This window comes from Salvelinus sp. IW2-2015, linkage group LG23 (assembly GCF_002910315.2).
Source record: "Salvelinus sp. IW2-2015 linkage group LG23, ASM291031v2, whole genome shotgun sequence".
NCBI classification, from domain to species: Eukaryota; Metazoa; Chordata; class Actinopteri; order Salmoniformes; family Salmonidae; genus Salvelinus; species Salvelinus sp. IW2-2015.
In genome coordinates, this window is record NC_036863.1 from 35,444,117 (window position 1) to 35,507,717 (window position 63,601).

The 63,601-nt window shown below is 43.3% G+C and overlaps 3 protein-coding genes across 5 annotated transcripts; all 3 read left to right on the top strand.

Annotated features, from left to right (window-relative positions):
• The first annotated feature begins 5,538 nt into the window (after window positions 1-5,538).
• LOC111950946 (protocadherin alpha-2-like) lies at window positions 5,539-9,682 on the top strand. The gene is made up of 2 exons (XM_023968902.1): window positions 5,539-8,000; window positions 9,617-9,682. Exons 1-2 carry the CDS (start codon window positions 5,649-5,651, stop codon window positions 9,680-9,682), a joined length of 2,418 nt encoding a protein of 805 aa, XP_023824670.1. The 5' UTR covers window positions 5,539-5,648.
• Window positions 9,683-10,731: 1,049 nt separating this feature from the next.
• Window positions 10,732-44,120, top strand: LOC111950711 (protocadherin alpha-C2-like). Of its 3 annotated transcripts, XM_023968526.2 has the most exon segments (5): window positions 25,363-28,209; window positions 32,937-32,995; window positions 39,083-39,168; window positions 41,963-42,024; window positions 43,102-43,186. In XM_023968526.2, coding segments are annotated over 4 exon segments (2,730 nt in total). In that variant the 5' UTR covers window positions 25,363-25,683; the 3' UTR covers window positions 42,022-42,024; window positions 43,102-43,186.
• Window positions 44,121-59,383: 15,263 nt separating this feature from the next.
• Window positions 59,384-60,898, top strand: LOC111950152 (protocadherin beta-15-like). The gene has a single exon (XM_023967553.2). It carries the CDS (start codon window positions 59,507-59,509, stop codon window positions 60,896-60,898), a length of 1,392 nt encoding a protein of 463 aa, XP_023823321.1. The 5' UTR covers window positions 59,384-59,506.
• The last annotated feature ends 2,703 nt before the right edge of the window (window positions 60,899-63,601 follow it).

Consider the following 63,601-nt stretch of genomic DNA (forward strand, 5'->3'; position numbering starts at 1 on the left):
TGTCTGTTTATTATGACTACAGATTACTGTTTAATAAATGACTACAGATGTAATGTTAATTATGACTACACGATGACTGTTAATTATGACTACAGATGACTGTTCATTATGACTACAGATGATTGTTTAATATATGACCACTGAGCAGTTTATAGATATGAACAAAGATGACTGTTCATTTTGACTACAGATGCTGTTAATTATGACTACAGATGATTGTTCATTATGACTACAGATGACTGTTTAATATATGACTACAGATGACTGTTCATTATGACTACAGATGACTGTTCATTATGACTACAGATGACGTTAATTATGACTACAGATGATGTTAAATAAATACTACAAATACTGTTATATGATAAGATGACTGTTTAATATGACTACAGATGAAGTTAATATATGACTACAGATGACGTTCATTTTCTACAGATGATGTTCTTTGACTACAGATGACTGTTCATTATGACTACAGATGACTGTTTCATTATGACTACAGATGACTGTTTAATAAATGACTACAGATGACTGTTTCATTATGATTTACAGATGACTGTTTAATTATGACTACAGATGACTGTTCTTATTGACTACAGATGCTGTTAATTATGACTACAGATGATTGTTCATTATGACTACAGATGACATGTTTAATATATGACTACAGATGACTGTTCATTATGACTACAGATGACTGTTTATTATGACTACAGATGACTGTTTATTATGACTACAGATGATTGTTCATTATGACTACAGATGACTGTTTAATTATAGACTACAGATGACGTTATAATATGACTACAGATGACTGTTCATTATGACTACAGATGACTGTTCATTTTGACTACAGATGTGTTAATTATGATACAGATGATTGTTCATTATGACTACAGATGACTGTTTAATATATGACTACAGATGACTGTTCATTATGACTACAGATGACTGTTCATTAGACTACAGATGACTGTTCATTATGACTACAGATGACTGTTAATAAATGATCAGATGACTGTTTTATGACTACAGATGACTGTTCATTATGACTACAGATATGTCATTTTACTACAGATACTATTCTTTTGACTAGATGACTGTTCATTTGAACTACAGATGACTGTTCTTATGACTACAGATGACTGTTATTATGACTACAGATGACTGATTTAATATTGACTACAGATGACTGTTCTTATGACTACAGATGACTGTTCATTTTGACTACAGATGACTGTTAATTATCACTACAGATGATTGTTCATTATGACTACAGATAACTGTTTATATAATGACTACAGATTACTTGTTAATTATGACTACAGATGACTGTTAAATAAATGACTACAGATTAGCTGTTAATTATGATACAGATGACTGTTAATTATGACTAAAGAATGAACTGTTCATTATGACTACAGATGACTGTTTAATATATGACTACAGATGACTGTTCATTATGACCACAGATGACTGTTTAATATGACTACAGATGACTGTTCATTATGACTACAGATGACTGTTCATTATGACTACAGATGACTGTTTAATATGACTACAGATGACTGTTTAATAAATGCTGTACATCAAACACTACATTGGTTTGCCCAGCACTTACTGCTTATACTTCCTCTTTGTGGTGTTAAGGTTCCAAATGTGTAAAGCTATTTTGTCATATCTTAAAAATCTAAATTGAAGCCTACCAGTAATATTTAATGAACCATTTAATCAGATTCATTACAGGTTGCAGCTAGTCGTGCATTGATATAGCCATATGCGTAATTAAATTACAAAAGTTGCATATGACATSCCGACTTATGTAGTTTACAAGTTGTTTAAATGTTTGATTCTCCCATGTTGACATGCAGTCAGAATCGTAGGAGTTGAAGCAAGAAAGTAGACAGCGATCGTGGTAAAGTAAGTGGACTTCTGAGAGTCAGCACATATCTGATAGGGTAGCAGATAGCCTAGTGGTTAGAGCTTTGGGCCGATAACAGAAKGCTTGCTAGTTCGTATTCCTGAGCTGATGAGGTGAAAACTCTGTAGATGTTCACTGAAACCTAATTGGTCCAGGGTTGCTGTTAACAATGGCTGACTGTGACCGCACTCTCTGAGGGTGTTGCAGGGGGAGTTGGGGTATGCAATAAACACATGTGTATAATACATGCTTGTACATGTGTGAAATAGTACAGGTGCAAGCATCCACTATCTACAGTTTCTCCACCTCTATTCCTTTCTCTTGCTYCAGGTAGTTGACTGTGTCCGGCTGATTCTGACCCAGATTTATGCTCCTCATCACCTGGACGCTTACTCATTAAACTGTCCATCAAGCTAACCATGTATATATAACGTGCAGGCGTTCATCATGTACCGTTTGGATCTATGCAAACAATGAGCCACTGGGTGGCACTCTAGAACCATCATCTGCCTCACCATATGTGTGAGGATGGAGAATTAATTCAGTGATGTACATGCTGCACTAAGTGTAAATATACCCCAAGCTCTTCTAGTGCACCATTGATTATTGAGTCCGTTGTACAGCTGATAGGCTTACTGTTACTGGATCTGTGGGTCGTGCCAATCATTGTCATAAGGAACACACAGCAGACTATCACATACGTTGACATTGCTATATGTGACTGTTCATGTAGTTCTATTAATCGGTGCCTCTTCCCTCTCTATATGTTTGTGTATCTCAGCTCAGTTGCTCATTAGTGCTCTGATGTAGTTTTGTGAGTCTCTAGTGTCATTCTTCAATAGTTCAGCATTCTTTTTCAGTTCAGAGTTATCTGCATTGAATCTTTTTATCTATTCTGTATTTATGTGGCCTCTCTCTTGGGTCTATAGCTAAGCCCTGTCTCTCTATCCCTCCCTCGTTCTCTCTCTCTTGGGTCTATGGCTAAGCTCTCTCTCCTCTCTTCTCTCTCTCCCTCCCTTTCTCTCTCTCTCTCTCTGGGTCTGTGGCTAGCTCTCTCTCTCTCTCCCCCTCTCTCGTTCTCTCACTCTCCCTCCCTTTCTCTCTCTCTCTCTTGGTCTGTGGCTAACTCTCTCTCCCTCTCTCGCTCTCTCTCTCTCTCTCCTCCCTTTCTCTCCTCTCTTGGTCTTGTGGCTAAGCTCTCTCTCTCTTTCTGCTCACTCTCTCTCTCATTCTCTCTCCTTCTCTCTCTCTCTTGGCTTTGGCAATCTCTCTCCCTTTCTCCTCTCTCTGTCTGTGGCTAATTCTCTGTCTCTGGCTCTCTTCTCTCTCTCTCTCTCTCTCTCTCTCTCTCTCTCTCTCGTCTCTCTTCTCGTCTCTCTCTCTCTCTCTCTCTCTCCTCTCTCTCTCTCTCTTCTCTCTCTGGCTGATGCCTGGCCTACAAAGAGGGAGCAAGAATTCAGCAAGAAACACTACCCACCAATGCAATGTCTATTCCACGTTGTTTCAACCTGATTTCATTGAAATGACGTGGAAACAACATTGATTCAACCGGCATGTGCACAGTGGGTCATAGTGCAGGTATGCTCCTCAGACTGGAGAGGGGCCCCATTCTCCTCAAACTAGCCTGGTAGATATTCTAATTAGCAAAATGAAGGAGTTAAGTGAAAACACACAATAGTTAGGAGTAGGCTATCTTGCTTATACTTCGACAGTGATCGTGTTCCATATGTTCGTTCCTATGTGAGAGTTCTAGATTTGATAGAGATATCTATCCTATGATTGATGAATGATTATAATGAGTAATTGAATGAAGGTCAGTACGAGTAAAAGGGAAGAAACATGCTTGTGTGTGTGTGCGTACGCTCTTGACTGTGTCTGCATGTGTGTGTGACTACAGCATTAACATTGTACGTGTAAGCTATTACACAACACGGGATGAATGATGGCCATGGATGACTGATGGCTATCAATGCCTGATTTTCTATTTACGATGTTGTTTCTATTTAGTCGGGAATTATTCTCAGTATAAAACTGTGTTCTTGTTCTATGGCAGGATGAGTTTCTTGTCTGACTTCTGAGTGCCGCTCCTGTGTTCTGGCTTAACAACCACCCTGACTGTGTATCAGGCGAACTGTGGGAACTGAACGGGAGTAGATGTCCGCTAAAAAGAGTGGCGGTTGGACGGGAGCTCTCCATGGTGCTGAAATCAGACTCCACGTGGTTTCTTTATTTTAAAACGTTTTTGGGCGAGCGTTCTTCATTTGTATTAGTCATATATTGTTTCCCCTTTCTCTTCGACTGACTTTTTACTGATAAAACCGCCAGACATTTGTCTAGTTGGACATCAGAATCTAACACCACTGCACGAAACGTTTCACCGCTTTTCATTCCGCCCTCCTGCAGCCTATGCCAGCTCTTTTCTCTGGAGTCAGTTTACGGGTCTCTTGTGGTCTTTTTTATCATTCAAGTTATTCTCCACACCGTGTCAGTGTCTACCAGCAAAACGKTAATTTACTCAACTCCACCTAGGGACTAGCAAAAAGCCTATTATACACCGACTGTCAGTGAAATTGTAATGAGGTGGCAGACGGTGAGGTTAATGTTTCTCGTTAGGATAGCAACATCATCCAATGTTTTCATTTGGTTCTCTTTCTTTCCGTCACACTGTTCGGATTACCTTTCTGAAAGGATTACTTAACAGTGACTGCATTCGAGAACCGTGAATGGGTTTGGATTGGGAATCTATTTTGGCTGTTGCTTTGTATTCGGGGTGCTGAGTCTGAACAAATTACTTATTCCGTTTCCGATGAGTTAAAACCGGGGACATTTGTTGGGAATTTGGCTAAGGGTGTAAATCTGAAAGTGACTGAACTGGAGGCACGCAGGATCCAGATAGAAACGGGAACATTTAAGAAACATTTTGAAGTACATTTAAACACTGGGGGTTTCTTCAAGCGTTGTCTTTAACAACCTTGTTTGCACTGAAAGCTTGGAGGTTATTGTTATTAATTCTTTACGAATGTACAATGTTGAAGTAATTATACTGGACATGAACGACAACGCACCACATTTTCATGTGAAATCGCAGACTTTTCGGATTGCTGGGCTAACTGCACCAGAAGTTAAATGTCCTCTGCCTGCAGGAGTAAGGGAGCAAATCTACCGAGTCATATAAACTCTCCCCAAATGCCCTTTTCACACTAGACGTGCGTACTGAGGCGGATCGTGGTCCATCAGTAGAGTTAGTGTTACAGAAAACGTTAGACTGAGAGAAACATGCTGCGATCAAGCGCGTACTGACTGCTATTGATGGAGGAAAGCCTCCGAGATCAGGGACCACATAAACAATTGTCAACGTACTAGATGAAAACGATTATATATTATTTCAAAACATATGGTTTACTTATTTGCTATTAAACTGTTTTATTTCGGGCTAACATATGACGCATAGGTAATACGTTTTTTTTCCTCATTGAGCAGTGTCATGGCCGTTTAGTAAGCAAAACGCAGGGTGTCGCTGTAGACCGTGGATATGAAACCTTGATTTCGTTCTAGGGKCCCTCCTTCTGTGGCTATCAGTGTTGTGTAGGCTTTTGTCAGAATAACACACAGTCAGATTCCATTTGAAACGACAGCCCTTCCGCGACGGCATAAGATGTGGTTGTTTTCTGAAATATATGTCTGCTCTTAGAACAGTAGAAGCGTCGGGTGAACAGTGGATTTAACGATGGGCCATTCCGTGCATTGTGGATATCGCTGGATTCCGGTTGTACTGCTTCTTTGCGTATGGGATTTTTCTTCTGGACAGATGATCTACTCTGTCTCAGAGGAGGTGAACAAGGGAACCGTTGTTGGGAATATATCCAAGGATCTCAATCTCAATGTTCAGGAACTGGAGTCTCATATGTTTCAGATTGTTTCCGGCTCTAACAAGAAGTATTTTGATATGAATTTAAAGACCGGGGCTCTGTTTGTGAAGGAAAAAATCGACCGAGAGGAACTCTGTATGACCAGTGAGAAATGTTCTCTAAACCTGGAGATCATTGCACAGAACCCCCTCAACATGTATCGTTTAGAGATCAATGTGTTAGATATAAATGATAACGGACCTTCATTCCCAATAAATGTTCATACTTTGAATATAACCGAATCCACATTTCAAGGCGAAAGATATCCCCTGCCTAGCGCTGACGATGCTGATATAGGGAGTAATACAGTGAAAACATACAAGTTGAGCCCGAATGAACATTTCTCTTTGGATGTACAGAGCGGTGGCGAGCAGAGCGTGTCTGCTGAGTTAGTGTTACAGAAAGCTTTAGACCGAGAGAAACAGGCTGTGATCCAGTTGTTACTGACTGCTGTTGATGGAGGAACACCTGCCAGATCCGGGACATTACAGATAATAGTGAATGTGATAGATGTGAACGATAATAGTCCAGTCTTCAGCAAACAATTGTACAAAGTACGTATAGCAGAGAACATACCAATTGGCACACATTTAATAAAACTGAACGCAACCGATGTGGACTCAGGTGTAAATGGGGAAATCGTTTATTCTTTGATAAGCCACGGAAAGGAAAAAACATTGGACGCATTTCAAATGAACAAAGTGACTGGTGAAATCACAGTTAAAGGAACCATTGATCGCGAGGAGAATGCTGCGTTTGAGCTGCATGTACAGGCCAAAGACAGGAGTGCTAGTCCTCGCACAACGCATTGTAAAGTCTTGGTAGAAGTGATTGATGTCAATGACAATGCTCCAGAAATCTCAGTAACTTCAATGATGAATGCAGTCAGAGAGGATGCAAAATCAGGTACAGCAGTTGGTCTAATAACAGTATCTGATAAAGACGGGGGTGTAAATGGAAAAGTACACTGTAAAATAGTAGACTCTGTTCCATTCAAATTGCTGTCCTCGTATAAGAACTATTATTCGTTAGTGGTAGATGGATCTCTAGATAGAGAGACTACTTCCCAGTACAATGTGACCGTTATAGCTACAGATGAAGGCATCCCACCTCTCTCCAGTAACAGTGTCATTTCTGTTTACGTCGCTGATGTGAATGACAACGCGCCTCGCTTTTCAGAACCTATATTTAATGTTTATCTAAAGGAAAATAGTCCCGTTGGAGGGCTTATTGCCAGCTTGACTGCCCATGATCCAGACATGAATGAAAACACTCAGATGTCTTATTCGTTTTTAGAAGGCAATAATGGCAAACCCTTGTCTACAATGATAAACATAAACTCATTAACTGGTGAGATTTATAGCATACAGTCATTTAATTTCGAAGAAGTGAAAACATTTCAGTTCCACGTTCAGGCCACAGACTCTGGTGTTCCTCCACTAAGCAGCAACGTCACTGTCAACCTTTTTATCCTGGATGAGAATGACAACAGTCCTGTGATTCTCCCGCCATATTCTGACCACGGCGCCGTTAATTCTGAGAACATTCCCTATTCTGCTGAAGCAGGATACTTTGTGGCCAAGATCAGGGCTGTAGACGCCGACTCTGGATATCATGCGCTGCTTTCTTATCACATKTCTGAACCAAAGGGGACCAATCTCTTCAGAATAGGAACCAGCAATGGAGAAATACGGACTAAGAGACGAATGAGTGACAATGACTTAAAAACTCACCTGTTGGTCATTCTGGTGTCTGATAATGGAGAACCTTCCCTGTCTGCCACTGTGTCTATTGATGTTGTGGTCGTTGAAAGTACAGGTGACACGCAAACAACTTTCAGACAGCTGCCTGTGAAGYAGAAGAGTTTCTCAGATTTAAATCTGTATCTGCTCATCGCCATTGTGTCAGTATCAGTGATATTTATACTGATCCTCATCAGTTTAATAGCTGTAAAATGCCACAGGTCAGACGGCAGTTTCAGCAGGTACAGCGTCCCAATGATCACCACGCACCCTGACGGGAGCTGGTCTTACTCCAAATCTACCCAGCAGTATGACGTGTGTTTTAGCRCCGACACACCAGCGCCGTTTCCACCTGCTGATGGTGAGCTGGTCAGTATTAATGGAGGGGACACTTGTCAGAGGACGCGAACTCTCCCTAACACAGAGAAGGTAAGGGCAACTATTCATTTGGCTTTTTTTCCATTGCGTTGTCGTTTATTTCCCACTGAAATATTACTATTATGTTGCTTGCACTTTGTAAATATTTTCTTAAATATGTTAAAAAAAATCTATCGCACGAATTTAAATCCATTTTTACTACTAAGACAGTTCAAATGGTATTGGTGCGGTTTTGGTTAGCTAAAAAGAAGCTCAAAATCAATACGGTACGCTGTTAGGCGTCTCTGTTCAGCACAATGGACAGCGACATACGGCTGCTTTGGTTAGTGTCAGTCTCATTCCTGCTTACATGTTTTCTCGATTAAATTGATGCATTGTTATTAATAGTCTCCTCTATTATATACATATACCAACCTGTCGAAATATAGTAGTTCAGTTGTTTATTGTAGAAGCAACAATGGAGCATTCAGATTTATTTTAAACTGCAAAAGCAACTATTTATATAGCAGGGTTGGCTGGCCTTCTCTAGTCACTCGTAGGCTCAGTCACCAGTATACTTATATTTACAAAGCCATTTTGGGTTACCACCATTTTATTTGGCCATTTTTATTCTTCATAAATGTGGTGGGTACTCTCTTCGTTCGCAGGACTTGATCCTCCTAACGGTTCCAAATGTCCGAACTGAATTTGGTAAAATAAAAAAAAGGCTTTCATGTACTCTGCGCCATCGGCTTGGAAGGCCTTACAAAATACTTTTAAACTGGAAGAACTTGTCCCGATTGGGTTTTTTAAATTATTGATGAAGGATTTTGATGCTGATTCCTTAAGCTGTCAATGTTTTTAATTGACTGTTTTATGATTGTCTTATACTCCTGTGAATTCTATGTTTTTTTTTACTAGATTACCTGTAGTTTTTCATGTTGTCTGTCTATAATTGTTTGATGACTTGGCGCTGCCTATCTTGGCCAGGACGCTCTTGAAAAAGAGATTTCAAATCTCAATGAGCCCTTCCTGGTTAAATAAATAAAAAACCAGTCTGTGTACACCATAGCATGTCTAGCCATGCTGGTCATCTGCTGTTTGGCACGTTGGGCTAAGCGAGAAGATACATTTTGGAAGAAAGTGTTGTTCATTGGATCAATTTGCTTATTWGTTTATTTGTTTGTTGTGTAGACACCCCTCATGTTAGATTCTAACATCGTGAATAACTCAGATACGGCTGTGTTATTTTCTAAGAGCGCAGTAAGAGCACTTGGTGTCGCTGTAGACCGTATATTCAGCTGACAACTATGTGGGGCTCAATTCCTCCCCTAACTCCCACTGCTGAAGGTAGAGTCAGGGGATCCACTTTAGATAGGCATGTGTGTAGAAACAACCGTGGTACACTAGAGATTTGTCTTATACAACGCGATGTTAGCAATATTATGAATCTACTGTAATCAACTCACAGAAGGCCTATGCATGGGCCTTTCCGTGCATCGTGGATATTGTTGGATTCGGATTCTGCTGCTTCTTTGTCTATTCTGTCTCKGATGAGGTGAACAAGAGAKCCGTTGTTGGGAATATAGCCAYGGACCTCAACCTCAATTTTCAGGAACTTGAGTCCCATATGTTTCAGATTGTATTATGTTGTGAACCTAAACACTGGCGTCCTATTTGTGAATGAGAGAATCGACCGCGAGGAGCTGTGTGAGAACAATCTGAAGTGCAGGCCATTACGCACAATCATCTGAACATTTTTCACGTTGAAATACTGGATATAAATGATAATGAACCTTCTTTCTTGGTAAATTCACTGGCATTAAATGTTTACGAAAACGCTGCTGCGGGAGAGCGATTTTTCTCCCAGTGACTGAGGATGCGGATGTGGGCAGATGTGGCCAGTATTAATGGAAGAGATACTTTTCAAAGGACAAACTATGCCAAACAGTGAGAAGGTAAGGACAACTTTTCATAAGATTTTTCTTTTGTCATTGAGTTTAGATGTATTTTTTTTTACTGACAAATTGTTATCATTTTGCATGTATATTCTACACATTCTTCTTAATTTGAATCCCTTCTAACTTGACGAGAGAGTACAACTTGGGTATGTTTAGGTTAGGTCAAATCCAGCTTTAAATGCTGAGGTGTTTAGCGTTTCAATTCTGCTCTATGAACTGCGACATACGATTAATTGCTTTGGTTTTTGTCAGACTCATTCATACTAACATGTTTACTAAATTACGGTTGTTCCGTGTTCTTTTTTAACCTGTCAAAATAGTATAGTTGTTGGTGTTGTTTATTGTAGAAGTAACAACCAGTATAMACATGCAAATGCAGTTGCATCATTTATGTAAATTATTATCAGCAGTCTCATTACTGACAGGGGTAGTTTCGTAAGCCATTCGTCCAATAATGTCATGTGCTAGCAAGTCTCTCACTCTACATTATGTACTTGGTCATGTTTGCAATGTCGCAGAACTCTTAATCGTTTTGGATACTCATGCGTAATTACGCATGACCATCCCAGCTTTTTTATAGTTCGAAGATGCGTTCTTGTTATGGTTTTATCCTTTTACTTGAAATAGTACTCTTTAAAAGGTAGATTTGGCCGAATTGGTTTGTTAAGAGTCACGGTGGTGTAATTGACACATAGCAGACTCGTTTTGTCAATAGTATTTATGCTGTATCCTATACATACAGAAAACACAGGATGTCGCTGTTGACCATGACAATTATTAATAGGAGGAATAATGCTGGACTCCTCCTCTAGTGAATACTAAAAAAGGAATCGAGTTGAAACCAGTGGTTTGTTTTGACAGGAGAGGGAAAATATAGTTTGTCCGAATCACTTTGGTTGTACTAGCACGGACTAGCAGAGCCAGCATTAGGCTATGTTCATTTTTTCCCTTTGAGTATTGTTGCAATAAGCATTACTTGTACAACGATGGGCCTGTGTGACCACAGAAGACGTGTTTGGATAGAATATCTTCTGCTGCTTTGTTCATGGGGATTGTGTTCTGGACAGTTCGTGTATTCCGTCTCAGAGGAAGCAGGTAAAGGCACATTTGTTGGAAATATCGCTAAAGACCTAAATCTAAATTTGAGAGAACTGGTTTCGAGAAAGATTCACATTGTAACGGGATCCGAAAGGAGGTATTTTGATGTCGACGTGAAGACAGGTAATCTTTTTGTCTATGAGAGAATTGACCGGGAAGCCGTCTGCTCAAASTCAGTTAAATGCTCCATTGATGTTGAGGCGATATTGAATAATCCTATGCATATCCATCGTATTGAAGTAAACYTTGTGGACATAAATGACAACCCGCCATCGTTTGCGGAGCGCATTCATGTTGTCAATATGACTGAATCCGCCTTTCCAGGGGACAGATTTCCTTTACCGTTRGCCAGTGATTCGGATGTTGGAAGTAACTCTGTGAAAACCTACAAACTGAGTCTAAACGAACACTTCTCTCTAGATGTACAAAGCGGCAGCGAGCAGAGTGTGTCTTCTGAGTTAATACTACAGAAAGCTTTAGACCGAGAGAAACAGGATGTGATAAAGCTTGTACTGACTGCTGTTGATGGAGGAAAACCTCCACGATCCGGAACTCAACAGATAGTAATTCACGTAATAGATGCCAACGATAATACTCCGATTTTCTCCAAACCTCTCTATAAAGTGCAGGTGTCAGAAAATGCTGCATTTGGAACTTTAATTCTAACTTTAAACGCAACAGACTTAGACGAGGGGGTGAACGGTGAAATCGAATACTCATTCACTGGGAAAGGAGAAATGGGCCCACAACATGTCTTTCAACTCAACCAGCATACTGGTGAATTAACAGTTAAAGGGCGTTTGGATCACGAGGAAAACCCCGCGTTTGAAATCCGTGTACAAGCAAAAGACAAAGGTAATCCACGAAGGAGTGCCTATTGCAAAGTCATAATTGAAATACTTGATGTGAATGACAATTCCCCAGAGATAATAGTGACGTCACCCCCTGTCGCATTGAAGGAGAATGCTAAGAAAGGAACAGTTGTTGCGTCAATAAATGTCCGTGACAAAGACGGTGGGAAAAATGGACTCATCAAGTCCGAAGTAATCGGAGATGTTCCTTTTAAATTACAGTCGTCTTATAAAAACTATTACTCTTTAGTTGTAGACGGGCCTCTGGACAGAGAGAGTGCATCTCTTTATAATGTAACTATTAAAGCCACAGATGAGGGGACCTCACCTCTCTCCAGCACTAGTGTTATTACTGTACACATTTCTGATGTGAATGACAACGCGCCAAGCTTTCCAGAGCCCATWATGAACGTGTATATCAAGGAGAACAGTCCAGTGGGGGTTCGTGTTGGCAGCGTGACAGCGAATGACCCTGACATCGATGAAAACTCTAAACTTACTTACGCACTATCGGGACGCAATGACGCACATTTATTTTCGTTTGTAAACTTAAATTCTCTAACTGGTGAACTATACAGCTTGCAGTCATTTAACTACGAGGAGTTTAAAACGTTTGAGTTCCACGTTCAGGCCACAGACTCTGGTGTTCCTCCACTAAGCAGCAACGTCACTGTCAACGTTTTTATCCTGGATGAGAATGACAACAGTCCTGTGATTCTCCCGCCKTATTCTGACCACGGCMCCGTTAATTCTGAGAACATTCCRTATTCTGCTGAAGCYGGATACTTTGTGGCCAAGATCAGGGCTGTAGACGCCGACTCTGGATATKATGCGCTGCTTTCTTATRACATATCTGAACCAAAGGGGACCAATCTCTTCAGAATAGGAACCAGCAATGGAGAAATACGGACTAAGAGACGAATGAGTGACAATGACTTAAAAACTCACCTGTTGATCATTCTGGTGTCTGATTGTGGAGAACCTTCCCTGTCTGCCACTGTGTCTATTGATGTTGTGGTCGTTGAAAGTACAGGTGACACGCAAACAACTTTCAGACAGCTGTCTGTGAAGGAGGAGAGTTTCTCAGATTTAAATCTGTATCTGCTCATCGCCATTGTGTCAGTATCAGTGATATTTATACTGATCCTCATCAGTTTAATAGCTGTAAAATGCCACAGGTCAGACGGCAGTTTCAGCAGGTACAGCGTCCCAATGATCACCACGCACCCTGACGGGAGCTGGTCTTACTCCAAATCTACCCAGCAGTATGACGTGTGTTTTAGCTCCGACACACCAGCGCCGTTTCCACCTGCTGATGGTGAGCTGGTCAGTATTAATGGAGGGGACACTTGTCAGAGGACGCGAACTCTCCCTAACACAGAGAAGGTAAGGATAACTTTGAATAAAGCTTTTTTTTGTCATTGAGTTTAGATAAACGTGAGCCTTTTTWACTATTCACAAGTTGTACTGGGTCTGTTACTCTGTTTTATTAATTCACTGTTCATGGCTTTGGGTTTTATCAAAATGTTATTGTTGGATGATCAATTGACATTGACATTTTCTTCAATTGTGAATTGAAGTCAAATTTCACAACAGCGAATGCTGCTTCCTCAAACGTAGCGTCTGTAGCCTACGGAAGTCGAGTATAGGCCTATCCCAGAGCCACCGAGCTGGACAGCAGAATCCGTGCTTCAGCACCACGACAGTGGAAAACAGCATCAGTACTGCATGCCTATTTCAGCACCACATGTGTGGAAAGCAGCATCTGTACTGTGGTAAAATATAGGCCTATTTCAGCACCACTGGTGTGGAAAGCAGCATCAGTACTGCRTTGCGTTCAGTATGACCCAACATTTTGCAACATTCAAATGGAAATATGTAATGTACAACAAAGATGCCTCTCCGATGTAAAGAACAAGGAATCATGTTGGCTCTATTCATGGGATTTCTATCTACAACATTCAACAACGTTTGGATACTGAACGTGGCCCTGAGGTACAGTACAGGTCGAAACGTCAGTCATCTTTRCGTGTCCTGTACAATTGATTAAAATGAACAAAAATCAATTAATCTCTGCCTTTTTTTGTCGAGTGCTCCAACTCTTTTTTTAACCTCAAATTAGACTTTTTGGAACTTTTTCTTGATAAGCCATTCTCATAATTTTTTCCCGTTGATGTTGCTGCGGACCCTTCCTTTCCTTTGTTTTCTGAAGCACGAAGGCACACTTTCAACTCTATAGCATAGGCCTATTTCAGCACCACCGGAGTGGACAGCGACATACAGTATACACTGAAGTCGTGTATTGTCCTATTTCAACACCACCGAGCCACACATCRGCGTTCCTCGCCCTTCTGGTTTACTGATGTTCCTCAAACACAGATCATCAAAAGCTCAGCCTTTCCATACTTGCAACATTTATATAGGCTTTAAGATGATATTGGAGATTATATGTTACACAACTTCACTGAAATGAACTTTAATCAGTTCAGTTCCAGATAAATGGGAAAAACATCATAACCTCACACTCCCATTGATCTCCAATGAGCTCTGATGTGTGTCATTTCTTTAGCTGGGGTATTATGAACTAGGGTGGTGAAAGACTGTGGTTCGCTGAGGCTCATTATGCTAGTGATACTCTTTACACATATCTGTCGAACAGCTTCAATTGGAATCTCACATTTAACTAGTGTAATTAGGATTAATATGAATGTAGGGTTTTTATTGTTATTAACCTGTTCATCTAAAGTATAGTATAATCTCAATGTCAGTGGGTCAGTTAATCATGTAGGTTAATCATCATAGAATCATTGCTATGCTCTCACGTGCCCATTATCTGTCTCTGTGCATGGCCCCTGTGGATGGGCCTGTGCGTAGAGACGGTCACAGACGGTCCTGCCTGCCTGTTTAACTCACAAGTTAACCTCCATGCTATCATGTTAACCTTTCTTTGCACTCTCTGTGTTTGGTCTGTGTCCGTCACAGCTTGTGTAGCCATTTCTCCACAGTCTCTCTGGGCAGAGATCATTTTGGCTCTCATTGCATAACATCTGATGCTTGTGTATCTCAAACGTACATGTACACCTCCCATTGACATCAATGCATCACTTCAGCATATCTCACGCATTCGGCCCGTACATCCTGCAGTGTTTGTCCAGCGACTGCATTGCGTATATTTTATGCCACTGTGCCTCGGAGCTCAACTCTGACTGTGTGTTGTGGTTCTCACTGAGGATAGGAAATGATAGCATGTTTCTGTAATGCCGTCCCACGGGTCAGTTGTGCATGAGTCCTTGACAGAGGACATGGATGAGTCCAGCTGTAAATGGGTCAAGCCTGTGGTTCCGCCTGGCCCATCTGGCAGAGYCAGATACATGGATTAGAGGCTCCTGGGTCCTCCGGCCGGAGCCCTGGAGCAATCCCACCTGCATTATGTGTGGAAGGCAGGAGGATTCACGCTCACTGCTGCACTGAGAGCGATACCACAACTTCAGGGAGACACGTTCTGGCTAGAGCCCTGCTCCCCTCTCTCTGTCTCTCTCTCTCTGTTCTCTCTCTGTCTCTCTCTCTCTGTCTCTCTCCTCTCTCTGTTCTCTCTCTCTCTCTCTCCTCTCTCTCTCTCTCTCTTCTCTCTCTTCTCTCTCTCTCTCTCTCTCTCTCTTCTCTCTCTCTCTCCTCTCTCTCTCTCTCTTCTCTCTCTCTCTCTCTCTCTCTTCTCTCTACTTTTCTCTCTCTCTTTCACATGCTCTCTCACTCTCTCACATTTGCTTTCTTTCTTTTCTCTCTGCCATTTTCACAGATGGCAGAGTGTCTTGTATCACCATATTACAGCAGGCTCTCATGAAAAGTGTGGTATACTAATCCTTAATAATATTTTCTCAAACTCTTTGTAAGTGCTTTTAGAGGCAGACTGAACCAGTTGAGGGGATTGATTCTCGTTATGCTCCTGTTTAATCACCTACTCCCTGAGAGCAGGAGATTACATAGAGCCCACCTCTATGTTGGGTGGCTGGGATAAGGATTCTGATTAAGGACTGTTTTTCACTTGTTTGTTTTACAGATTACGTGTGTGTCACACTGAGATGACATATCTCATAAAGGGGCTGTGTATGTAGTTTAATTTTTAATGTTGTACCTTTTATCCTGTCTTAGCTGAAAGTGTATGGTACAGCATTATCGTGTGATTCCATTTCCCCAGTCCACTCTCTGAGCTGTTGATAGATAACACTACTCTGGGAGTCAGAATACTGGTTCTCTGGGACTCCACAGGGCCAATTACTAATACTGCGTTATAAGCCATATTCAAACACTGTTGTTCCGATAGCGTCCCAGTAATACTGAGTTTCTTAACTTTGCCTGCCTATAGTTAGTAGTGCTGTAGGGATGTCTCAGGAAGAGAGATGAACAATTCCCTGCAGTGCAGCAAAGACAGAGGAGAGGGGACGGAAAAGAGAATAGGAGCGACAGGATGTCCTTTCATATKTTTTTCTTTTGTTTGTACCTTAAGCAAGCCTGCTCCAAACGCCTAATGGAATTCAGGAAGAATTGTACATTCATATTAATAGACTCATATATTTGGGAACATCTGCGTTTAATTTATGCTGAGAACGGCAATAACGAGGGTGTGTGATGTAATATGCAGAGTCACACACACACATTTGCTTGCAGGCTGTGCAGGATGCCTGCCAGTAATATTCTGCTCCATGTTTCTCCACTGCACCACTGAAGCCAGAGCTAGGGCTAATCCTGGGGAAAAGGTGTGGCCTCGGCTCACACACACCGTCACATGCAGGTCTCCCTCTCTCTTTTCTCATCCCACACCCTGTTGTATTGTGTCTTTCCCTACTTCATTTTCTTCCTTTTTCCCTATCTTCTCTCTCTCTTTTTGTCTTCTCTCCCCTCTGCGTGCTACATTCCCTGTGTATTGTTTGGACAGATGATTCACAAATGTCACCTCTTCTATCATTCCTTCGTCTCTTCATTGTTCAGCAGGGCCAGTTTGGAGGCAGCGGCATGCCTCTTACCTGGCCTCAGCAGTGTAACACACTACTCTGGCTTTAAATAACTGCACAGTCATGAACAGTGAAGCTCTCAAATTCACAATCACAGTCTACTTCATTATAACAAATATAATCCACCCAATCTCATACTGTGCGGTAGGAGAACATGCTGTTTGGCCAATCTAAATGTTCATTTTAAGGTACATCTAAAATGYTAATCCGTAGCCYTCTATCTGTCACTATACAACCATCATTAGTCAACCCACATCTATTACTRGTATCACATCCAAAGGTCAAAGGTCACGGACCAAAACCAAGAGCATAACATCACTACAGATCAGATCAGACAACCTGCACACCAGTGGAGGCTGCTGAGMGGAGGACAGCTCATAATAATGGGTGGAACAGAGCAAATGGAGTAGCATCAAACGCATGGGTTTGATGTATTTACTACCATTCCACRTATTCCGCTCCAGCCATTACCTCCAGCCGACATATATATTTATTGTTTTCAATKCCAGACCCCCGTCCCCGCAGGAGGCCTTATGCCTTCTGGTAGGCCGTCATTGTAAGTAAGAATTTGTTCTTAACTGACTTGCCTTGTTAAATAAAGGTGAAATAAAATAAAATAAATGTGATGTGTTTCTAATCATGTCCTTGTCTTCTCTAAGATGTACAGTATGTTATTTCTTATGCATGGCTATAGCTGCCCAGGCTATAATAATCTAGTCTTTCTATCAGTCCGTCTCTGAATGGCTTGGTTGGTATGTTTCTGCTGAGGGCTGCAGGTGGCAGACCAAGCCAAGCTGAGATTTGTGTGAGCCTGCTAGCACAAGCTGTTCACTGGCGCCCTCTGTTTGTGTACTGGTGGTAGTGGAAGGTGGGATGATGGGAGTTTTCTCTGGCAGAGTCTGTAGGAGGCTCCTATTTGACCTGTCTTACTCAGCCAAGAGATGTATCCATTAGAAACCATCAGTGCTTGACATGATTTGTAGAGGTAATTGTTTTGTATGTGATGTGATGTTCTCTTTACCTTAAAGATAACATCACAAAGGGAAATCAGTCAGTGTGTCAAGGACCTCACAGAGGAACATTTATTTTGTTCTTTGTATTGTTGACTCACAATATTGAGGGTACAGTGCACACTCACTGTCTCTCAATCACGATATAACAGTAACTGTTGACAAAATAACATGACAGAGGATTCTCACCCACAGACATACACTACCGTTCAAAAGTTTGGGGTCACATAGAAATGTCCTTMTTTTTGAAAGGAAAGCACATTTTGTACTTGTCCTCTTGCTCAGTTGTGCACCGGGGCCTCCCACTCCTCTTTCTATTCTGTTTAGAGCCAGTTTGRGCTGTWCTGTGAAGGGAGTAGTACACAGCGTTGTACGAGATCTTCAGTTTCTTGGCAATTTCTTACATGGAATAGCCTTCATTTCTCAGAACAAGAATAGACTGATGKGTTTCAGAAGAAAGTTCTTTGTTTCTGGCCATTTTGAGTCTGTAATCGAACCCACAAATGCTGATGCTCCAGATACTCAGCTAGTCTAAAGAAGGCCAGTTTTGTTGCTTCTTCAATCAGAACAACCGTTTTCAGCTGTGCTAACATAATTGCAAAAGGGTTTTCTAATGATCAATTAGCCTTTTAAAATGATCACTTGGATTAGCTAACACAACGTGCCATTGGAACACAGGAGTGATCGTTGCTGATAATGGGCCTCTGTACGCCTATGTAGATATTCCATAAAAAATCAGCCGTTTGCAACTACAATAGTGATTTACAACATTAATAACAATGTCTACAATGTATTGCTGATGAATTTGATGTTATTTTAAATGGACAAGAAAAAAGCTTTTCTTTCAAAAACAAGGAAAGTTCTAAGTGACCCCAAACTTTGAACGGTAGTGTATAAGTCAGGAATTTCTCACTCATTCACATTATAAGGGCTCCCGGGTGGTGCAGCGGTCTAAGGCACTGCATCTTAGTGCTTGAGGCGTCACTACAGACACCCTGGTTCGATTCCAGGCTGTATCACAACCAGACATGATTGGGAGTCCCGTAGGGCGGCGCACAATTGGCCCAGCGTCGTCCAGGTTTGGCCGGTGTAGGTCGTCARTGTAAATAAGAATTTGTTCTTAACTGACTTGCCTAGTAAAATAAAGGTAAAATGAAGAAAAGGAAAACATTAAAATGATAGGCTAAGGCGACTCGTCTTGTGTGGAAAAATAGTGTTTCTCTAGGAATTGTTATGGCTTCCCATGCTCAGTGTGATATGATTAGTCACAGTTTCAGTGTGAGCGTTTGAGAGAGATGCTTGACCCATTTGGATCAGTGAGTCAGAGCAGAGAGAGGATACTCTGGCTGCAGCTGATGAGGAGGAGCTGTGAGGTCATCAGTCATCACCCAGAGCCGTCTGATTACACCAGAATGCACAGAGGAGGGCAGTGAGGTCATCAGCCATCGCCCAGAGCCTTCTGATTACACCAGAATGCACAAAGGAGGGCAGTGAGGTCATCAGCCCGCTCCAACAGCTCTGGTACTGGATCAGAGTTCAATGGGAGGAGAGTTGGGGTTATCATTCATAGCTCAGGGCTCCAGGACTGAAACAGGGTGTGGTAGGATGTACAGTAGAAATGTTTGTGCATTGGCACAGAGACACAGACACAAATTAGCAGTCATTCTCTGACTCAAGCCTTCCTGGTTTCCATTACTATGTCATACACATCTAATTGACCTTGGAGATGACATGATGCAAGTTTCTGAAATTCAACAGTTACATTCACCTGCTGCCTCATATTRTGTGAATGCCAGGATTGATCTCCTTGTATAAAGTCCACCACCAGCTAGTTTTGTACTGTTCAGGTTATTGTACTTAGACAAACCAATCTCTCAAGCCATTGGAGCCTGGGTTAGGGTGTAGTTGATGGCTAAGCTTCATGTCAATTGTCACCTGCTTAATGTAGATACAGTATATCATGACACAGACTTAGAAATGAATAGACCTGACTTGCTCCTCTAACATATTTAGGTTTTGGGATGGACAAGGCAGACATCAGCAGGCACTATGAAATGTGCACAATGTTGGGAACTCATACAATACTGCAGTGAGTCATGGACACTAGAGGGCACCCACTGTCACATCTAGTCATGCTGTTTCTGTGCTCAAAAGCTTCAGCTGGAGGCAACAGCAGTCTCCGGTCGCAGCTTGAGAACAAGAGAGGAGGGAAAGAGAGATAGATGGATAAATAATTGGAACGAGTGAGGGGATGGTGTCTGATAAAGGGAGGAGTAGAGAGAGGGAGATGCCGTTTTGAGTGCAGTTAGAAAGAGAGGGTTTGTCTTGAGTGTCCCTGTTGCAGTGGAGCCTGCGGCTGGCTGTGTGTCCGCAGTTGCCCTTGCCGAGGGCGCTGTTCTGCTGTGCTGTGGTGGGGGCTGTCTGTCTGCTCTCTCAATTGAGTGCACCTCAGCTGAAATCCAGCACACTTACATAAGCGAGGAGGTCAGGAGAGGAGCTCAAACAAGGATCCTCAGAGAAAGATGGAGGACATGTCTGAACAACGGTGTCCCGTCTGCGTTGGGTGTGAGGTCAGATGCCAAAGAGAKTGCACCACTGTCTAGGGTTCAGAGGTCATCATTATGTTGTGTCAACATGAAGGGGAGTGGAGTGGTGCCATCAGCCTTTTTTCCACTTAGACAGACCCCTCTCCTCCTGCTTACTGTTCTGTGTCCTCCCCTGTACTAATCTTTATGTCGCTCTCTTGTCCAAATTGAAATAAGCTTTATTGACAAGAGAGGAACCATCTAATGGTGTAAAGCAATTGATAGTAAACAGAAATAACACATTAACCCTAAAACATTGCACAAGTTATCAAAATAAAACACATGATAAAGATAAGGACTGGAACTGGGTCTCCCATACTAGCCCAACTCCCTCCCTCCCTCCCTCCCTCCCTCCCTCCCTCCCTTCATTGGTTTGTCAGACACTGTCCCTCAATTTATGGCAGGCAGCAATGTAGTGCGCTCCCAACCCACAGCTCTCTGCGTCCTCCCCCAACAGGACTGGTAGCCTACTCTCATCAGAGAGGTCTTTACCTTGAATAAGGGTTTCAAATTTGGGGAAATAACACTCTCTAATTGTTTTATATTTTTTACATTTTGTCAGGAAATGCAGCTCCGTCTCAGGTTCTGCTGTTGTGCAGTGGTTGCACAGCCTTTCCTCTACAGGGAGCCAGMTTTTCCTGTGTCTACCCTTCTCAATGGCAAGGCTGTGCTCACTGAGCCTGTACTTTGTCAAGGTTTTTCTAAGGTTTTGATCAGTAACCATGGTCAAATATTTAGCCACAGTGTACTGTCTATTTAGGGCCAGATAGCACTGCATTTTACTTTGTGTTTGTGCTTGTGTTTCCCAATAAGCAATGTCGTTTTGTTTTTGACTGTGTTGTAATTTAGTTTATCCCGATTGATTGGATGTTCTGGCCCTGAGGCTTCAGTGTGTTAGTAGAACAGGTTTGTGAACTCAGCCCCAGGACCAGCTGGATGAGGGGACTCTTTTCTTTGCTCAGCTCTTGGCATTGCAGGGCTTGGTAGTGATATGAGAGGGGGTCACTGTATTTTAGATGTTTCCAAAACTTAATTGCTCTTTTTTGAGTTTTTATTATTAGTGGATATTGGCCTAATTCTGCCCTGCATGCATTGCATCGCTCTCTCTCCCCCTCTCTTTCTCTCCCTCCCTCTCCCTCTCTCTCTCTCTCTCTTTCTCTCCCTCCCTCTCTCTCTCTCTCTCTCTCCCTATCTTTCTCTTTCTCACTTTCTTTCGCTCTCTAATACTGGCTCATAGAAAGAAGTCTTTTATTTTAAACTTGTCTTTGCACAGAATCATTTTGAACTATTCAAGAGGCATAGTTCTGGGATGCAAAGACAACCCCTTGCTAGGTTTGTATCAACTTTTTGTATGTTGATTTTTGGAAGTTGCTGAAGGCAAGATGCATGTTTATAGCAGTACCTACAGCATCTCTTTTACTCACAATTTCCATATCTCTCTCACACACTGTCTATCTGTGTACAATTGTTTTCTGTTTTTCTACCCATCTGTCCATGTCACTCTCTTTGCCTCTCACCTTATCGCTCTGTCTGCGTCAGATAGCTTCCTGCTCCTGTTGATGAGAAGCAGGACCCGGGTCTCATTTATAAACGTTGTGTATACACAAAATATGCCCCAAAACATGCGTGTGCCAGTTTCCAGCAAATATAAGCATTTATAAAGACTGAACTTGACGTGAGAATGTGCTTATCCTCCCGCAAACGTTGAAAACATATGGTAGATGGAAATCATACGAGGGTGGTCTATGGAAATAGGTTGATGGACTGAGAGTAGCTGAGGGGTGGTTTTAAAAGCTCATGTTCCGTAATATTTTTTTTATTGAAAACACGATGTATAATGTTTAAAGTACTATCTATCCAGATGTAGTGAATATCAACATATCAAATGACTTTATTCTTGCCATGTAGCTACTGCATGGGGGGGGGGGGGTGGCATAATAATAATAATACAAATAAAATACACAAAAATAAAATCAATAAAAAGTGAGGATAGGCTACCATTTGTCCCATCTCTCATTTAATTGGACCCACTTCACAGACTGCAGTAAATATCTACGCTATTTAAAGTATGTTGCTCTATGCGATCTGATCCGAAGCTTATAGTTTAWTGATAGGCACCACAGCATATTCAGGTTCGGGAAAAAGTAAATGCAAAACGTTTGAATTCAACGACCTATTTCCAGGTCCACAACAATTTGCAATTGTTTTTGTCTTTCAGAAAAGGTCAGATACAGCAAGTCACAAGAAAACATTCGGCCAACACCTCCAACGACATTTGATCAAGTTCACGATTGCAATTTCCTTTAGATACTGTCTTGGCCTAATTTCAATACTTCCAAACTATACAGCAAATCAGGACGTTATTGTCACCATAATGGGCGTTATTCAGCCGAAGTTATCATGTTCGTTCACACGTTCACAATTTTACAAAAGGTCTGATTTATAACGGTTAATGTGCGTATGTACGAAGTGCGCCAAGTTTATAKATATTTTTGTGCGTGCACGGTCTTTTCAGAAATGTTGTTTAAAATGGCAACGTTTATAAATGAGGSCCCAGGATATTAGAACAAAGATGTGTTCAGGACCTGAGTCACTAGGAAGGGTTTATTGTATATTTACAGAGTGAGGCTGAGKTATTTCAATCAGAGTCCGCAGCAGGAAAACCCTTCTTTGTGAGTGTAAGGCTGGGAAACTATGCACATTTTCTRAGTGGAGCCATTCCAGATGTTATTTTCCCATTTTCAGTATCCAACAAGGTAACATGGCATGATTTGTAAGGGTACATAGCTGGTGTYCAGCAACAGCATCTCTAGAATTGATTGGCTATGTTAGATTTGTCTATGTAACCTTTCCASCCAGTATTCCTTTGCGAGTTCAGCTCAGATGTCTCGTTTCCTCTTCTTGTGATGAGGGCAGGGTGTCTTGGTCAGACAGAGTCATTAGGATGTGGGGTTTCCCTGGCATGTGGAGAGAGGACTACGGATATGGCTGCACAGTGAATCAGTGGTCTGCAATCCCCTGCCTGCTGCCGGAATAACTCACCCATGTCGCAAGATCCTCTGATTCTCTGCGAATGATCTGTTTTTGCTAATGCATAGACCCACCTAGGTTTAGATTGACAGGTCCGTGTTGTAGATAATGGGCTTTCAAACCTGTCTCTCTCTTTCTCTCGAGCACGCATGCACACACACATTGCATCATCAAAAGTCAGGTAAACAGTGCCTTTCAAACYGTGCCTTTTGTTGACCTTATAAGCTCACAAAGTGGGAAACACAAGCAAGCCGTTCAACGGCCTGTTAGATACAGCGAAGCTATTGATACAAATTGACTTCACCGCTCACCGCTCAGAGTCATTAACYGAAGCACTAAGTTGTGATGTATTGCGTCACCTGAATTTATTTAGCTGATGTCAGCGCCCAAAGTGTCTCTCAGCAAATACATGACCTTTACGACACCATCCCTCTTGAAGTCTGGTCATCTCCTGATTTTAACCACAGAGAGAAGCTTCTTACTTCTCTGTAGAAAAATAATATCTGTATTGTGTAAGTTGTTGATAAGGTCTATGTATTCTGTTTGTCCTTAAGGASCAGGTTTGTGTTTGGCCATTTACCAACCGTAAAAATATTTACTGAGAAGTCCCAAAATTACAGTATATTTACTTMATGTTAGTTTGCCCAATGAGAAAGGAAGATATTGCATTTAACGCCATATCATTACAGTGAATTCGGCCAGTATTATAACATGTAGAGATGTTTTAAAGACAAGACGTTTTAAAGTGTCCGTTAAAAGGCATAGGTCTACCACAAGTTCCCCCTTCGCCAACTCATGTGTGCAGGACTCAATCATCACTCTGAATAGACTGTAGTTTATGTCATCAGTTTCAGAGTGTCAGATGAATTTGCTCCAGTTTTGTTGATGGATGCACAGAGKGCGTGCCTCGGGCGTGCTCGCCAGAATTACACGAACTGTCTCTTGTCAAAGCTGTTACATGTTGACAATGATGAGGATGATGACAATCATGCTGATGAAGACCATGATAATGTGGGTGCGCATCATGAAGATGATGATGTGCATGATGAAGATGGTTATGGTGATGGTAAAAGTGATGGTGCTGGTAATTAGGATGATGATGAAGAAAAGTAGGGGTTGCATAGTACTGCGTGCACAGTGGTGAAACAGAGGGGAAGAAGTCGGGCTTATTGGAGACACCTCGGGCATTTTAGATGGGATTATTTGAGCTGACACTCTGGGGTCGAGCACTGACAGCAGCGATCCTTGTGTTAGAGAAGGTTGTGGATGTCAGGGCGATGCGCGTAATCTGCTTCGGTTGCGTTCCCTGCCAAAATGTGGAGGTGTAGGGTGCGCGATAGCAGAGTCGAGAGCTAATATGAGAGCCGCTTTAGMGGAAGCCGCCATGCAGCTGTTTCAATTCAAACAAAGGAGGTCAGGCAATTACAGTCCCCAGAACGTGCCTCGTTTGAGATACCTGTTGTAAAATTTGACTGCGGGGTTTTGCTTCGCAGCATGGGGTAATTGCACATTTGGTATAATGATAAAAAGGGTCTCGGGAYTAATTGGTGGGGTAAGCCTGTATTATGAGCAACCACATGAATCATTTCATTTTCAACCATACAGCTGTGTAGGTTTTCCATCTCCATTTAAACGAGTGATGTATTGCAGTAGTTACACAATACAATGGCACAAACACACGGTAAATGGCTGTAAATAAAACCAATCTAAGGCGACGGATTTGGTGGGGTTGTATCCAGTCGCTGTTCCTTTTCTTAAGGTGCTGAAATCCATCCAGCCAGCGGTCTTTAAGCACACGGCCCCTCCCCCCGACGCTCTGTCCCGACACCATCACATTAAGCAGTGGATTGAGAGAGAGACGGGGATAAATGGATGGGGAGGGGGCGGTTGCACCATTGGGGAAGAGGAGAGAGAGAGAGAGAGAGAGAGAGAGAGAGAGAGAGAGAGAGGGCGATACCGAGCACCAGTGGCATGGAAATACACCCGTCAGCCGCGTGCAGAGGAGAGAGAAAAAGGCAGCACGGACAAGAGAAACATGGATGCATTAGAGAAGTATTCACTCAAACAGATGACGGAATGGATGTGCCGTTCCTCCTGCACCTAACGGGGAACGAATTAGCCCATTTTAATGCGGTGGTGCGAGGCGAGGTATTGCAAGCTAAAAAGGCGGAAAGCAGTATTTAATCCGTCTGCGGATCCCATGAGCTTGCAATGGCTGTTATGGGGATATGTAGCTGTATAGGAAACAATGTGGCTCTTTCGTTTGTTGTATTTTTCTTATTGTGTGGCCTTTCACTTGGACAACTACTGTACTCTATTCAGGAGGAATTAGAAAATGGAGCGGAGGTGGGGGATCTTGTGCAGGACTTGGGGTTGGATATCCGAAAGCTCTCCAATCGAAAGATAAAGGTAACCAGCAGTGGAAAACGGTATGTGGATGTCAATCCCCAAAATGGGAAATTACTAGTCAATGAACGAATCGACAGAGAGACGCTGTGTGATTTGAGCAGCACCTGTCTTATACATTTAGAGGTGCTTGTTGAAAACCCATCCGAGGTGCACAATGTCGAGGTGGAGATTGTGGATGCGAATGACAATGCGCCGCAGTTCCCTAGTGACGAGTATCAATTGGAAATTGCAGAATCGGCTTTACCAGGGTCTCGTTTCCCCATTGAGAACGCCGTGGATCCGGATGTGGGATCCAATTCCGTTCGTCTGTATCGACTCAGCCCAAACGAACACTTCGCACTTGATTCCAACAAGCCCTCTCTCAACAGCAAGAGCATTGAGCTCGTGCTCAAAAAGRCCCTTGACCGTGAGCTGGCGCCTTACCACCAATTCATTCTGACTGCTGCAGATGGCGGAACACCAGCAAAAACCGGTTCAGCTCTAATTAATGTGCGAGTCCTGGACACCAATGACAACGTTCCTGTATTTGACAGCTCAGTGTACAAAGTCAAATTGTTAGAAAACTCACCAAAAGACACACTGGTCATCAAATTGAATGCCACAGACCATGACGAGGGTACCAATGGGGAGGTGTATTACTCTTTCAGCAGCTACACTCCTGAGAGAGTCAGACAGATGTTCAGCATGGACAGCAACACGGGAGAGATCAGAGTGAGGAGCATTGTGGACTACGAAGAAACCAACTCTTATGAGATGTACATCCAGGCCATGGATAAAGGCCCTGGTGCTGTGGCAGCTCACTGTAAGGTGGTGGTGGAGGTGGTGGATGTGAATGACAACGTCCCAGAGATAGTCCTGTCCTCTCTCTCCAGCCCAGTGAGGGAGGATGCCCGGGCTGACACCGTGGTGGCCCTGATCAGTGTCACAGACCGGGACTCTGGTGCCAACAAACAGGTGAACCTGGAGATACCGCTGGGSCTGCCCTTCAAGATCAAGTCCTTCAGAAACTACTACACCCTGGTCACCTCCGCCTTCCTGGATCGTGAGACCACCGCTGCGTACAATGTCACCCTTAGCGCCACTGACGGCGGCACCCCACCCCTCTCCTCCCAGAAGACAATACAGGTGGATGTGGCTGATGTGAATGACAACCCGCCGCGCTTCGAGCAGACCTCTTACACAGTCTATGTGACTGAGAACAATGCCCCCGGGGCCTCGCTGTGCACCGTGAAGGCCCAGGACTCCGATGTCAACGAGAACGCACGCATCACCTACACCGTCCTCAATGACAACAACCACGGTATCCCCGTCACCTCCTATGTCTCTGTGAAGGCCGACACGGGAGAGGCATACGCCCTGCGCGCCTTTGACTARGAGTCACTCAGGGAATTCCACTTCCAGGTCAAAGCTCAGGACGGGGGCATCCCACCCCTCAGCCGGGTGGCCACTGTCTACATCTACATCATGGACCAGAACGACCACATTCCTGAGATCGTCAAACCCCCAGGCAACGGCACACGCTCTATAGAGACAGTGCTGAAGAACGCTGAGGCTGGCGTCCTGGTGACCAAGGTGGTGGCGTACGACGCAGACGCGGGTCCCAACGCCTGGCTGATCTATGTGTTGGATCAGTCCACAGACTTGGACCTGTTCAAGGTGCATGAACACACAGGGGAGATCCGCACCACGCGCAGGGTCCTGGAGGACAACTCCACCTCCTTCAGCCTGACTGTACTGGTGAGAGACCACGGCCAGCCGCCTCTCTCCTCCACCGCCACTGTCAARGTGGCCGTCATGGAGGTGCCACCCAAGGTGACCCCTGACCCCAAGAGGGTCATCCGGCCCCACAGCACCCTGCTCTTCTCCAACGTGACCCTCTACCTGATCGTGGCCCTGAGCGCCACCACCTTTGTGTTCCTGGTGACCGTGGTGGTGCTGGCCATCGTGCGCTGCCATGCCTACTGCACCCAGCCTGGTTCCTGCTCCCCCTGCTGTGTGTCCCAGAAGACCCCCCCTGATGGCGGGAGCAGCAGCACAGTAGGTGGTTCTGGTGGTGGAGGTGGGGGACAACCCAATAACAATGTGGCGCTGCGGAGAGACCTCAAAGTGGAGCCTCACTACATTGAGGTGCGTGGGAATGGCTCCATGACCAAGACCTACTGCTACAAGACCTGCCTGACGGCCACCTCAGGAAGCGACACCTTRATGTTCTACAACACAGGCCGGCCCATCAGCGGCACCTGGGGTTCCGAGCGCTTCTTCACGGGTGGAAGCGGGTTTGTACGGAGACTGAGCATGCCCGACGCTTCATTGCAAGTCTGTCCAGAGGTGCGTCATTTTTTTACCTATCAAATGACAGACAGGTCGTGCATGGCATAACAGAAGTAGTCTCACAATCTGTCACCTCTCCAGATGACATACTAGGCTTTAATTTGTATTGGTTACTGTATGTTGGTGCTMGTTGTCTTAAATGAGTGTTCTAGCATTCCGTCATACAACTGTTCTTGGTTCTGTTTGTTACATGAAGGGCTTTAGATGCTCGGTAGTTCTACATTCTAGCTGAAGTTGTTCGTTGTCACATTTTTTGCTTTGTTGTCATATTCTAGTTTTGTTGTGCTGGTATGTCTTGAGACGGTGTCAGTTTTGACATGTTTCTTTGATGACTGGCCAGTGTGAGTGGTTGTGTGTCTCTTTGTTCCTCTCCCTGGTTGCACAGTGTAGCTTCTTCCTCCACCCAGCTCAGCGCTCACACTGCATTAGTGTCAGATTGGAAGACTTTTTGGAGTCCTGCTGTATTTCTGATGATTCAGGGATTTGTGCTTCACTTTGATGTTGTCATCAAATATTCAGTCAGTGCAGGTCAATTTGACTCTACCTCTGGCTCATTCTCTGTCCAAGTGTGTTTGACTTCATCATATCTCACAGTGTCAGGCTTTGTGCCTGTGATATCTCCAGTTTAAATGTGGATGCACAGTATCTGTGTGTGTGTGTGTGTGTGTGTGTGTGTGTGTGTGTGTGTGTGTGTGTGTGTGTGTGTGTGTGTGTGTGTGTGTGTGTGTGTGTGTGTGTGTGTGTGTGTGTGTGTGTGTGTGTGTGTGTGTGTGTGTGTGTGTGTGTGTGTGTGTGTGTGTGTGTGTGTGTGTGTGTTTGTGTGTGTGTTTGCATGTATATATTTGTGTTTTTTCCTTCTTTAGTCTGTTGGGTTAAATTGCAGTAACCCAAAGATCCTCCCAGTATTAGTCTTCCTGTCTTTTCTCTCCAGTCTGCCACATGGACTCCTCATTCAGACTTCTCTCTATTAGTCTTTTCTACTGTCTCAGCTCTCTAGACCCTCTTCCACTGCAGCACTATGCAGCCGTAGGAAAGTGTTGGCATTCATGTTCGAGCATGGCTTAGGAGTCAAGGCTGAGTGCTACAGGAAATGACAAATACGCGGCGCTGCACATGTTTTACCACAAGGCTGGAAGGTTAAGAACTGCAGCAGCAATGATGATAAACATGTTCTTTAGCAAGGAACCACTGGTGTGAGGTCTGAATGGGGCTTTTGTTTAACTTCAGTAAGACTTCCAATAGGTGTAATTCATTTCCATAAGAGTAACAGAGTAGAGCTCATGGAATTAACGTTCCTGAGAGTGTGTAAATGGTTATTCAGCTGCAATGTCTTTTTAAATCCATGGACGTTATTTTAGCCATGTTTTAATGACTGTTTATGGTTTGTTGTATTTTTGTACCTGTTTAATTGGCGTGAACTCATGTTTACTCTAACGAGCAGACATGTGGGTTGTGTGCTCTAATGGGCTGGCTGGCGTACTCTCTGATGCTCTCCTGTTTCAGCACTCTGCTCTGGGGGCTGGATAGGTTGATGGTCAAAACGTTGTCTTAACGTTGTCAGAATGTAGATTGGAGGCCACAGCGGTTGATTTGGATGTTTTGGTGGTTATGTTGTAGTCCTGGATGGGTCAAGACAGTCCGTCAGTCAGTCAGTCAGTGGTGTAGGAACAATAAGCAGAGGCAAGATAAGAGTGGCTGTGYAAATTAAATTAACCTCCAGCCACTGTTTCCCAGACCCACAAATTRGATTCGCTCAGAGAGGCTGTGTCTCAGAGAAGGAGATACTCCCCTCAGAATTAAACTGATTAAAACATTTATAATGTAGGCTCTTTATCTGGGGCGCCTGCTGACTTCTGAACAGGGCTGAGGCTTAAACTACTACAGTACTGGAACCTACCCACAGGTCTGATGTCTAAGGATCTGATGATGTTGATATCAGTGGTTATGATTTGTGTACATATCCAAAGTTCTGAAGCTCCATTATGAACCTTCATACAATCATTAAACCTTGTGGAAAGCAAACTAAACTGCAGGCTTTAATTATTGAGATCAATTCAAAGCACTCACWCCCACAGGGAGCAGCTTTCGGGAGGAGAACATCAATGAACTTGAATAATGTGTGACTGCCCTAGGAGAGCCGCCCTTAACCCTTTAACCCCAGTCCAACATAAGCAGGGGATGGAGGATGTGGTTGCCCTGGTGACAGAGGGGCTCTTCCTGATTGGATTATCCCAAAGCCCAGCTGCAGTCTGACTGATGAGGCAGTTGTTTACCAAGGCTGCCTGGAGCTCTGAGCTCAACACACAACACACCGGAGGGTGAGTTCATGTTGAGGGATAACACACACACACACAACACAACACACACCACACACACACACACACACACACACACACACACACACACACACACACACACACACACACACACACACACACACACACAATGATAACACTGACTCATACACAAACTCACAAATCCTCTCACAGAATAACTATCACACAGACAGAATACAGGGAATCTAAGAGTGTATCAGTGTTCTCCAAGTCATTGCTTTGAGAAAGGGCATTTGTGTTATGTAACATCGTTTGGGTCTTTGCATGTCAAAAGAGATACAAGTCAAATAACACTATTTGACGCATCAAAGAAGCTTGACATTTGACACCTCAAATAACACAATTATATTATAGAATGTTGTGTGTGCTTAATTTGCAKGTGCAAGCCAAGCGCCACCATTATGATCACCGTCAAAGCTGTACAATACTGCGTTGGTAATATGGCTTTATTTGTTCGACCAAATGGGAAAACGTTTGTGTGAGCATTTGAATTTAGACTAGGATCAAACGAGCAGGATCAAAAATGTTTGCAAATATATTTGATACAGACGTTATCAGCAACTTCTGGGGTATCTAGCTAGCTTTAGCGTGGTACCTAGCTAGCATCAATGCAACCAGCCTYAAAACAATGACCAYTAGACATTGCAGTCATTTTCAATATTCTTAGCAATGATTTAGGAATCACTGTGAGTAAGTATTAGCTAGGTAGCCACTTGTTGTTCTGCTATTGAAATAARTAGCTAGCCAGCTACTTAACCCTGTTGCCCAAAACMAACATMATAAGCAGCCAGCTAGCTTCATCTGGCTAGTATGGTTTGATCGGACCGGGMTATGTGCTGTGAAGCTAGCCACAATAAGGATTACCCACATTAGTGGAATTTGCGTGTTGCCTTCGAAATAAACGTCCCTATTTGAAATTGATGCAGAAGGTTACAATTGATGGAATAATGCCATATTTAGACTAGATAATGTTAATCAAGGTTGGAATGTTGGAATGTGGAGCAATGAAACGGAGTATCAGTTTACTCGGTAACACCCACAGAACACAACTGGGAAGAGCTTACGCAAATATTAGCATCATAGCTATTACTTATTTATTTACAAGCATTTCGCTACACCCGCAATTCAATTCAAGCAATAACATCTGCTAAATATGTGTTTGTGACCAATAATACAATTTGATTTGTTTAAAGTGCGACTTTGACTGTGGGAAATCACTTCCCTAATCAGCCTATTGTGGCTATAGTGCGTTTTTTCCCTATGGAATAGTGTCCAATACACATAGTAAGTTGACTGGTACAATAAATGTGGCTCAATTTCAGAGTCCCGCAATAAGAGCAACGATGCTAATGTTTTCTGTRACTGAGTAGACTGATACCCCATGTCGTTTATCCACAATCCATAGTTAAGGCTGTACAGTGAAATAAGTATMRCCKCAATGCAATTCTAAAGTCTAATAKATCCAGTGTGATTTCAACAGATTTTTTTRAAATMAACAAATTATAATATTTTGTTGAATTTATATAAGAACATACCAACCTCGTTTAGCATGATCTATTCCATTATGCCATGATTCCACTATTTGTATTAATTTATCACTTTCATTGAGATACRTTTATTTTCAAGGTGAACCGCAAATTCCACTTTGTCTAATTCTTATTGTGGCTAGCTTCACATAGGCGGGTCCTACCAATATTAGTCAAATAAGAACTGTRTTATAAATTAGYGGTATTTTAGATGATGACACCTAGCTAGATAGTTAGCTKGCTAATTATAGCTAATGAAAGAGATTATGTCGTTTTGCTATGTTTTTGGGGAAGAACATTGTTTGCAAACATCAGCTAGCTAGCTGTTTTATGACCAGCACTGTCCAGAGCTTGGGGAAGTGTATCTGCGCTCGTGCGATAGCGGCAGGTGTGCGAGACAAAACTTTACCAGCATCATAGCATAGGTATTGGTGACTCGTTAGGACGTTGGAATAGGAGTGATAGTGTAATCAATGTGTAATAACTACGTAAAAACCTAATGAACGTGTTTCATTCTTACGTGGCATGCAGTCATACTCAGGTCCTGATTGGTCAACAAGTTTATTTGAGGCGTCAAAAAGTTTTATTCGACGTGTATCTTTTTTGACACGCAAAGACCCAAACGGCTTCCATAGTATGTGTGTGTGTGTGTGTGTGTGTAATGGCAGTGGCAGACACACTGTTTTCCAGAACTGCAGTGCACCAATCAGGATGCAGAGCTGGGATGTGCACCATGATTAATTAATGAGACCATATCTGGCCTAGCTCTGCATGAAATCAAACTAACCTCTCTTTTTTTTTCTCCCTTCTGCCCTCTCTCCCTTCCCCCCTCTATCTCTCTCTCTCTCTCTCTCTCTCTTAGCCGAAGGCCCCAAATGCTGACTGGCGATACTCCACTTCTTTGAGGGCAGGGATGCAGAGGTAAGCACTTTACTCGTTTGCCCTCTTGTGATTTCAACTCTTCTTAAAAAGATTCCCACCCCACCTCAGTTTTATCAGGGGCATCACCTCTCCGGTATGATCCCACACCTTCCATTGAGTTGGTATATAGCCCCTTGCCCCTTGCCCCTTACCAAAACATTAACAATTGCTTGGAGGAATATTGCTACAGTATGTGACCAACATGTAGGAAATGTTACCTCCATTTTATAGCTCTTTAAGTCTGGAGTCACCATGCATGCCTGCACAACAAAGACTGAGAGGCAGCCACTCTCAGACTACTGCACTCTGCAGGCAACATAACWTGACCACAGTCAGCTCTCAGATCAGATGAGCAACAGCTACCATCACAACTAGTGGCTCCTCAACATGTGTCTGACCCCTTCAACCCCCCTGTTTGGGCCAGCTGTGCTCTGGCTGTCTTGTCAGCCACCCCAAAGGGGAACACACATACACACAGAGGGGCAGAGCCCTGCTGTTCCAGCCAGGCCCCAGTAGCCCTGCTCCTATCCTCTGCCTTAGTGTATATAGGTCATCTTCATTCCAGGAACCGTGAAAGACAAACGGGCTGACGAACTGGGAGCTTTCTCAACCTCAGAACATCAGTCACACACACACACTCACATACACAAGCTTTCCCCCTGTTTCCCCCTGCACACACTCTTAAATAAAAGGGTTCCAAAAGGGTTCTGCTGCTGTCCCCATAGGATAACCCTTTTTGGTTCCAGGTAGAACCCTTTTTAGTTCCAGGCAAAACTCTTTTGGGTTCCATTTAGAACCCTCTGTGGAAAGGGCTCTACAAAASGGTTCTAACTGGAACTAAAAGGGTTCTACCTGGAACCAAAATGGGTTCTTCAAAGGATTCTCCTATGGTGACAGCCGAAGAAACCTCAAGCACCTTTTTTCTAAAAGTGTACAATTAAGCCATTTTACATATGCTAAGAGTGCAGGTTCTCCTTTTGTGTAGTATCTCATTGACGTCTGGTTTTCTGGTGTAGTTTTAATGGATTTGAGTATGATGTTAAGAGATATTGGAGTGGTGATTTCTCTGTTGTTCAGAGAAATTGGATATAATGCCATGGTGACAGACTCATTAATAATTCATATCCACCATCTTGGCATTGCTGTAGCTGAGTTTAAAATGGCAGCGCAATAACACAAGGCCTTCAAACGCTTCACCTTCACACCCCCTACCCCTCTAATTGCACACAGCCAATACACAACCCTCACCTCCATATTCTACACCCACACACACCCGCCAGACCCCCCATTCTGACCCCCCCCCCCCCCACACACACACTCAGTCAGCACCCCTCAGCTCATATCCCTCACCAAACAGACTCTAACTCAGCATCACCCAATGCCCAACCCAATATAAACGGTTCTAAAGGCTGAAGTCCACATCCCTCCCTGGATGATGTGTATTGCTGCAGAGGGCAGAATGGCATATAGTTCATATAGCTGAGAGAGCATAGTACACACTGTGTGCCAGAGGTGGGACCAAGTCATTGTTTTACAAGTCACAAGTAAGTCTCAAGTCTAAGCACTCAAGTCCCAAATCAAGACAGGCAAGTCTGAGTCAAGTCTCAAGTCAAGACCGTCAAGTATCAAGTCAAGTCTTTGAGTTTCGAGTCCTAAACAAGTCATAATGTGCTCTTTACCAAATGTAATACCATATTTTTAACAAGAGTAATAGTTAGTATATTACATTTACGCAAATCATGAATGCTTTTAAAAATATCTATGTATTTATTACTTTCCAAATAAACGTTATATTTCTATGGAAATACATGGGTAGCCATGAGAAAGACCCCCCCCAATAGTGATCGACTATCGAGGATCGCTATGGGGCGCAATCAGTCGATMTAGGCTTGTACACAATCGCCCATCCGTAACACACACTCACGCTGTGTGGTTACAGTAGGCTAACGTATGTCAATGYTTTTAGGAACAGCAGTAACATCAGGCAGGATTTAGGCTACCAACTGCCTAGCCAGTTGTAGCTCAATCTTGGGTGCAATGATCACGTTCCCGCACTGACTGACTGTGTGGAGGCTCATTGATTTAACGTTACGTTACTACACTAGTACACTAGCCTACACTAGTAAAGTAATAAAATATATAGCTGTCGGCTGTATTAGCCATGACTTACCGTTCTTTGTGCAGCTTCAAATGTCAAACAAAGTTGGAAATTGTTGCGCCTCCGTCTGTCATTTTTTCCCTGCATGTTTTGCATGTTGCAATCCGTTTTTTGTTGATACAGCGTCGTCTTTATATCTGAAAATAATAKTTTMGGGTATCATCTTTCCAAAGGCTCCATCTGAATTCACCCGCCGACGTTCCTCTGCACTGCCACGCACAACTTTTTCTCAGCTGGCACAATTTGATTGGCTGCTGTCRGATTCAAACTGTAATCCGTTAAAWGAAGAGTTGATGCYCTGCAAACTTTTTTAATAACATCATTTTTAATATCTGAGCTTGGGGAGGGTATCAGGTCAGGTCGAGTCAAAAGGCTCAAGTCCAAGTCAAGTCATGAGTCATTGGTGTTAAAGTCAAAGTCGAGTTGCAAGTCATCATATTTGTGACTGGAGTCTGACTCGAGTCCAAGTCATGTGACTCGAGTCCACACCTCTGCTGTGTGCTGCATTGCAGAGTCTGCAGTCAGGGCTAGCTGCTCCTCTGCAAGTCTACAATCCTTACATTCATTATGAATGTATAGGGAGAAGGGGGCATGTTTATGTGTGTCTGTGTTTTTATGGCCTTCTCCATATTTGTGGTTGCCAAGACAATTAATGCAGTCCTGAATGCATCTGTGACTCATAAATACCCTCAGGTTTGTGTGTGCATTAGATGTGGTAGTGATAGTGAATGGTTGAGTAGCGCAGTTAGTTGTAACAAACAGTGAATATTTTTTCCCATTACTTGTTGACAAGGCTTGATGTAGAAATGGAGATGGTAAGGAATTTGTAGTAGAATTTATGGCTGTTGTGTTTTCTTCTGCCTACCATTCCACTCACTGCTGCATCTCTCCTCTCTCTCTCTCTCTCTCTCTCTCTCTCTCTCTCTCTCTCTCTCTCTCTCTCTCTCTCTCTCTCTCTCTCTCTCTCTCTCTCTCTCTCTCTCGCCCTCTCTCTCGCTCTCTGTCTCATTCCCTAATCCCCTCCCCCTATGTAACCACACCCACTCCTGTCCCTATTTGCATCTCTTACATCTGTCTATCAATCTCATCACACCTGCACTCTCCATCTCTGTCTCCATCGCTCCCTTTCTTTCCTGTCCTTCTCTCCCTCTTCCTCATCTGATCAGACGTGAAGTTACACAAAACAGACCATAATAACCCAAGGCAAGCCAGAGTGTCAACTTACACGGACCAGAGACACATCAGTATGCACAGATATTAGCACACACCTTACACACAGGCACACACACACACACACATTCCCAGATACACATCAAACTGTGAGTAGACAGACTGGGAACATCCACCAAATTAAATGCTGCCGGGCTTTCCTAAAAAGTACTGATTAAAAGCATGGTGTCAACCTCGAAGGGATAATTAGAGCTTTAGAAGATGGAGTGTGTGTGTACATACACTGTGTGTGTGTGTGAGTGGGTGACTGATTGTGCAGTTATTTTAAATGAATGTTAGCTGTTTGGTTGTAATATCATCACCTCTTGAAGAGCCTAGTCAGAACTACACATTTCAGATTATTCCATGCAAAACAACTGGGCACATTTAGCGCTATCATCAGAGTTATACAGCAAGTAACTGCATGCTTTTCATGATCAGTAAACATCAATTGATCATGTCATTTCAGATAAGTGAGGGTAACCTCACGATATCGCTCAATATTGGCCACCATTAAGTGGATATTTTAGTGATATAGAACAAAAGTGACCTGTACCTGACAAGTATGAGTAGTTTAGGTTCATTTCCAATCCTTTGTGGGCTCTACCTGTCAAGCAGCAGAAGCGTGCACTTTGCAGATATGCTGGTAGCTGATCATGTTTACTTTGCAAGCTACCGGTAGATACTTTGTACAGTTGCTTAAACATAGTGATAAGTAGACCTAACCAACGTAGGCCTACCTAGCCAAGTAAAATAACATGATCCCCTTTTCAACATTGTTTTTACGAGTGTCAATCATGGCTAGCCAATCATGGTTGCTTCTGAAAAATACGACAGGCTAAATTGATTGATGGATCATGTCAAATTGGCTAGCCAAGCGTAGCTAATTACAGATTACATCAATATGGCTAGTTAAAATGCTCACTTTCAGGGGATAAACTAGATGACTATATTTGCTTGCCAACTATAGTGGTGATGACAGGAGTCCGACTGACAACTTTACCAGGAAGAGGACTTGCCGATTTCAAGCTCTTTCCAAAAGCCTAATCTCTGATGAAGCAAGCTAAATGACACGTTGTTTGCTTAGATACATGCCAAATACATGTATTTACAGTTACGCTCACGTATCTGTAAATACATGATCAATTGATGTTTACTGATCATGAAAAGCATGTTTTGCATGGAATAATCTGAAATGTGTAGTTCTGACTAGGCTCTTCAAGAGGTGATGATATTACAGCCAAATAGTTGTAACATTTATTTAACAATCCCTTGCAAACAGCAGATAGTTGTAAATGGTTTTAGCAGAGCTGAGGGTCTCATTGTCCTCGAGCAGACAAATTGAACACTATGAACCGTTTTGTGKTGTTTTATTGATAACAACCTGTTCATGGGTTGCATGTTTCATCACAATATTGTTTTGAACGTTCATCAACAATGAGCGCTGATGAAGATTTAGTCCAAAGTGCATTACAGTGGCTTGGAAATACAATGACATTCAATAGGAGGCAAATAATTAGTAGGAAAACCTTGAGTCAAAGTTTTGATGTCACCAGATTGACTTTAGATGCAGTATAACGTTAGCTAGCTAACTAAGATTGATGAGAGGCCAACGGATTTTAGCTAGCTAACGTTATCATTGCTAGTTATTTTTGCCGAACTTTGCTAGCTAATGACAACATCACCATCTGTCTAAAGTAAATTTGACAACATGAAAATGCTGGCAAAGTTATTTKCTACTAATTATTTGACTACTTTAGCAATGTCATTGTATTCCCAGGCACTATAGTGTAATTTAGACAAAACAGTATTTAGCCTCCGTCCAGAATGACTGGGTTTATCACCACTTTAGGTCACCACTACGGCACCGTCGATAGAGGGAGGCTTGAGAACGTTCCTAACAATGGCATGACACGACCGAGTGACTGAAGTGCAACCTATGAATATGCTAAAAACTCAGTCTTTTGTCAGTTTCCCGCCTGATGTCACAACTCAGATCTGAACATTCTGATTGGTGACATCACAATGGGCTAACAACTTAGTCCTTTGTCATAGTTTTCCCGTCAGATGTCATAATTCAGGACTGAATATTCAGATTAATGACATCACAAAGGGCTGCCAGGGCTGCCAGTAAGCTTGTATTCAAATATTTTCCAGGGTGATGTCATAATTGGAGTTCAGGTCACAATTTATTTTGACCACCATTCTCTGAGTATGCATCACTTGAAGCATATGATTTACATTTTTGCATTAAAAGGAAAACTCCACCCAAAAACTATATTTTGGTATTTGTTTCATTAGTCCATTGTTGATATAGTCCCAAAATGTTTGCATGTCAGCAATCAAGTTTTCAAGATAGGGGCCAGATTTCTGTATGTTGAAAGTAACCTATCTTGAAAACTTGATTGCTCACATGCAAAACATTTTGGGACTAAATCAACAAGATAAAGGGAAATGGAAAGAAACAATACACTTTAAATATTAAACGGCACACAGTTGTCAATGATTTTAGGCAAATCAAATGCTCTGTACCTTATTGTATTTGAGTTTTCTAAACAACCTGGTGGGCCAGTACACACAGCTGGCTGCTTTTCAAAGGCTATGACCAAYGCTGTACTTTACTTTCAGCTCGGTAATGTGCAGATCCAGTATGTTGATACAACAGGGGATAATATTGATGTATCTAATGAGCATATGTGAATGTGTGTTTTGTGTTCCAGCTCGGTCCATATGGAGGAGTCGTCAGTGATGCAGGGAGCCCAGGGGATGCTGGTCCAGAACTGGCCCACAGTGTCCAGCGCTGCAGGTGAGATGTGTTGGCCTGGGTGGGCGGGGGTCAAACGTACACCGAGTTTCTCTGCTGCCAGCTGGAGGCACTCTGCAGACACAGTGGTGTGAAATGACAGCAGATAAGTAGGAATACGGAAGGCAGATGGGAAACACGCAGGTGACCTTTTAGAATCCCCGCCAGAGGAATGTTAAGCATTAGCGCTGAGACTCCAGGGGCAGCATGCTTGAAAGACTAGATGAGGGCCAATGGCAGACAGCGACACAATCTGCCAAAATAAAAGAGCCAATGAGAGGCATTCTCAAGATGGCCAAATGTGGGCTGTTGGCCWGACTTTGACAGGTGAAGTGAACTGCACAACTTGGTTGTGATGGAGTGTTGTTGGGAGCCGCCAGCTGAAAATAGCCAGTTGCGAGAACAYTTTTGACAATTGCATCCAGTAAGGCATTTAATAGCCATTTATCCATTTACAGAGAGCAAAAACAATCGCCTTTGAAGATTATTTTGGGAATCTGACTGAAATGAAAAGAGAAGGAGAGGGAAAAGTAGAAAGCAAGAGAGACAGAGAGGAACGACATGATCACAGTTGACTGGTAAGCTCCTGTGGTTAAGTTCGGAGGGTTTGTCAGAATGCCTGGGCGGTGGTTTGGTGTTCCTGTCAGCTGCCTGCCTCCTCTCTACTGCCAGCCAGCCCAGGCTGAGCCCTGGCTGAGCACTCATCCATTTACTGTCCAGTGACAGGAGTTAGAGCACAGGTGTAGGACTCTAGGGTGGGCGGTTGATCATCACTGTGACGGACTGAACTGTGTCTGTGTCTGTGTGTATGTGTGTGTGTGTATATGTGTGTGTGTATGTGTGTGTATGTGTGTGCGTGCATACAGGAATTTAGAGGGGGAAAGAGAGTGAGAGTGAGTAGGGCGATTGAGAGAGGYAGAGAGGGGATCTAGCTATTGAATTGTTCTACCTGGCTGCAGTTTCTTTGCAGCGTATGGAAAACCTTGAGTCTATGGTCTGCCAGAGAATCCAATACTCAGTGGAGGCAGAGGACATGCAGAGTGTCCTGGAAGCTCATCAGGAGTGGCTCAGTGCAGAGAGGAATCTCATGCAGGGTTAGGAGGTTCTTAGTGCTACAGGCTAGGATGTTGCAGGGTCAGACTGTTTTCATAATAAGGGAAGTGAGTGCAGCCTTGTGGCTTAGACACATGATGCCATGTAGCACGATTGGCTTTGTTTCAAAATGTTGTCTCAGGTAGGTTGAAGTGTAAAAGAAAGAATACATAGATTCAGTATATTACAACGGTGTTATATTGTAATACATATTGTACCTCGAATGGAGAGTATACTTCCTCACTGTGATTCATTTGAGTTACCTGCAGAGGGAGGGGGCACTGTTGGATGAAGACCAGACACAGAGGTAGATAGCGAGGGTGTTGAATAAGGCATGGCAAGACGTCCGCGATGTTTAGGGTGCTAGTGGAATTCTGAGTCATTTGGGAGAGGATGAAAGAGCGAGAACGATAAGAAGCATGGGAAAGGAAAGAGAGATATGGGCTGTTTGGAGAAAGAGAGAGGTTTAGGATTGGCAGGGCCCTGCGGCAGCGTTGTTGCTAGGGAACGCCATGTGACTTGTTGCTGGGTAACGCTGTCTAACTGAGAGATTGCTGCAGCACCACCACCCTCCATCAGCAGGGAGTGGGCGAAGGCCGTTTCCACAGCAACCATTCATACCCTGAATGGAGGATTTAGACGATGAGAGAGAAACAGAGAGGGAGGGGGAGAGAAATGGAGAGATGAGTAGAGAAGGATAGGTGTTAACAGAGGAGAGAGTGGGTAGTCAGAGATGGAGAGGAATGAAAATGGAGGTAGAAAAGGAAGAAGGATATACAGTACAGTGAGCTTTCAAGATGGAGAAAGATGTCTTCATGAAGAATGGTGCGACACCACACACACACACACACAATAGAATAGCATAGAAGAAGAAAACACACACAACATGCACACGCACTCATATTCACAAACCTTAATCTAACGCCTGATCCATGAATTGGGTTGCATGTTTGTAGGCCGGAAAGAAGAAGAATGGGTTGAGAGTAACCCAGATTGGACCAGGGATAATGGACTTAGAATGTAGGACACTGAAACGAGGCTAGAACCACCCCAGACAGCTGGGTACCATGGCAACCTCCTTACAGAGAGCTATAGTAACCTGCTTACCAGCAACCACAGCGTGTGCCTTTCTAATATGATCTTTGCAGAGGGGGGAAATTGGCTATGATCAGGGAAGAGCTCCAAATAAGCCTCCATACCTCCAGCCTCCATAGACTTACAAAAGACTCTGCCACATCTTCGACAGGGTAACATTCTGCAAATTGAAACAACACTCTTATGTAGATTTGCAGGAGGAGAGAGAGAGAGAGAGAGAGAGAGAGAGAGAGAGAGAGAGAGAGAGAGAGAGAGAGAGAGAATAGGTGTAGATCTGTTTGTTGGTCTCTTTCAGTAGGTGCGCATTAGATGAACACAGATCATTCTATGTACCCACGCTTGTACCCCTCCAGGTGCGATCTCAACTGGCCTGCTTTGAGAAAAGAATCAACACACTCAAAATGATGTTGATCAAGTCTAGGAGCAATACAGGCTACCCTCCACTAACATAATCACAGGGCTTGAGGAAAACAATGTACTTCAGGTGCAGTAATAGTGTTGTATTGTAATAACTGTGTCCTGAACTGATCAGCTTCCCCACACTGACCAGACACAGATGTTTCATTCAGTTTCTACTATGAAGTAAATGTTATGGCTGCATTCTTTTCAGTCAGATTGGCTCCATCAAGCCCTAGTGAAGCCAAAACGCTGAAGAACGTAAAGGACTGAAGCGTGAGTCAGAGTGGGTCTGTGTGTTGGTGCCATTTGATGTACTTTATATCTGAGCACTCTTGTGTTGTTTGCATGCTACAGTCATCACACGCGCGGACACACACACTTGAATTAGGAACTCCAGTCATTTCATGATTATACTTACAAATGAAAAACAAACAGAATCTATTTTCAGGGCCTGAGTTTGATCTAAATGAAACACAGGAGAAAAGTAGGTCAGAGCCCAGAGAAGTTGGTGTGGGCTGAGAGCACTGTGTCTGCTGAGTACAGACAACATCACATCACTCTCTGTCCTTTTCCCCMTTTGTTTCATTTTTCTGCATCGTTCTTCACCTCAAGCGCTCTATCCCTTCGCATGCCTTTCTGTCTCTTGCCTGCTGATTGTACTTACATCTCGTTCATATCTTCCATTATACTGTATCCTATATGAAAGGAGAATTGTGTCTCACGTTCTCTTAGTACTGCAGTTCACCCTCTCCAGGCTCTTTTGGTCTTTCATTGTCTCATCCTCTCGCCCTGCTTCCCTCTCTCTCTCTCCCTCTCTCTCCCTCTCTCTCTCTGTCACATTCATGCTTGAATATTGTATGAGATTTCTCCCTCTCTCCACTACTGTGTCGAGTCCTTGTGAGAGTAGGATTAGGTTAGTGCTGGGTTTTCACACTTCCTGTCATCCTTACATGCTAATTCCCATCACATCACAGAGTTAAACATCCCTCTCTGCCGTTAAAGGTCTTTCTAGTCTACCCGTGTGTTCTCAGCAACACCACTGGCTGATAAAGTTCTACTCCCTGCAATCCGTTTCCCCCTRGTCAGTTTATCAGTGTGCCTCTGGCTCTAACTTAGACGTTTTGCTTATCTGTGCTGTATTACAGATGTGGTAATACTTTACCTCAGCCAGAAATAGGAAATTGGATAAGGCTCAATTTATGTGTGGTGGAATTTGCTGGTGTTTTCAGAATCTCACTGTGAGGATGAAAATAATGTTGACGAATATGATAAAGATGACATAGCTCATCCCTTTGTGTTTCTCTCTCTCTCCCTTCTTCTATCTCTGTCTCTTCTCTTCCTCTCTTGTAGATGGTGAGGGGGGCGAGCTGTCCCCTCCGGTTGGAGCTGGCATCGACAGTAACAGCTGGCACTTCCGTTACGGGCCTGGCCCAGGCTACGGRCCCCCTCAGGTTCTGAGGCCTGGAGAGATCCCCCCCGAAGCCTTCATCATCCCCGGCTCRCCCGCCATCATCTCTATCCGCCAGGGCCAGGGAGGAGAGGATGACAAGAGCGACTTCATCACCTTCGGCAAGAAGGAGGATCCCAAGAAGAAGAAAAAGAAGAAGAAGGACAAGAAAGACAAGAAAGACAAGGGGAAGGAGGATGTGGACGAGTAGAGGAGAAAGGGGAGATATTAAAACAGAGCTACCAACTAAAGTCCAAATAACAGATGCAAGACAAATATCCAAGTGTATATTTTAGAAGCAGGAGAGCCTCCCTGTGGTGTGTTTGCATAGTTAAGTCTGCCCAGCCAAGTCCCCATTAGCAGAGGCCTATCTCTATGAAACAGCCAATTGTAGCCTCTGRCAGGTTGGCCCTCCGGGGCTTCCATACCTCTGGCTATTAAACAGGCTTCATACGGGATTTAATAGGCTGTCATTAGCCAGACATTTGCTGAAAGAAAATACTGTTTCTAATCAAACAAAAATAAATTTGATTAGAAGAACCTTTCTACAWTGACGATTATTTACTCAACTTTCCCTGCCCCACTCTTTCGTGTATAAAATGCCATATGTGAGAGAAACCTCACACACCATTTTAATGCCATTGCTATTACTAGTGTTACAGTCCTGCCAGCCACCTCCCCAAACTGGCCTGAAATGGGATGCTCTTCCCTGGCCCTTCTGGCCCCATGTTGGCATCTCTGTCTTTACTCTACCCCCTGTCTCCTCTGATCTCCTGATTMGAGGGGGAGAGGAGGAGCTCAATCGGACAAAGAGTGAAACAAAGGCTCTCTTCTCCAATAACATGGAGGCCTTGTGAAAAAAAAAGGAATACACAATAGTTATTTTATGCAAAATATAGAAAAGAGGAAGTGACCCAAACAAGACACCTGACATCTGTGTATGTAGTGTACGGTGAGCTGTGTGAGATTAGAATGGGTTGAGATTAGTGCTGGCCGAGATTGAAGGCTGGATTAGACTGCCCAGGTTATTTTCAGTGCGTGCTGAAGTCATGGTGTTTCATGCCTGGCACTGTTGGCTCTGTTGGCAGCACAGGGCAGGGGCGAAATACCTGTCCCCCATCTCCTCACCTAGAACAGACAATAGGTCAGTGGGGCCTTGAACCCACAGTGTGCAARACACAACCACAATAACTACCACACATACGCTCACACTAGACAGTCAGGGCTYCCATGCACACACCTCTCTGGATACTATAGATCTCTAACCCAGCCAAAAGGCTGAGGCATAGCAGTGGCCTCTTTGCTATGGATGTGTAATAAACTCAGCAAAAAAAGAAACGTCCTCTCACTGTCAACTGCGTTTATTTTCAGCAAATTTAACATGTGTAAARATTTGTATGYACATAAGATTCAACCACTGAGACATAAACTGAACAAGTTCCACAGACATGTGACTAACAGAAATGGAATAATGTGTCTCTGAACAAAGGGGGGTCAAAATCAAAAGTAACAGTCAGTATCTGGTGTGGCCACCAGCTGCATTAAGTACTCCAGTGCATCTCCTCCTCATGGACTGCACCAGATTTGCCAGTTCTTGCTGTGAGATGTTACCCCACTCTTCCACCAAGGCACCTGCAAGTTCCCAGACATTTCTGGGGGGAATGGCCCTAGCCCTCACCCTCCGATCCAACAGGTCCCAGACGTGCTCAATGGGATTGAGTATCTGGGCTCTTTGCTAGCCATGGCAGAACACTGACATCCTGTCTTGCAGGAAATCACGCACAGAATGAGCGATATGGCTGGTGGCATTGTCATGCTGGAGGGTCATGTCAGGATGAGCCTGCAGGAAGGGTACCACAGAGGGAGGAGGATGTATTCCTGTAACGCACTGCGTTGAGATTGCCTGCAATGACAACAAGCTCAGTCTGATGATGCTGTGACACACCGCCCCAGACATGAAGGACCCTCCACCTCCAAATCGCTCCCGCTCCAGATACAAGCCTCGTGTAACGCTCATTCTTCGACGATAAACGCGAATCCGACCATCACCCCTGGTGAGACAAAACCGCAACTCGTCGGCGAAGAGCACTTTTTGCCAGTCCTGTCTGGTCCAGCGACGACTGGGTTTGTGCCCATAGGTGACGTTGTTGCGGTGATGTCTGGTGAGGACCTGCCTTACAACAGGCCTACAAGCCCTCAGTCCAGCCTCTCTCAGCCTATTACGGACAGTCTGAGCACTGATGGAGGGATTGTGCGTTCCTGATGTAACTCGGACAGTTGTTGTTGCCATCCTATACCGGTCCCGCAGGTGTGATGTTCGGATGTACCAATCCTGTGCAGTGTTGTTACACGTGGTCTGCCACTGCGAGGACGATCAGCTGTCCGTCCTGTCTCCCTGTAGCACTGTCTTAGGCGTCTCACAGTACGGACATTGCAATTATTGCCTGACCACATCTGCAGTCCTCATGCCTCTTGCAGCATGCCTAAGGCACGTTCACACAGATGAGCAGGGATCCTGGGCATCTTTATTTTGGTGTTTTTCAGAGTCAGTAGAAAGGCCTCTTTAGTGTCCTACGTTTCATAACTTGACCTTAATTGCCTACCGTCTGTGGTATCATTTCATTTTCATTTAAGTCATTTAGCAGACGCTCTATCCAGAGCGACTTACAAATTGGTGCATTCACCTTATGATATCCAGTGGAACAACCACTTTAACAATAGTGCATCTAACTCTTTTAAGGGGGGGGGGGGTTAGAAGGAAAGCTGTTAAGTAAGCTGTTAGTGTCTTAATGACCGTCACAGGTACGTGTTCATTAATTGTTTATGGTTCATTGAACAAGCATGGGAAACAGTGTTTAAACCTTTACAATGAAGATCTGTGAAGTTGTTTGGATTTTTACGAATTATCTTTGAAAGACAGGGTCCTGAAAAAGGGCCGGTTCTTTTTTTGCTGAGTTAAATGGCAGGAACGTTGCTTGTTGCTTCATTTCTGTTCAAGTCTGATTCCCCAGCTTCAGTCATTGAATGTTCAATAGTCAATGTTCAATAATTCTTCAAGCCCCGCCCCCTTACCTTGCCGAATTGGTGCTTGTAGGGATTGCTCGCACGTCTCCTCTGTTAACCCTCTATCGTTATCCTCCTTCCTCTGATCACCATGTCCAGGAGCCCTCTTAACTTCAGATGACGTGTTCCTCCTTAAACACAGCAACAGTGTATTACTGATATACACAACACACACACACACACACACACACACACACCACACACACACACACACACACACACACACACACAACACACACACCACACACACACACACACACACACCACACACACACACACACACACACACAACAACAGCACACACACACAACGTTTTTGTTAGCTTTAACCAAGCCTTGGTACTGAAATAACAAGGTTCCTATCACTCCTACAGAATTCTAGTTCATTTTGGGGACAAGTTGCCTTCCATTCCACTAGTTACACACAGGGTAGTGGGGGATACAGGGTACTTCATGGACTGGCTTCCTTCTGTCCAGGTGGAGAGAAAAAGAGGGATGGAAGAAGGTAGAGGGAAGGATAGAGAAGTGGAATTGTTGTGATGGGCAGTCCAGTCCACAGTCATACCCCAGAGAGCTTAGTTGCTGTGTTAAACTCTTTACTCATATTCTGATGAAAATGAAGCATCAGCAGCACTGGGGGGGATCTTCACTAGAATCGGGGATCCCCAAGATGAACTCAAGATGTGCAGGGGCTAATTGCACAACATCTCCTACTCAGCTCTCTGTTTCCTCTTCCTGGCTGCTATCTGACCAATCAGAGGGACAGAGGGGTGATGCTAGCGCTGCTATTGGACTGAATCCCCCCATATTATACACATGCTCCCCCTTCAGGTGTGAATCATTGCTGTCAGATCACTAAGGGGCTATTTGCATGTTATAAGCAGAGGAAACAGATTCTATATATAGATCTATATTGATAGATACGTTTTTTCATTTTCTTCAACCATTTATCTCAAACTCAGAGACATTAATATTTCCTCTGCTGAAATATACATACTCACTCGCAAATACACACACATGAACACACAAACAGTACATACACACATAATATATATTCATAGACAAATCATACAGGAATCACTTTTGTATCCTGTTGAAATGAAATGAAAATACCTTCTAAATATACGTAATGCTGTAGTGTTATGCTGTAAAATGCAATTTTTTGTTTATGCCCTTAGGATTTCTGAAGATTACGAAATCAATCCTTTAAGCTATGAAATGATCATCAAACAACCACTGTACCAAATCATTTATTCACCTTCGATATCTATCCCGAACCCCCTTTAAAAAAAAAAACATTCAAATTGAAGGAAAACAAACTCTAAGAAAGAAAATGGTCAAAAAAAATCTGAAAAACGTTACGTACTCTCTGCTTGTGTGTAGTGAATGTTTCCTCAGACATCTGGTGCCCGAATGGCACGAATCAGTCGACTGCGACAGTGCAGATCTGTTAATAGCTTTTTTGTACACCTGCTCATCAGTGTAACAGTGATATAGTGATTTTTCTTTTTTTATTATTTGATGGATATGGTAARGTGTTTTGTTTATAAATCACAAATAAAATGTTATTTCTTAAATATCGGGAAAAGTTGTCCTTGGCCTTAATTTACACTAAGAATTAGGGACCCAGCAGCCATATTAGATTGGATTATATTATGGCTTATAAAAAATGTTAATAAATGTAAGAATATCTTGTTCGGAGGATACATTGGCATGGGAGTTTTTATCCACCAAACACTGGCTTCGAAGGCATTATCACTTTTATACAACGGGTTACCAACATATTCAAATAATGGTTGACATATTTTCATTAAAAATGTTATTTTGATTAATTTATTCATACTATTTCATACTATTTAATTTATTCATACTATTTCATCCCGACACAAATCTAAGGTTGCTACCCAAGCCGGCTGGTCGTTCGTTCTATCGGTTCGGTTGTCCAGAGACGCCACCCAGTCGTTCAGTCTTTTTGTTCTGTATCTATGGACACGACCCAGTCGTTCTTTCTAAATGTTGCATTGACAATCTGGCTGGCAACATTCTTGCTAGCTAGCCAACTACTTACAGCCACGTCAAACAGTGAAGCTATAATAACAACAGTAGCTGCATTTGCATTTGTTTAAGCTGTTTTCTAGTGACATTTATTTGGATACATCCATAACAATYAGCTAATGAGGAGCGATTTCYCCTGGCATAGAAAATGTGCTCTCTCKTCAGGACACWGTTGTTCAGAGGAGCTAGCCAACAACACAGCTAATACAACCACATCAGTACTATAGGACAGCTGGAGATCGAATTTGAATATTGAAACAATGTTGCAAATGTCAGAGAGACAGAAAGTAAGGTTTATACAAATCTCCGCTGTTGAAAATTTAATGATAGTCTAAAAGAAATCTGAGATAAGATCTAGATGCTTTTTAATAGTGGATCAAGTTTATAAATTGCCTGGCTGGGCTGATGCGACAGTGGATTGTGCAGTCAGATGAAACAGAATAAATAGGCATTTTAATGTCAAKGATTTAGCAGGTGGTAACTAGTGAAATATACACTGGCTGGAATGTGGTTTTAACCAATCAGCATTCAGGATTAGACCCACCCATTGTATAAATCAATTTAAATTCTCTAGATGCATTTTTCTGGTTAAGCTAAATCAACTCAAAACAAGTAAATGCCTTTTCTTGGTGAGTGGGATCAACTCAAAACAAGATGTTTTAACAAAAATATCCAGGTGAAGTGAAGGCCAAAAAAGTTTCAATTGACAAAAGAAGATCCAAAGTACTGTAGCAACCTAACGGCTACAAAAGACTGCAGAAAGAATAGATAGCAGAAAGAATAGACTGCAGAAAGAAAAGACAGCAGAAATAAAAGACTGCAGAAATAATAGACTGCAGAAAGAAAAGACTGGAGAAAGAATAGACTGCAGAAATAATAGACTGAAGAAATAATAGACTGCAGAAAGAAAAGACTGCAGAAAGAATAGACTGGAGAAAGAATAGACTGCAGAAAGAAAAGACTGCAGAAAGAAAAGACTGCAGAAAGAAAAGACTGCAGAAAGATAAGACTGCAGAAAGAAAAGACTGCAGAAAGAGCCACACAAAGACACCTGAGTCTAATACCTGACAGCTAAAGCAACAGCACATTATACAGAACCAGCCCTCTCAACTAACAAGAGCAAATTACTTAACAAGTTTAATCAGAATAATGGTCCCATGGTCCTGTGGACCTAAACTACTGTTCAAAAGTTTGGGGTCACTTAGAAATGTCCTTGTTTTTCTTTGCAGCTCTGCCTAGAAGGCAGTCCCGTGTGGCTCAGTTGGTAGAGCATGGCGCTTGCAACGCCAGGGTTGTGGGTTCAATTCCCACGGGGGGACCAGGATGAATATGTATGAACTTTCCAATTTGTAAGTCGCTCTTGATAAGAGCGTCTGCTAAATGACTTAAATGTAAATGTAAGGCCAACATCCCGGAATCGTCTCTTCACTGTTAATGTTGAGACTGGTGTTATGTGGGTACTATTTAATGAAGCTGCCAGTTGAGGATTTGTGAGGCGTCTGTTTCTCAAACTAGACACTCTAATGTACTTTTCCTCTTGCTCAGTTGTACACCGGGGCCTCCCACTTCTCTTTCTATTCTGGTTAGAGACTGTCACGTCTGCTCCCGCTGTTCCCTCCCCCTGGCACTTGAGGGCGCCAGATTGCCTTGCATCACYCACTCCTGCCATCCATCACGCYCACCTGCCTTTCCTCATCACGCGCATCAGCGTTATTGGACAAACCTGGACTCACTTATCACCTGTTTATTTCCTCCCCTATATTTGTCAGTTCCTCAGCTCGGTTCCCCGCTGCTGCATTGATTGTTTTTTGTCTATGTTTTCTGTTTGCTGACGTTGTTCCTGTCTCGTTTTATGTCCGTTATTTATTAAATGTTACTCCCTGTACCTGCTTCGTCTCTCCAGCGTCAACTCATGTGACAGAGACAGTTTGTGCTGTTCTGTGAAGGGTGTAGTACACAGCATTGTACGAGATCTTRAYTTTCTTGYCAATTTCTCGCATGGAATAGCCTTCATTTCTCAGAACAAGAATAGACTGACCAGTTTCAGAAGAAAGTACTTTGTTTCTGGCCATTTTGAGCCTGTAATCAAACCCACAAATGCTGATGCTCCAGATACTCAAATAGTCTAAAGAAGGCCAGTTTTATCGCTTCTTTAATCAGCACAACTGTTTTCAGCTGTGCAACATAATTGCAAAAGGGTTTTCTAATGATAAATTAGCCTTTTAAAATGATAAACTTGGATTAGCTAACACAATGTGCCGTTGGAATGCAGGAGTGATGGTTGCCGATAATAGGCCTCTGTACGCCTATGTAGAAATTCCATAAAAAATCTGCCATTTCCAACTACAATAGTCATACACAACATTAACAATGTCTATACTGTATTTCTGATCAATTTCATGTTATTTTAATGGACAATTTTTTTGTTGCTTTTCTTTCAAAAACAAGGACATTTCTAAGTGACCCCYAACTTTTGAACGGTCGTGTACATTTTAGGTTTTCCCCTAGCATTACACACCTGATTCCACTAATCAACTCATCARCAAACATTTGATTAGTGGAATCAGGTGTATAGTGCTAGGGGCAGTCCTGACCAGGCCTGCAGATAAGAGCGAGCGAGAGGCCCAGACCCAAAAAGGACTCTCAGCTGGGTTAGATAACACATCACATTGAGTTATTTATTTTTTTACTGGCAGGAGACGGCTCTCTGATAAACTATACATCTGTACTGGCTGACATGGCTCTCCTTGTCAGAACAAGAAGAACTTAATTCAAATCCTTGTCTGGCTCATTTCAGTCATTTAAGCAAATGGATAAACCACTGCATGTCTCATCTTACTCTCTCCTGATTAAAAAGACTCATGAACCATCACAGCACACAGAAATCCGCAGTAAACCTTGGGCAACATTGCCCCTCACCATCATGACATAAAGTGCCCTTGTGTGAGTACTGTGTATGGCAGAAATATTCCTGATGAATCCAGAGGAGTGATAGAGTTTATTCAGAAGGCCTTGTGCTGCCAGTCCCAGTGCTCTTCTGGCTCTTGAAAGCAGTGTTTCGCTCTGCTCTTGCTCTGTAGACCTGTACTGCAGTCTGAGTGGAGCTGGCAAGACTTCAAGGGCCCAAATAGAGGGAGAGAGAGAATTCACATCTCCTACACATCCTTTGCGTGATATAGGGGATGGTTTCCATGGATACGCAGGAACGACGTCTCATTTGATTCTGGGTATCGACGATGACATTAAGTGTTAGAATGTGATTGACAGAGACATAGCATACAGACAGACACTATTGAATAAGCACCAGGACGAAGATCTGTCCCATGTCATCAGGGCATCAGTGTCAGCTCTTATTTGTTCAAAGATATGATACCATTTTCATCACAATGGCAACCTAGTCAATAAAAACACTTACTTAGTCAAGAAGAAGAGGAGAATAGACTGTGACAACATAAGGTCAGAAAGGTAAGAAGAGGACATTTCATTATAGGGGTCATATAAAGGGTCTGGATTGAAGGAGACAGTCTGACTGTTGGCCGGGGTAAAGTGTTTACCAGGGCCTGAATGAGCTGAAGCAGTGCCGCTATTTCTGCCTTTTCCCCCTGGGGTTGCCTGGATGAATACCCTGCCATGCTGTCTGGGAGTAAAATCATTCACAGGCTGCTTCACTCATACAGGCTGCTTCCCTCACAGAGATAAAACTGGGGAAATCACTCACAAGGGACAGCACCAAGCATGTGTCCCACAGTGGGGAATTGCAAAAAATACATATACAGTCTACAACATCAATATGTTGTTGTGCAGTGTTTTGGGATTTAGCCATGCCATTACTGTTAGTGTTTTGGGATTTAGCCATGCCATTACTGTTAGTGTTTTGGGGTTTACATACATTTACGGTAGTGTTTGGGATTAGCCATGCATTACTGTTAGTGTTTTGGGATTTAGCCATACCATTACTGTTAGTGTTTTGGGATTTAGCCATACCATTATGTTAGTTTTTGGGGTTTAGCCATACCATTACGGTTAGTGTTTTGGGTTTAAGCCATCATTACTGTTAGTGTTTTGGGATTTAGCCATACATTACTGTTAGTGTTTTGGGATTTAGCCATACCATTACTGTTAGTGTTTGGGGATTTAGCCATACCATTACGGTTTCGTGTTTTGGGATTTAGCCATACCATTACTGTTAGTGTTTTGGGATTTAGCCATACCATTACTGTTAGTGTTTTGGGATTTAGCCATACCATGACTGTTAGTGTTTTGAGCAGACATCGCTACACTCAGAAATTTAAATTTCAAATTATATAAAAATAAAACTGACAGACTTGATAACAATGATTTTTTTCAACTGTGTGAATGTGTGTTTGTGTGTGTGTCTGCTTCTTTGTTCTACGATAATTAGTATAATGTATCCCTGGAACATTGTATTATCATGCGTATAAACATTCATGTTACTCTGGTTGAGCCAGGCTGTGTGGTAATTGGAGACGCAGGACGGAGACTGATATTGACCTCTCACAACCCCGCTGACTCAATTCCAAGGGCAAATTCATCAGATCCAAGAGGCCAGTGTCACCGTAAGGCCATTTCTAACGCACCACCACACATGCCAGCTGTTTGTCCTTGAACACACACACACAAGATACCTAAAGTGGCCTGTTTTAAGGGAAGAGAGTCTCCTTTAAAACAGACCAATTCAGGTATCTGGAAGTATATGACTGATGGAGAAGTTAAAGCATCCAGTGCCTCCTGCTGGTATGCCAAGGCAGATGAGGAGGATGGAGTTCTGGGTGACATTCAGTCAAATTAGCTGCATTAGCCTTTTATCTGTCAATCGGTCTGTCCATATGGGGGAGAGAGAGGACAGGAGAGGAGCCCTCAATGGAATGGAATGATGCTCATCAAAGACATCAGCACTGAAGTCAGTGACTGGTAAGGTGTCAGGGGAGTTTTTTGAAACACTCCATCATCACTGTCGGATTTGCAGTCAATTAGCTGCTGTAATACAGTGGAAATGTGGCAGAGAGTGTCTGTGCTCACTAACAAGCTGAAATGAGATGACATGCAACCTCATGTATCATGCAATTGGGAGTGTTAACTGTCAGTGCTGATGATTCCGTGTGTTTGTSTTTCAGATCTGGGTTCAAATGCATGTGTATTTGAGTATCTGGTGTTTAAAATACTTTTTTCTGTGTATTTGAGCCCAAAACAAGTACTTTTATTGTAGTATTTGAATGGTTATTTGTAAAAAATAAAACGTCTACCCAATTGTATTTGAGAGTATTTTCGAATACTTATTTCAAATACTATTTTCAAATACCTGGGTTAAATGCATGGGAGTGTATATGAGTCAGTGTATTCAAATATAAACATTTAAGCTACTTATTTTCAAATGAAAAAAAACATCTGAATACGTGTTGTGTGTGTGTGTTGGTGGGTGTGTGGTTTGTGTTGTGTGTGTGTGTGTGTGGTGTGTGTGTTGTGTTGTGTGTGTGTGTGTGGTGTGTGTGTGTGTGTGTGGTGTGTGTGTGTGTGTTGTTGTGTGTGTGGTGTGTGTGTGTGTGTGTGTGGTGTGTGTGTGTGTGTGTGTGTGTGTGTTGTGTGATTGAATCTGGTGTGTGTGTGTGTGTGCACATAATGTGCAACAGACTGAAAAAGAGAGAGGTGTTTATTTTTTGGGCTATTTCCTACTACTGTACTGTATATGCATCAACCCAAATTGTTACTTCAACAGCATTTCACCACTTAGCATAAGCACGCCAGAAGTATTACTCTAAACAAACAATACCTTTAGAGTAGTCTTCTCACAGCCCAGCCTACCTTCGGATAGACGAAAACAAATGCTCCTAGAATGCAGCGTCAGGCAGAACCTTTCTCAGGGCGCGGTCAACAGCGCCACGTTGCACTCCAAGCAGGAATACCTTGCCTGAATGTCAGGTGAGCATGTAAAGCTTTGTTTGATACAGTTTTATGGTTGTATATCGGCTCATGCAAACCTAGTCATAAAAAATATGATTTATTAACGGTAATCGTTCGTGTCGTCTAATTTTGCTCAGCGGATGTAGTCGAATTAGTAGCTAGCTAGAATGTTTCGGGCTTCCAAACAGCAAACAAAAGTTTCGTCCATAGTATCGCAGTGACCTTTTTATGAGCGTGAATAACGACTCTGCCACTCAAGCTTACTATTGTGGCACAGTCCTTTGTAGAATATATGCTGGGCTTCGCACCAAAAGGTTGATGGTTCGAGCCGCACTCCCTGCCTGTTTCATTAAAGTATGTTGACAGTATGTTGACAACATGAAATGTACATCTTCTAATCTAGGCCAATAAAACAACATCAAAATGACAAAACAAGGTTAGCTGCTGTTAGCCCAGTATTTCATCTGCTGCATTCACCAAAACATGCATAGGCTGTAGTGATGGGTTACTCACAGTAATGGGTTGTCTGTAGATTGATTTGTGTTTTCTTTACTGTGTCAACTCACCATGGCAGCTCAACCAAGACAGAATTTCGATTCAATTAATTCAGGAAAAGTTACTCTTCAAACCAGTTGTGTTATGACCATCGAAGGACATGCTTTATTTACATGAGTGTTGTAAATAGCGGTGCTCTGACTCCATAATATAGGTGTCAATGAAGAATCAACTGCATTTCAACTCTGATTTTGTGTTGCGTTAATTAAAGATGCATTACAATGTGTTGCTTTGTCACATTTTGGTGTTAACATGGTTGTCTACTCATCTCATTAGGAATAGTAGGCTATCTTACATAAGTCTGCAAATGCGATGATGCATGGAATGCTTTATTATAAAGATTAATTTTTATGGGGAAAATTTGCTTCCCCAAACTTGAAACTCTTCTGTCTAACTATCTTAGCTGGCATGCCTAGAAAAGCAAGCATTAACCAAATATATGGAATTAGATTCACATTCCTTTCAATATTTTTCCCAGATATTTGCAGAGATGCAGAGAAGCATATTTATTTATTTTGCCGCCAGTGTGTGTGTGTGTGTGTGTGTGTGTGTGTGTGTGTGTGTGTGTGTGTGTGTGTGTGTGTGTGTGTGTGTGTGTGTGTGTGTGTCTCAACCCAATTGAACACTTATGGGAGATTCTGGAGCAGTGCCTGAGACAGTTTTTTCCACCACCATCAACAAAAAAACTAAATATGTAATTTATTGTGGAAGAATGATGTCGCATCACTTCAATAGAGTTCCAGACACTTGTATAATCTGTTCCAAGGTGAATTGAAGCTGTTCTGGCTCCTGGTGGTCCAACGCCTTATTAAGACACTTTATGTTGGGGTTTCCTTTATTTGGGAAGTTACCTGTATGTTGCAGTGATGCGACTGCAGATAGCTTCTGGCTAACTTKTTTATGAGATGGATTGTACAACCTGCATATCTTGACCAAATTAGATCTGAACATAGAGCTGGGGATTAGAACACATGCAGCAGTAAGGAATTGTGTTGATTTAAGAAACCATGCTTTCATGTTGTGCTGATGCTGTTGTGGTTGATGTAAATKTTTTCTATGTGGTTCTGTTGTTGTTGAAAATGTCACTGCCCACTGTGTTTATTGGTCAAACCTTCCTTTCCCTTTATCAGGCGTTTGCTCTGCTGCTGCTGTCCATGGTGCTGAAATGGTTCTCCCTCTGCTGCACTGTGAGCGGAGTCTTATCTGACGGGCTGTTTGCTGTTAGAAGCTACGGCTAGGGCAAACTAATCTAAGTAATCTACGAATTAGTGGTCCGGTGTCTTCTATTAAAACTTCAGATTGTAAAATGCACTCAAACATAATGGAGTAGGCCTTTCTAACGTATTATTTCACATTTAAATGCTGCACGGCGTCTAGATTCAGTTGTATTGGCCATGTAGTCAGAGACTGTACACTAATCGCTCTTGCGTTTTTTCCTGTAGCCTCATGGCGTCGCTCCTCGCCAACTCTAAGCTGTGGGTTTTTGGAACACTCCCATTTCGTTTTGAGCTATATGAGCAGGATTTATCCACACAGCCATTTCATTGCGGAGCATAACACGGAGTACTGTAAGATAGACCATTGGCCTTTGGGGTTTTGTGTAGATACTGTGCTTATTTACATACTTGTTCATGTTTATGCGATTGCCGTAAGTGAAGATGTCGGTATCTACTACATCATGCGGATCTAAATGGCGTTTGCAATGTGCTATGCTTTTGCTTGCTATCGTGCGGGCCTCTTTTGCGGACATTCGATATTCTGTTCCAGAGGAGACAAAGACAAAACATGTAATCGGGAGCTTAAGTAGTGACCTTCGTTTGGATGTTAAGCGACTGAGGGTTCGGAAGGCCCGAGTTGATTACCAGGGAGAGAAACGGTACTGTGGAGTAGACTTGGACTCCGGAGATCTCATTGTTCTCGAGAGAATCGACAGGGAGACGCTTTGTGAAACTACCTCACCCTGTATCTTGCATTTTGAGTTCATCCTGGAAAATCCTTTGGAGCTGCACAATATTGGGCTGGAAATACAGGACATAAATGACAACCCACCTCTTTTCCCCAAGGATTTAATCAAACTGGAAATAAGCGAATCTGCAACAACAGGCAGTAGATATAAAATAGCTTCTGCTCGAGATTTAGATGTAGGCATTAACTCCGTTCAAAGCTATGTGCTTGGTCAAAATGGTTATTTTGTTTTAGATGCAAAAATCAGCAAAGAAAGGTATGTTGAAATTGTATTGCAAAATAGTCTCGACCGAGAGAAGGACGGTGAACATTCTCTAATGRTAACGGCAATTGACGGGGGGAATCCACTTCGGTCTGGTAGTGTTACAATAAATATTCTCGTAATTGATGTAAATGATAACGGTCCAATATTTTCGCAAGCTGTGTATACGGTAACCGTTTTTGAAAATTCACCACAAGGTACCTCCCTGCTCAAGGTAAGCGCAACTGATAAAGATGAAGGTGCTAATGGTCACATTACATATTACATTAATCATGTGTCCGAAAACACAAAGCGTTTATTCAATATTGACCAAAACAGTGGGGAGATTACTGCAATTGGCGAGCTTGACCACGAAAAGGCCTCTTCTTATGAAGTGGAGATACAGGCAGAGGATGGCGGGGGGCAGGCCGGACACTGCAAAGTCCTCGTTGAAGTATCTGACATAAATGACAATGCACCCACAATAACTGTGAAATCAGTCACCAATCCGATTCCAGAGAACATCCCAGCGGGCATTGAATAGCTGTTATTAATGTAAAGGATCAGGACCATGGAGAGAACAGCAGAGTGAAGTGCAACATTGCGGAAAACCTACCTTTTAAACTCCAATCCTCAATTAAAAACTACTTTACCTTAATAAGCAGCGCCCCTCTGGATCGAGAGCAAATCTCTGAATATGATGTCACCATAATAGCAACCGATGGAGGAACGCCGTCATTGTCTTCYAGTGTTATTTTGAGTTTCCACATTTCTGATATAAATGACCAACCCACCGTAGTTTGAGAACAATCCTACAGCACCTATGTGACTGAAAATAACAAGCCGGGCTCCTCTATGTGTTCTGTTACTGCCAGAGACCCAGACTGGAGACAGAACGGACAGTGGTCTATTCTCTATTGTCCATGAGGTCAACGGTGTTCGGTGTCCTCATTTTATCCATCAACGGAGACACGGGGGTGATCCACGCTGTGAGAGCATTTGATTATGAGCAGTTAGGAGCTTCAAAGTCCACGTTGTAGCCAGAGACAATGTTCTCCTCCACTCAGCCGTAACGTGACGTGGTGGTCTTCATAACAGTGAGAATGATAACTCTCCCCAGATATTATACCCTGCTCCAGCAGGGAACTCCTTGATGACCGAGATGGTCCCCAAAGCTGCTTGGCGGGTCACTGGTTTCCAAGGTGATAGCTGTGGATGCTGATTCTGGACAGAACGCGTGGCTTTCATATCAGATCGTGAAATCGACTGATCCGGGACTTTTTCACTATGGTCTCCACAGTGGAGAGATCAGGGCACAGCGCGACATTTCTGAATCTGACAGTATGAAGCAGAACCTTGTTATATCAGTGAAAGATAACGGACAGTCCTCTCTCTCTAAAACCTGTGATGTTTATTTACTCATATCAGACAACTTGCTGAAGTTCCAGAACTGAAAGACATGGCTTATGATGATAGGTCCAAACTAACTTCCTATTTGATCATTGGTCTTGTCTCTGTCTCCACCTTTTTCCTGACTTTCATTATTCTCATCCTGGCCGTGAGGTTCTGCCGCAGTAGAAAGCCTAGCATGTTGTTTGATGGAGCAGTCGCCATTCCAGCGCGTATTTCCCTCCCAACTATGCAGAGGTGGATGGAGCTGGAACTCTGCGTAAGTTCTTACAATTATGACGCATACCTGACAACGGGCTCACGCACCAGTGACTTCAAGTTTGTCAGATCTTACAATGACAACACGCTGCCTGCTGACCAGACGCTGAGGAAAGAAATCAAAGATCAAGATTCGTTAGTGGACACCAAGGACTTGAACGAGGTAGGATTGTAAATATTTGTGCTAGTACTGTATGTTGTCATTTAATCTGAGCCCAAAAGCATGATTGCTTTCCTATAAATGTTACTTACATATCTTGCGTTCATTGTTTTTAATTGTGCAAACTGTTGATCGAACTTTTTTACTCTGAACAGCCTTTCAATACCCTCGGTCTATAGCGTACAATTTCAGCATTTCGTTTGAAATTCTTCATAATTGTAGGCCTATTTCCCCCATTATGACTTTGTATCCCTGTTGTTTTCTGTTTGCAGCATGTCTGTATAAATCATGACATCACCATGGGACTTCTTATAGGCTTAAGAGTATGATTATTAGATCAATTCAGCTTCACATATTGTTAATTTGATTATGCATATTACACATTAGCCTACAGCATGGCTTGGCATACGAWGTCCTACTCTGGTAATGAAATCGTTCCTTTATTTAGTCAATGTTGATATGTAACACAGCGGGTCGCTGTTGGCTTACAAAAGCAAAAATACACATTGAAACCCACCCACTCCTGCCCCCAATCYGTCGTTATATTTTGTGGCGACTGCTTTCTTGCTTAAAGCCTTTCACGTTGGATACTCTTACCAAGGTAGATGTCATATTTGTAGACGTTTTTGTATATATAGCCTATACTAAGAGGTTTGGGATCAKTTGATTAATCTGAAGTTATTATGGAATATAGAAGAGGTTCCATGTTGAGGCGAGGGCGATGGACCACCTTTGTCTTCCTATTATTGACCGTCCATCAGTGTGTCGGGGATATTCGCTATTCCATTGCAGAAGAAATTAAACGAGGTTCTGTGGTTGGGAGATTTTCTCAGGATTTGGGCATCGATGTAAAAACACTGTCGACCAGAAGACCAAGGATCGAATTCGAAGGTAGTGCACGATACTGCGACATTAACCAGAAGACTGGAGATTTGATYGTGAACGAGCGGATGGACAGAGAGGAGCTGTGCGGACAAAGGCCGTCGTGTGCTTTGCATTTTGACTTCTTTTTGGAAAACCCTCTAGAGTTGCACCGTGTCACACTTGACATCCAAGATGTTAACGACAACTTCCCAACATTTCCCAATGAAGTAATCAAATTAGAGATCAGAGAATCGGCCAATAAAGGAGAGCGATTTTCCATTGACGAGGCCCTCGACACAGATACGGGAGTCAATTCAGTTCAGGGTTATAGTCTATCGGCAAATGAACATTTCACCTTGTCTGTTCACACAAGTGCTGATACGGGTAAATATGCAGAGATCGTACTAGAGCATGAACTAGACCGCGAAAAACAGGACGAACTATCACTTATTCTGACAGCTTATGATGGCGGAAAGCCACAGAAATCTGGCACAGTAGTTATACAGGTCCGGGTACTAGATGCTAATGATAATGTCCCTGTATTTACGCAGTCTATTTATAAGGTGAGTGTGCCTGAAAACGCTCCATTGGGTACTGCCGTGGTCACTGTCAGTGCCAGCGATGCAGATGAAGGGGCGAATGGAGAGGTTACATATGAATTCAGTCATATTTCTATCAAAACAAAAAATACTTTCTCTATTGATCCAAAAAGTGGAGAGATTAAAATAAAATCAATGATAGATTTTGAAGATACATCGTCCTTTGAGCTGCGAGTTAAAGCTAAAGATGGAGCAGGTCAGGCTGCTTCATGTAAAGTTATTGTTGACGTCGCTGATATTAATGACAACGCCCCAGTCATACTTATTAAGTCATTAAAATCACCATTGCCAGAAAACTCACCAGCCGGTACAGAGGTTGCCTTAATTTATGTACAGGACAGAGATTCTGAGTCCAACAGCAAAGTAAGATGTTCTATTGAGCAGAACACATACTTCAAATTGTCCCCGTCAATCAAAAAACACCTTTCCCTAATAACTGCTGTGGAATTGGATCGTGAGACACAGTCCGAATACAACATCACTCTTATTGCAACCGATGAAGGATATCCTCCACTGTCATCTTTTCAAACGATTACGTTAATTGTTTCTGATGTGAATGACAACCCACCTGTGTTTGAGAAAGAACAATCCTACAGTTCCCTATGTGACTGAATAATAACAAGCTCTGGGATCTGGCTCCTCTAGTGTTCTGTTTTACTGCCAGAGACCCAGACTGGAGACAGAAATAGCGGCCAAGCAGTGGTCTAGTTCTTCTATTGCACAGTGAGATCCAACGGTGTTCCGTGTGTCCTCATTTTATATCCATTAACGGAGACACGGGGGTGACCACGCTGTGAGGAACATTTGATTATGAGCAGTTTAGGAGCTATTCAAAGCCACGCGATTTTGGTAATGCAGAGACATGGTTTCCTCCTTGCACTCAGCCGTAACGTAGACAGTGAGTGTCTTCATAACAGAATGAGAATGATAATCTCCCAGATATTATACCTGACTCCAGAGGGAATTCACCACTTGATGAACTGGAGATTGAGGTGGTCCTACATCCCGGACGTCGCCACGCGACCCGTCCCTCCGGCCCCATCACCCCACCGTACACCTCACCTCTTCATCAGCACCAAGAAAGCTTGCTCTGGCGGGGTCCCTGGTTTCCCAAGGTGATAGCCTGGTGGCTGGTGGGTGAATCTGAAATGCTGACTCTGGATCGAGCAGCCAGTTATCCTAGTGGTTTTTTGAACACCTGCCTTAACCCAAAAAGACTCAGAGGATCGTGAGGCCAGCGCTTTCACGGGTCTGTATTCAATACTGAAAATCAAGATCAAGCGGCTTTTGCCCTTCGCTCCACGGGAGGTTCTGTCCTCCTGAGCTCGCCTTAGGCACCCTGCGTTAACGCTTGACAGGTGTACCGCCCCAGTCAAACTCCCCACCTGCCACACTGTTCCCCGGAGCGGGTCGCACCCGACCGCGAGCCGGGTGGCTTATGATAGCCAGAAGCGAGAAGCCGTCGGGGCTCGCCTCCCCGCCTCACGGGTAAGTGAAAAACGATAAGAGTAAGTGGTATTTCACCGGCGGCCCGAGGGCTCCACTTATTCTAACACCTCTCATGTGCTTCTTCACAGTGCCTAGACTAGAGTCAAGCACACAGGGTCTTCTTTCCCCGCTGATGTCTGCCAAGGCCGTTCCCTTGGCTGATTGTTTGCGTAGATAGTAGGTAGGGACAGTGGGAATTCTGTTCAAATCCATTCATGCGCGGTCACTAATTAGATGACGAGAGCATTTGGCTACCTTAAAGAGAGTCATAGTTACTCGCGCGGCCGTTTTACCGCGCTTCCTTGAAATTTCGTTCACTTGACATTCAGTAGCACTGGGCAGAAATCACATCGCGTCAACACCCACCTTGCCTTCGCGAGTGCTTTTGTTTTAATTAAACAAGTCGGTATTTCCTCCTGGCCGCACCGTTCTAAGTCAGCTGCTAGGCGCCGGCCGAGGGCAACCCGCCGGAGACCCCGCGATAAACGGGGCCGAGAGCACGCGTAGCTGGGGATCCGAAGAGAAGGGGCCCGCAACGCGTCCCAGAGTCGCCGCTGCAACCTCGCAAACCCAACCCCTCGCCGGTCCGCCTTAGCCTGCCGCAGGACACCACCACGAAAGAAACCCCACAAACGGCCCTTGCGAGACCGCCAATGAGAGCCCCGCATGTGGCCACAGACAAAACTTCGCAACGGTGGCGAGAAGAGGGCGGCGGAGCAACTGCTCCCGCCCGCCGCGGCTCGAGCCCAGCCACGCTTCGCACCCCAGGCCGCGCCCGACCAGCCCTTATGAGCAATCCTTATCCGGAAGTTACGGGATCTGACTTCCCGACTTCTTACAATACCTTAAAGCATCTGGGTACGGGAAGCCGTATGATGGATGAAGATTCTCCCATTGGCAAGATGTACGGTCCCTTACCTGACGTCGCCTTTGTCGTGTGAAAATCGCGGACGGCGTCGGCCGAGGGCGCGGGGGAGCTCTTTCGGCAGTCTGTCAGAATCGTTTTCGGACTTTCGGTCGCCGTTTTTTATAAAATAACAAATTTTTGACTTGCACTCCGGCATTCTCGAAATATTCCCGCACAAGGCGGAAATAAACTCATCATTAGGCAGCGCAGAACACAGGGGCAAACGAGCGCGGCTTTTCTCCTAAAACGGAAAATATTTCAAAGACGAACTCGGCGAAGCGTAGGTTTGGAGTAAAGGGAAGTTGGCCCGAACAAGATGGCGTCGAGGCTTGCGGCGCTTTTTTGAGTTATGGCATTTTGCTGGGAAAAGGTCAAAAACGAAAAGTAGGTGCAATTTGACCGCTTCGCACGTCAAAGTACATAAGCATAACGGTGTCAGGAAAAAAAAAAAATGCGTTTTATGCTATCGTAATTTAAAGAGAATAGTACATTGAACCATTTGGTAGATGTTCACGAAGAGGAATTTTTTTTTTCCAAAAAAAATTCACAGATGCAGTTGCAGTTGTTCACTTGGCAGGCGAGGGAAGTAGAGTTACAACATTTTAAAGTGGGTCTCGAACTACTGCGAGAATATCTGTGATTTATGTAGAGAATTGTTATGAGTAACACACTCATTTAACCTCTGTTAAAAAGTCAGTTCTTAACATAAAGACTAAAGCTCAAATATTAATATAAGAGCTACCCCAAGGAGGGTATGTGTTTCACCGGTTCAGCTTTCCTGATGTCAACTGGAAGTACCTTAAAAATGGTGCATAGGGTCAGGTTGAAGGCTAACAAAGGTCAGATCTTTTCAAAACTTCACTTGTGTGATTAGAAACCCTCATGAACTGTAATCAAGTTCATTTTTCCCAACAGAAGCT